The sequence below is a fragment of the Myotis daubentonii genome, chromosome 2 (genome assembly GCF_963259705.1).
Source record: "Myotis daubentonii chromosome 2, mMyoDau2.1, whole genome shotgun sequence".
Classification (NCBI taxonomy): domain Eukaryota; kingdom Metazoa; phylum Chordata; class Mammalia; order Chiroptera; family Vespertilionidae; genus Myotis; species Myotis daubentonii.
This window is the reverse complement of record NC_081841.1, coordinates 53,013,846-53,083,381: the sequence shown is the minus strand read 5'-3', so window position 1 is coordinate 53,083,381 and position 69,536 is coordinate 53,013,846. Positions and strand designations below refer to the sequence as shown.

The window sequence follows — 69,536 nt, the reverse complement described above, 5'->3', positions numbered from 1 at the left end:
AACTACTTTAATTAATTAATTACTTTTTTTTTTTTTGGCTCAGCTACTTTAAAATCTAGTTAGTATGTCATCATTTGGCCCACATTTTTTCTGTCTTATTTTTAAGAATGCCAGAATAAAAAAGAATTTCCAAAGAGAGAAAAATGTGCCTTCCAAAAAAACACACACAAAGAAATGGCTTGGTCAAACAATGTTCATGGCAGTCCTTTAGAAGCTTAGTAATACAATACTGGAAAAAAATCCATTCATTTTGACTTTTCTTTAGGGAAGTATTGCTGGCTCCTAGTCTCTCACACACATTTTATAATTTAGACTAGAGGTTCACAAGAGATAGATATCAAGTTTAACTTGGAGAAGTTAAAATTTCTCCCTTTTAATTTTTTTCTCCAATTGCTGTTCAGTTTGGGTGTGTTTTGTTTCCCTGTCTTCTAATTCACTAATTTGGTCCTCCGATTCTCCTAGTCTACTATTGAAACTTTCAATGGTGTTTTTTATTGCAGCTATATCATTCTTCATTTCTTCTTGGTTCTTATATAATTTATTGATTTTTTCATCTGTTTCTTCTTGCTTCTTGCATAAGTTGTTGATTTTTTCCTCCATTTGGTTTATGCACTCTAGGACCCTTAATCTGAATTCTTTTTCTGTCATGTTGCATGCCGCTGTATCACTTAGCTGCTTTTCTGGTGAGTCCTCCTTTTCTTTCCTTTGGGGGTTTCTTTGTCTACCCATGTTTGATCGTACCGCCATATCTAGATGTTGAGTCATTCAGTGGCTGCTCCTTGGGTGGCAGTGGCTCCTCGGGCCGGGGTTGCTCCTCAGGCGGTTGTGGTAGCAGCTGCTCCTCAGTTGGTAGCAGCTCCTCTGGTGGGTGCTGTTCACAGTTGTGGTGGCTCTTCTGGCTGGTGGGGGGAGGCTTCACATACAGCTGCTGTTCCTCAGACAGAGGGTGTGGTGATCAGGAGGCTACTATTCCTTCAAAATTTCTCCCTTTTGAACATGAGACACTTGCTGTGTCTGGGGCTCTGGATTCTGGAACCTTTCCTGCTGTCCCTAGTTCTCCAGGATCGCGGGGGGTGTGCATCCTCTTGGCAATCCCCATGGCCTCCTAGGATATGCTCCTCTGATGTGGACCCTTGAGATCCCCAACAAGGCCAAGGCTTCTCATATTCTCTGTATTTGTCTTGAGTTTCCATTTCGTCTAAAGCAGCAGTTGCCAACTGGTGGTCCATGAGGTCCAAAAGGTTGGTGACTGCTATTCTAAAACATCCTGCTCTGTCCAATTTGATGACTGTTCCTCCTGATGGAAAAAAACAAATGACATAGCTGTTGAGTTGTTGGCTTTGTCTGGGTCTTCTGCCTCTCTTGTTCTTTCCTAAAACTTATCTATCAGCCCCTGTTCACTGGCTTCAGCATTTCCCTGGCTCATCTTTGGCTCTGTTTCTCTGTTCAATATCTCTACGTGACCAGTCTGGATGGAGCTTGTTGGGAATGTTCTGTGCCATCATGCTGATTTCTTAGGTGCCTCCCAGTTCTTCCTTACTGGGAACATTGATGGTCATTCATTGCTTGGGGCTTCCTCATTTCCTCTCTTAGGTTCTTATCTCTTTCAGATCAATGGTTCCCACCCCTCTCTTCTCTGAATGTGTAGCAATCGGCTTCCCTACTCTCTAAGGCACATGTCTGGCATACCCAGCGTTCCCTCCTTTGCTATTTCTTGTCTATCTGACACATTTACTGAGTACCTTCCACAGGACAATAGAGGGACAAAGTCACTGTCTTTGATGGGCCTGGATTATCATGTGATGAGTCATCACAGTGACTCATCACATGGTGCATGGAGCAAGCTGTGGCTGACCCTTCCTGGGGGACTAGAGGAGCTTCACAGCAGATGGCATTTGAGTTGGATTTTAAAGGAAGGGTGAGACTTTCAAAGGAGGAACAAGAAGAGCTGCCAGCCAGGGCCCCAGCCTGTGTAGTGACATGGGGGCACCAAAGAGCACGATGTGTCTGGGGAGCAGCTGGTGGGTTGGGCATTGAGTGTGTTAGAGAATAAGGTGAAGAGGTGGACAGGGAAGGTGAGCTAGGGGCCAAGCTGGTGTCACTTCCTGTCCAAGTCCCTCATTGCCTATCTGCAGCTCCTTTTGGGGTGGTGACTGGGGAGGGCTGGAGGAGGGGGCGTGGTAGGTAAGAATGAAGGCCAGAGCAGTCATTCCCTTTTTGCTTCGTGGGCAAATCAACTGTGATTGCCACTGTGGCACTTGGTAATAGATTTTATAGTCTGTTTTTCACAGCCAGATCTTAGGGAAATCTGGAGGTCCAACCACCAATTCCTGGCGTGTCTTACCGGGCAGGAAAGGAGCCTCATGGCCTCCCCTGGCCTGGGAGCATCCCTGTGGGTTCCAGGCCTTGTTCCAGTGCCATCACTTTGGCCTCATCTTACTCTCCACCCACTCTTTCCTTCAGGGTCCCTGGTGTCTAAGAAGGCACATGCCTTTTAATCCACAAGGCTCTTTCCCCTCTACTTGCATTGGCCCCATTTCTTTGGAAAGCCTGAGCTTTCTGTCCCATAATTCTAACAAGACCACCCTCATTTACTCATGGAAACCTACAAATCCACAAAGAGAAATATGTTGTTTATTAAAATTAGAGCCCCATTTCACAGCTGGAGAGACTGAGGCTGTTCTTGCAGTTGCAGTTTCCTTCTTGAGTATAGCCTGGCCTGATGTCACCTGGACCCCTGTCTTTCATCCTTTAGTTGTTTCCTGGGGGCCTGGTGGCAGCTAATTTTGTTTCTGTAGGAACTGAGCCAAGTGCAGACCAACGTTTCTGACACCAATGTCATCCTCTCCATGGACAATAACCGTAAACTTGACCTGGACAGCATCATCGCTGAGGTGAAGGCCCAGTATGAGCTGATTGCCCAGAGGAGCAGGGCTGAGGCTGAGGCCTGGTACCAGACCCAGGTGAGGAGAATGGCTGGCTTAAGTATGTGAGCTGGGACTGGACCTTATTCCATTGGGAGAGGCCTGGGCCACTGGGCTCCTTGTAGGCCTGGGGTCAGACACCTCCAGCTGTGAGGGTGGGCCATTGGGTCTGGAGCTTTCTGACAGCTCACTGCCACTTCTTTGGCTTCTAGTATGAGGAGTTGCGGGTGACGGCTGGGAAGCATGGGGACAATCTGCGGGACACCAAGAATGAAATTGCTGAGCTCTCCCGCACTGTCCAGAGGCTGCAGAGTGAGGCAGATGCAGCCAAGAAGCAGGTAAACCTCTGGTTGGGGGCCTGAGGGCCTGGCTCAGGTGTTGGTGGAGGTGGAGGGGCCTTCTGCCTGTCATTCTGAGGTATGAGATCTGCTCTTCTCCTGGTGGACTGGACACAAATGCAGGACCATCAAGATCAACACACCCCTTTTATGAGGGAGGAAACTGAGGCCCAGAGGCAGAAAGGGATTATCCACCATCACAGCATATTAGTGGTAGAGCAGGTGGGATGACCTCCTCCAAGGAGATTGACCCCATCTCCAGGAGATCAGAGCAGAGGCTCAGGGTTCAAGGGTCCAGGTCATAGCTGCTGAGTCCATCTAGGGTGTGGCTGAAAAGTTTGGGCTCCTCCCTAGAACAGAGTGAAGCATCTGGTTATTGGTGAAGTTGTATTAGTTATTTTATCTCTTTTGGGGCACTAAGCTGAGCTGCAGCAGGAGGGACTTTCCTACTGGTGTTACATGATCCTGCTTGTATAATAGCATCTCATCTTTCAGATGAATATTTCTGATTTCCTTCTTTTCCAGTTGTTGTGGTGGGAGCAGGTGGGGGATGGGGATGCCTGGCTTAAGGGCAGAGAGATGGGTATGATAACCTTGAAGGATGTTCTCAACACCTCTCATTCCCTGGGCAGTGCCAGCAACTGCAGACTGCCATTGCGGACGCAGAGCAGCGTGGGGGTTTGGCATTAAAGGATGCTCAGAAGAAGCTTGGGGACCTGGACTCAGCCCTGCACCAGGCCAAGGAAGACCTGGCCCGGTTGCTGCGTGACTACCAGGCCCTCATGAATGTCAAGCTGGCCCTGGACGTGGAGATCGCCACCTACCGCAAGCTGCTGGAGAGCGAGGAGAGCAGGTGGTGACCCCTCCTGCCTGATTCTGAGGGCTTCCCAGCCCTGCCCTGTTGGGGGTGGGGAGTTGGGGGTTAGGTGGCTGTGTAGTTGGCTCTGGTGGGGGGCAGGTAGATAAGGGAGGAACCAGGGAGCTCCCAACTCATCACCTGAGGGAGACACTCCACTTGTGTTTGCTGCCTCTGCTGCGCATCCCCTTGGTTGGTACAACCCTCGGTCATCCTTCTGGTAGTTGGTAGGCTAAGAGGAGTGAGGCTTCTTCTTCCAACACCAGATTCTATCACCAGTGGAAGCTTTGAAAAAGATCCATCATCTCTGTCCTCGGGGAAGGCCTGAGATGAAGACAGTCACTTTAACCAGAAACTGGGCAGCTCTGTTTGGGCTTTGTCTTCCCTTCCTCAGAGCGGGGTGCTGACCCTGTCCTGCATGGGGAGGGATGGGAGGGCGGCGATGTGTCTGCTGGGCTCTGCTTCTCTGCGGTACTGGCTTTAGCACCTGCGGAAGGGCCCCAGGTCCAGCATGGCCACATGCACACTCTTCTTGTGTCTCCTGGTCTTGGTTCCCGAGAGTTGGCCACCTGAATCGAACCACTGTAAAGGCAGAGAGAGGGAGGGAGAGGGCTTTTGCTCAGGCTCCTGGAACTGCTGACCCTTTTCCTGGCCTTTCTGTTTCCCCCAGGATGTCTGGAGAATGTCCCAGTGCTGTCAGCATTTGTGAGTATTTTGCTGCCCTGCCCCAGGCCGGCCCCTGTCCTCTGCTCAGTCCACTCAATCTGTCCTTGGCCAAAAACACACATCCCCTCCATTTGAGCTCCTGGATACAGGTTCAATGGGTCCCCAGAAAATGAACTTCCTGCCCCAGCTCTCCATCCATTTCCTAGGGCTTCACTGCCTGATTTCGTCCTGTCCCTCACTGATTTCTGAAAGTCCCTGGCCCTCTCTCAGCATGGCTGCCCTTCCTCATCTAAATCCTTTGCTTTGCAGCGGTGACTGGCAACTCTACCACTGTGTGCGGAGGTGGTGCAGCCGGCTTTGGGGGTGGCATCTCCCTGGGTGGGAGTGGAGGTGTCAGCAAGGGTGGCTTCAGCACCAATGTGGGCTATGGCACCAAGGGAGGACCCGTTTCTGGGGGCACCTCCATCCTGCGGAAGACCACCACAGTCAAGACGTCTAGCCGGAGGTATTAGCTGCTGAGCCTTGCAAGCTGGGCCCTGTAGACCTCTCCCCACCCCACTCGCCCACCTCTGCTGCTCTCCCCACCCGCCTCCTTAGGAGTGGGAACAGCCCCAGGACCACAGACCCAGTGTATTTGCATGTCACACTTTGCCTGTGATCTGCATTTTGGGAAGGGCTCAACTCTACCCAGGTTTCTCCTTTGTTCTGCGATGGGATAGGAGGGGAGGTTAAGGCCACCAGCTTGAGTGATGTGTTTGGGTGATTTGGAGTGACCATTTGACCACTGAGAGGAGACTGGATTTCCCAGGCCATCTTGCTTTCCACACCTCTGCTCATCTGGTCTGAGCTTAGGACAGGCTAGAGGAGGAGGAAGGGAAGCCAGGAGTGGTCCCCAAATACCCTTTAACCTCCCCAGTCTCCCACCAGACCCACCTACTCCCTGAATCTACCCACAGCCCCCTTCACTGTCTGTGCCTGTGATGTAGCTCAATAAATGGCAACTGCAGCTAGCTGTCTGTCTGTGGCTCCAGTCTGTCTTGTCTGGGGAACGGAAATAGTCAATTGATTAACTCCATGATGGTTGAGGCAGCAACAACCACATGCTCACTATGCCCCAGTCATCATGCTGAAAGCACATTAGCGCAATGTTATCAGCACTTTTGGCCTTGGCTCATACTATCTCCCTTGTAGAGCTCATAGAAGGCTGGAGGGAATATGTAAGTTGCTCAAGGCAGTACCCAGGTACTGAGCAGCAGCCTATCACCCAGCCCATCCCCTGATGCTATTGAGCCCTCCGCTAACTCTGTGGGGTAGGTAGCATGCTTGTTTAGTGGAGAGATCTTGGGCTTCAGAACTAGGCAGACTTGGGTTTAAATCCCTGCTCTGCCACTTATTAGCAGTGTGACTTTGGGTTAGTTACTTAACCTCTCTGAGTGCCAGTTTCCTCCTTTGTAAAAGCAGGTGTGATGAGAACATGTGTAAAGCCTCTGGCTTATGAGGACTTCAACAAGAATTGCTTCCCTTTGCTTTCCTTCTCTCTGGATTCTGGTTTCCCAGCTCATCATCTTGGAGTCAGATGATTTTTCTCTCTCAGCCTTTTCATCCAGTCATCAATAAAAATTCGCATTTTTCTGTCAACAGCAGAATACACTTCTTCTCAATGGTATATGAAACATTTTCTAGGATAGATCATATGTTAGGCCAGAAACAAGTCTTAGCAAATTTAAGAAGATTGAAATCATACCGCATATCTATGCTGACCATAATAGTACAAAATTAGAAATCAATAATAGGAGGGAAACTGGAAAGTTCATGAATGCATGGAAACTAAGCAGCACTCTCTTGAACAACCAATGCATTAGAAAAGAAATTAAGAGGAAAATAAGAGTTTCTTGAGACAAATGAAAATGGAAACATACACATCAAAACTTATGAGATGCAAAGAAAGCAATTCTAAGAGAAAAGTTTCTAGCTATAAACACATACATCAAGAAAATAGAAAGAACTCAAATAAACAACCTAACTTTACACCTCAAGGGACTACTAAAAGAATAAACTAAGCCAAAATTTAGCAGAAGGAAAGAAATAATAAAGATTAGAACAGAAATAAATTAAATAGAGAATAAAAAACAATAAAAAAGATTACCAAAACTAAGAGTTGGTTCTTTGAAAATAATCAAAATTGACAATATTTAGCTAGATCAACCAAGAAAAAAAGAAAGAGGACCCAAATCAACAATATTATAAGGAAAAGAGGAGACCTTACCACTGATACCACAGAAATACAAAGGAGCCCAAGAGGCTACTATGAACAGCTGTGTGCCAACAAACTGGACAACCTAGAAGAAATGGATAAATTCCTAGAAACACACAACCTACCAAGACTGAATCAGGAAGAAATAGAAAATCTGAACAGACCTATTATTAAGAAGGAGATTGAATCAGTAATAAAAATCTCCCAACAAAGAAAAACTACAGGCCAGTATTCTGATGAGTATAGAGGCAAAAATTCTCAAGAAAATACTAGCAAACCAAATTCAGCAACATGTTAAAAGGATTGTACACTATGATCAAGTGGGATTTACCCCTGAGATGCAAGGTTGATTCAACAAACACAAATCAATAAGTATGATACATTATCTTAATGAAATGAAAGATAAAGATCAACATTTGACAAAATTTAACATCTGTTCATGATAAAAACTCTCAACAAACTAGGTATAGAAGGAACTGTTTCTCAACTTAATAAAGGAGGGTGCTTTCAGGGGGTTTTAGATGGCTCACGGAGCCCTCCTGTGCACCAAGCAGAGCATCTGTGCATTTATCTGTTTTACAAGTGGGACTGGGCATTTTTGAGGGCAAGAATGACTTTGCTGCAAAACATGTTGGGTAGCCCCTGCTTGCACATGTCCAGCGTGGATGACCAGGAGAGGCGGCTCTCTACCCCTGGGAAGGGGGGACCCTGTGCACACCCCCTCAACCCCATTTCCTAATTCTAAGGAGTCCCTACCCTCTCATTGCCCTCACTGGTTCCTTCCCAAAATGCTGACTAGTCTTCTCTGCAGTATCTGATCCCCAAGTTGGCTCTGGCTCCCCACAGAGTGACTCAGGCACAGTGGGGCTGCCAAGGGCAAGGCCAGGTGACGGTGACCAAAGGTGACCAAACCGGTGAGGGCCCAGGCCTGGCCAGGGTGGGCGGGGTGCTTTGCCACACCACACACCAGGTTTGGGGCTGAGAGTGAAAGACCTCAGGATTCCCGTAATCCCAGGGCTGAAAGCAAGGCTTGCCTCCCTCACCCAGAGAGTCCTGAGCAAACATACCCGCCTGCCCCTGCTCCACACCCCTGGCAGCTGCTCATCCCTCTTGACATCCTTCTGGCTCGTTGCCAGATGAGAAAGGGTCATGGAGGACAATGACCCTGTGGGGGTGGGGTGGGGAGCAGTTTTCAGCCGTTGCAGCCAGGTAGAGTCATGTGGCCCAACCCCTTGCCTCTGGCTCAGGTAGGCAGGAGGCATCTCTCCCATTCTCAGGGAAAGAAACTCTCTTTACCTCTCTCACTTTAGGGTAAATGCTCCTTGTATAAGAAGTTCTTCCTTTTATCGAGCTTAGGTTTCTCATGCTATAGTTTGAGGATTTTGGGAACTTTGGCAATTCTGATTTAATAACAATCAGAATATGGCTTTAGACTAGAACTTCCTTCCTGTTTGGTTTGGGTTTATTATAGGATTTGCAATTAGTTAATTTGGATTTAGTTAATTGGAGGACAGAGAATGGCCCCTCCAGACAGTGTCATACCTTATTGAATATTTGTAGGATCAGGTCCACATAAGCCAAACAATCAGTCATGTGACAAGATCAAGGACAGAAGGAGCAGAGTTGCCTCTGTGGGAAACGCAGTGTGCTGCCCACGGCCCAGTGGCTGCGGTGGTGGACCGTAAACTACGGGTCTGTATAAGTTGCCATATAATTCCCCCCCGAAGGCTCTGTGTGAGACAGTCACTGATCTAAACATTGTGGTATAGAGGTTAAGGTTACCAGTTTGAAGTTAGACAGGATTGGCCTCCCACTACCAGCACTTCCTAGCTGTGTGATCTCAGGCACGATATACAACCTCTCTGAGCCTCAATGTCTGCAGCCCTAAACTGAGCACAGCAACACCTCTTTTGCAGGGTTGTGAGGAAAGGAAGTGTTACAAGAAAAGCACCCAGTGTCCAGTACATAGTGGCAGCTCTACATGAGAGTCCCTACATCAAAATAAAAAGCTCCTGCACAGCAAAAGAAACCATCAAAAAACGAAAAGGGAGCCCACTGTATGGGAGAACATATTTGGCAATGATACATCTGATAAAGGGTTAACATCCAAAATATATAAGGAACTAATACAATTTAACAGAAGGAAGACAAACAATCCAATAAAAAAATGGGCAAAGGACCTAAGTAGACACTTCTCCGAAGTGGACATACAGATGGCCAAGAGACATGAAAAAATGCTCAAAGGCACTGATCATTAGAGAAATGCAAATTAAAATGACAATGAGGTATCACCTCACACCTGTCAGAATGACTACCATCAATAAATCAACAAATGACAAGTGCTGGTAAGGATGTGGAGAAAAGGGAACCCTAGAACACTGCTGGTGGGAATGCAGACTGGCGCAGCCATTATGGAAAAGAGTATGGAGTTTCCTCAAAAAATTAAATATGGAACTGCCATTTGACTCAGTGATCCCACTTCTAGGACTATATCCTAAGAAACCTGAAGCACCAATCAGAAAGAATGTATGCACCCCTATGTTCATAGCAACACAATTTACAATAGTTAAGATATGGTAACAGCCCAAGTGCCTGTCAGTAGATGAATGGGTAAACAAGCTGTAGTACATTTATACCATGGAATATGATACAGCAGTAAAAAAGAAGAATCTCTTACCTTGTGAGATAGCATGGAGGAACCTGGAGAGTATCATGCTAAGTGAAATAAGTGAAGTCAGAGACAGACAAGTATCACATGATCTCACTCATATGTAGAATCTAATTAACAAAATAAACTGATGAACAGAGTGGATCCAGAGACATGGAAGCATAGAACAGAGTGTGGGATCTTGGAGGGAAGGCGGGGGAGGGTGGATGGGTAGGAGGTAATCAATCAAGGATTTTGTATGCATGGCCCATGGACACAGACAATGAGGCAGTGAGGGCCTGGGGTGGGGGACAGGGGTGGGCTGGAGGAGGTCACTGTGGGGGAAAAAGGGTCATATGTAATACTTTCAATAATAAAATATTATTAAAAAAATAAAATAAATGAGTCTCCTTTACTTAAAAACCACTGTGGCTTTTTCCTCATCTTACTTTTTGTCTAAGAGATGGTGTATAAATCCAGTTAGAGTTATCTTCTTGGAAAATACCTCAATCTTTGCTCCATAGTTTGGGTTCCTCACAAGCACAAAATAAGATTGATTGTATATTATATATTATTTCCCCGAAAATCCCTTCCCAACTGCTGCCTTTTGTTTTGGGCACTAGACACGAGTGGATGCAACTCTAGGTTCAACATACATCATTTCTCCTAGTTGTGGAGTGTCACTGCCACAGACTAAGAGACACAAGGGACATGTCTTGAGGCTTCATCTCTGCAGATGCAACCCCTCCTCTTAGCCAGGAGTGGGGAACGTCTGGCCCGAGAAAGCCGTAAAAGGCCTGAGAAATCATTTGGTCTGGCCCTGCCAAGGCATTAGGGGCGAGTTAATTAAATGTTTGACCAAATATAGCAGGCTAATTTTTAAGTTGATAATTTTGTATGGCCTGTGAATGATGTTATAAATATGAACATTCCCTCATCCTTTTAATGAGTATGACGTTTGGCAGGAAAAAGGTTCCCCACCCCTGTTAGCTTATAAATGTCCTTGGTGATCCCCCAGGGACAGCCAGGAGAATAGAGCCATGAAAAGGAAGGGCAGAGGTCCAGGTGAGGTAGCCAGGGGTCTGAGCCCCTGGGCCCTCTCTCAGGCTATGACCCTGATGACCTTCCTACCTCTTCTTGGGGCAGGAAACCAGACAATCAGACTCAGCTCCCCAAGGGGTGGTGCCAGGTCTCCTCTGCTCCTGCGGCAGCAGCTCCAGAGACCTGAAATGGCTCTACGTTCCTTACCAGCCGGGCCCATCCTTGGAGTCAGAGTGGAAATCAGTAGACCCTTGGATGCTGGACCCTCAGAGGCTCTTGGCCTGATCAGTCAGTTCAACCAGGTTTGTTCAGTTGCTGAATTCTGGATTGGCTGCTGCACAAAACAGACAAACTGACTTCATACCAGCAGGTTGGTGTGGGTGAGAGGCCAGGGAATGCAGAGACTTTGGGATCAGACTAATGTGGGTCCAAGTCCTGGCTCCACACATGCTCTTGTGTGACCCTGGGGCTCCTTTATCCGTTTTGGGCTTCCAGGCCATCGTTCAAAGACAGGGCTAATCATACTGACGGCATAGATAGCACTTGAGGAAGATTAAATAGTCACATGTACATGAAGCATCCCACACAGTGCCTGGCATAATGTTGACACTCACTCAATACTCATTAAAAGGATGAGGGAATGTTCAACCCCATTCCTTATAGGAGATGGTCGTGGCTATAGAATGCTCACTTACTACAGGCGAATGGACTTGGGCCTTCCCCCATGGACCTTGGATGGGGCCCGGGGCTTCCTGTTTTCACTGCCACAGCTCTTCCACCCACTCTTCATTCACTAAGAGGCCAGCTGGGCAAGGCAGGGGCAGCTCAGCAAAGGTGGAGGTAGCAGAGTCAGAGAGAGGGTGCAGATCAGAGGCAAGAGGAGGGCAGGTGGGGGGGAGGGTGAGAGTGGGAAGAGGAGAGGCTGGCAGAGGGGAGAGACCTCCCAGCCAGTCCAGCCTTCCCTGCACCCCCGTCCCCAAAGCCTGGATCCACTGACCAACCTCTTCTCACCCCTAGGGTCCTGCTCTCTCCCTTTGCATGGAGGGAGCTGTTCATTTTTGCCGTGATCAGCTTTCATTCAGTCAGGGTCAGCTCAGGCCTGGGGAAAATATCCAGATCCTGGTCACTGGTGCTCCCTAGATTTGGACCAGCAGTGTCGTGAGGAACTGAGAAGAGGAGACGGGTACAGATCTATCCAATGTCTCCTCATGAGTGGCAATGGCAAAGCCCGGGCAAGAAAAGAATGAATGTTACTGACCTACTAAGTGCCAGGCCCTATAAGTATGTTGTTTATTATCTATGAGGCAGGTTTCCCATTTTATGGATGAGAGGATGGGTTGAAAGGGTTCGGAGGGTTAGTTGACCTGCTCAAGACTGCACACCTAGTTAGTGGCAACAGGTGGGATTTGAACATAGGCCTGTTTGTTGCACTCAGCGGGGAAGAATTTAAGTTAGGGGTGAAAAGTAGCATTTTGTATTTGAAAACACTGCTTTGAGAAGGGGCTCATAGGTTTCACCAGTCTACCAAAAGGGTCCCCAGCACCAAAAAAGCTACAAGCATTTTTGAAGACTGGGACCAATTATGAGAAAACAGAACAGGCTCTGTCTTGGTGGAGGCAAGCACATGTCTGGGCAGCAAACGGAGCAGAGGTGAATCTTGACTTAGGTTTGGACGGCTATAGGCTATAATACAGATTTCCCCCTTGGTATGTGTACATGGGGCCAAGTGCACATGGAGGAATACTAATGACAATAATAACAAATATATGTGCAGCTCCTGACAGTTAACCAAGCAACATTTCTAATTTACAGGTGAAGCAAATGAGTTTCAGAGAGGGACTTGCTCCAGGTTTGCAGAGCTGGTAAGGGCAGGTTGTGCATTTGAACCCAGGCCCTCAGGTTCCAAATTCTGTGGAGTGAGAAAACAGGCGATGGGTTGTCTTGTCTGGAGCAGGGAGGCCACCGGCAGGCTGGTGAGACGGAAGGGGAGTGGGTGGGGGACCTGGGAGGTGGGGCCAGGCAGGGCCTCTGATGCAGGAGGCCCTGGGGCACCCATTCAGGTTCTCCTGGAGGGAGTGTGTTGGGATCCAGTTACCTGTGCCCTCCGAATGACTTCTGTAGGTGTGTTTAGTGACATGCTCAGCAAGTGTGAGAAGGATGGGCTGGTGCCAAAGGCCAAGCCCAGAAATGTTTCAGATTTTTCCTTTATGCCCCTGCAACCAAGCCCTGCTGCTCCAGCACATATAAGAGACCCAGGCTAGCGCTGAGGCATTCACCGGCCTGACCCCTCTTGCTTCTCTCTGACAACTCGGAGCTCACTCTCCTCTCTCCAGCCATGATCTCCAGACAGCAATATGCCCGAGGCGGGTCCCAGGGCTTTAGCTGTGGCTCGGCCGTCGTCGGTGGGGGCAAGAGGGTTGCTTTCAGCTCGGCCTCCATGTCTGGGGGTGCAGGCCGTTGCTCCTCTGGGGGCTTTGGCAGCAGGAGCCTCTACAACCTCGGGGGAAACAAGAGCATCTCCATGAGCATGGCCGGATGCCGGCAAAGTGGTGGCTTTGGGGCTGGGGGAGGTTTTGGGGCTGGTGGCTTTGGTGCTGGTTTTGGCGCTGGCAGCTTTGGTGGTGGATTTGGGGGCTCGTTTGGTGGACGGGGTGGCGTCCCCGTCTGCCCTGCTGGGGGGATTCAGGAGGTCACCATCAATCAGAGCCTGCTGACCCCACTCCATGTGGAGATCGACCCCGAGATCCAGAAGGTCCGGACTGAGGAGCGAGAGCAGATCAAGACCCTCAACAACAAGTTTGCCTCCTTCATTGACAAGGTGAGCATCCCCTTGGCCAGATAAGGTGGCAGAAGCCAGGGTTCCTAGAGTCCCGGCATCTCAGACCTGAGCCTGCCATGGGAAAACCACTGAACTACTTGGGCCTCCATTTTCCAGCTGTTGGAGGTGAGTCAGTGTTCTGAGTCTCTTGTTTTATGGCAGGTGGGCTGTCAAAGTAGCTAAACATTTGGAGTTTTCTAGATGTGCTGTGTGATACTTGGGAAATCATTCAACTTTTCTGGGTCTAATTGCCCTAGCTATAAAGTGGATTCATAGTTTCCCTCCTTTTTCTCAGATTTTGGTTTGAAAATAACACAGTTAATAATTTAATAATTAACTAACAATTGTAGTTAATACAATAATTTAACTGTCAGCACGTCTGTTGTAACAGAAGAAAACTGGGCTGGTTTCTCAAATAAAAAAGAGGCTGACTTCAATGGCAGAATCTAGGTCCCCTCCTAACTCTGGGCAAAATTGCTTATCTGGGTCTGTTTAAAGAGATGAGAGGATGGGTCTCTCCTGTTCTTTTTGTAGTCCAACTTCCTTTTGCATACAAGGTTAGAGATTCAAGTCCTCAAACTCAATTGCAGTTAAGTATGACGGACGATAGCAAGCAGATTAGCCTCAGAGAGCTGAAGTATCCAATGAGTAATAACTGAATGTATAAGTGTAGCACACTCAGTCAAGGATGCCCCGGGTCTCTATGCTTCCAAGTCTTAGTCCGCTTAGCGGTATGAGGCAAGGATGAACAATCTTGGAATAGATTGTGTGGGATTGTTTGCTCTCCTTGCTAGTTTGAATAAACCAATAGTAGCTTAAAAGGCTTTTTTGCAACTCTAGGGCATACAGATATAACAGCAAGACCAAAGGTTTGGTGCTTGTTTCATCTCACCTTTTTGGTTCAAATTGTGATCAGTTGCCCTTACCTGCTTTTATTTTAATTCTGAAGCACATAAAGTGGAAATGTCATGCTAAGCTGCTACCTTGATTTATTTGTCTAGATCTTTTCATAGCCAAAGGGAAAGTTCTGGGAAGTCCCCTTGCAGAACTGAATCTTAATTAAGTATCCTCAGCTGTACATACATTCACAGGGACATACCAAGTGCATTTATGAGTAAGCGTTTTTAAAAAATCTGCAGTGAATTTATCATTCCTTTGGTATGGGTCTGAATCACTTTGAATGCAAGCACTCAGACTATGGGTGTATCCCCTAATTTTGTTTTATTTTGTTATTTCATAGAGGTTCAGTGTTCTTAGCAATTCATCCCAGGGCCCCTGGATCCCTATTCAGGAAGTTGTTCTTGCTACATGGACAGGCTCTGCTGCTCTGTCTGTGCTCTGTTCTTCACAACCCACTGGGCCCACTTGTTGCCAGGAGCTCACAAGTGGGGATCACCATGTTGACCCAGTGATGGTTCCTGGAGTTGCAACAGGATGGCCCTACTTGAATGGCTCTTGGGCCCCCTGTTTGACTTGGATTGAAGGGGTTGGTGTTGCCATGGCCAACTCTCCTGTCGAAGCTTCAGGCCCTCATTCTGTACCTTTTTGAAACACAGGTGCGATTCCTAGAGCAACAGAATAAGGTCCTGGAGACCAAGTGGAACCTCCTCCAGCAGCAGACGACCACCACATCCACCAAAAACCTGGAGCCCTTCTTTGAGGCCTACCTCAGTGCCCTCAGGAAGCAGCTGGATTCCTTGGTCAATGACAAAGGACGCCTGCAGTCTGAGCTGAAGACCATGCAGGACAGCGTGGAGGACTTCAAGACCAAGTACGTGGGGGAAGAAAGAGGGGATGCCATCTCACAAGTCTGCCTGGCCATGTCCCAGACTTCCTGGGCTCCTTTCCAGTCATTTAGAATCCCAGGCTCTGAAGATATCCCAAAGGTATCAGGAAGGTCCTCTAGTCTACTCCCCTGTATTGCCACGGTTACATTTTAATGGGGTAAGGTCTAGCAATCCTAAATTCCCAAATATAAGATGAATGATACATTCAAAGAGCTGGGTTTGCCATATACAAACAAGATTAGTTCAAACAGATGAAAAATACAATACCATGAGCAGAAGAATATAGGTTGTAGAGACAGATGGATTTGGATTAAATACTGATTCTTTCACTTGCTGTGTGATCTTGAGTAAGCTTCTTAACCTCTCTGAACCTCAGTTTCCCCATATTTAAATGGGGATAATAGTCCTATCTTATATGTTGAGAATAAATGAAATTAAATGAGGAAAAGAAAGCAGGTAGCAATGGACATATAATGAACATTCAATCCATAGTAGCTCTTATTATTATGCTGACTCATTATGGGGTGCAGCTGAGAAGATACCAACACACTCAGTTCACTCTCACATGAAACAAAGAGAACTCCTATGGAAATAAAATCAAGCAGATCATTGCCGGTTTTCCCCTCATATCTTATCTCTTGAAAACAGTCTTTTTAAAGTTTGTTTTTCACTTCTCTGAATAAAACAGGTTCTAGACTGGTACCTCATGCCTGGTCATTAGTCAATAAACGTAGGTTGAACGAATATTTGTATGAAATGGGGAAATGTAGCCAATTAGCTGGATATTTCCAAATAGATGTTTGAAAGGAGTAGCAGGTTGTTGAGAAAAACTAGCTCACTGTGGGGTTTCTGTCTTTTCCTTTCCATCTCCACCCCAGGTATGAAGAGGAGATCAACAAACGCACAGCTGCTGAGAATGACTTTGTGGTGCTCAAGAAGGTAGGGGATAAAGGAGGCTGGGAAAGGGCAGTGAGCACACCCTTCCCTCCGGAGTGGTCTTTGGCTGGAATCATGGGGTTGGTCCATCTCTGCCTCATCTCCACCACATTTGATACTATCCAGATCTAACTGAACCAGGTCCTAAGCAATTAAGGCTGGGAAAAAACCCTGTTTAAATAATTAACATCCATGTCTGCAGATGGCTTTAGAGGCAGAATATGTCAAATGGCTTCGTTCCTCACTACCTCACCTGGTGCTGAGAAGCCTTTCTGTGTCACTTAACATCTGCTGCCCCCTGATATAATTACTGTAGCGCATCTCTTCTCCCCACTCTTCCTCTATAGGATGTGGATGCTGCCTACATGAACAAGGTGGAATTGGAGGCCAAGGTGGATGCCCTTAATGATGAGATCAACTTCCTGAGGGTCCTCTATGCTGCGGTGAGGACTCCATTGCCCCCTCTATTCAGGGAAGGGAATCCTCCATCTATGAGGCTGCTGGTTGGAGTTCACAGTTCTTTGAAAGGACTCTAACTCTTTACTTCAGGGAGGTGGGTTCTCAGCAAGGTCATGGATAGAAAGAGGTAATGTGAGAGGTTCTTAAAACCAGATGTCTTAGAAGAGGTGATTAGATCTAAAGATTGCATGGGATAGAGTTTATTGCCATTTAGCATTTCTCTAGTGAAATGAATCTATTCCATTTTCTTTCATCCAATGAACTAGCTTCCCACTGACATGGATTGGCTGATAGTCCCTGGGGAACAGTAAGGACTCCAAACATTGCTTTCCTGTCTTGAAATGTCACAACCACTTGATTTATACATAGAAATTTGCCCCACCACATTGGGAATGCTGACTCTGCTTCCATCTGAACCTGTGGCATGGCCATTTCTGTGACGACAGCAGATTCCTGGTCTCAGAGAAGGGAAGGCTCTCCAGGTGGCCTGATGTGAGACATTTTCCCTGTAGGAGCTGTCCCAGATGCAGAGCCACGTCAGTGACACTTCCGTGGTCCTGTCCATGGACAACAACCGCTGCCTGGACCTGGACAGCATCATCGCTGAAGTCAAGGCCCAATATGAAGAGATTGCTCAGAAGAGCAAGGCCGAGGCTGAGGCCCTGTACCAGAGCAAGGTGGGTCCTGAAGATTTCTCAGGGGTTGGGAGTAGCTTCTGGGGCTTTGCTTTTGATGTCTGTGAGCAGGCAATTATCAGCTCGAGTCCAAGAGAAGTCAGAGATGAACTGATTCTTTGAGGTCTGATTTGAGATTATGTGACATTTTGTTTTATTCCTTCCACCTGTGGCAATTCTTGCTGGGATGATCTGAGAATAGACCCTACTCAGACACCTCTGACCCCTGGTTCCCTGTGTCTCTTGTGTCTTAGTTCCAGCAGCTCCAGACCTCAGTTGACCAATATGGCGACAACCTGAAGAACACCAAGAGTGAGATTGCAGAGCTCAACAGGATGATCCAGAGGCTGCGGTCTGAGATTGAGAACGTCAAGAAGCAGGTAAGTGTCACCTCCTCCCAGCTGCAGTACACGGCCAGGGCCTAACAGATGTCTCTACATGAGATGAGCAGATAAGGCATGAGGCCAGAAGATCCTGAGCTTGTCTGCAGGGGATTTGTAGCTCTTTACATAAGCCATACCCAGATCTTCTCAGCAGTCTCCTAGTTAACATGACATGCCAGCCCAGGAAATGAGATTTCTTGGCTCTTTTTCATTGGGTTTTGCTTTTTAACCAGTTTGGTGGGGGCATTGGTGGGCCCTGGCTGGAGTGGATGAAATGCATAAGAAGGTGCATCAGGGAAGGTGGGGAGAAGGACAGACAAACCCTGACATGTTAAGTCCAGAAAACAGGAGAGGGGACAGATGTAGAGGTCTTGACAGGAGGACACTGACGATCGTCTGTCTCATGCCCTTGTCTACAGTGTCAGACCCTGCAGGCCTCCGTGGCTGATGCTGAGCAGCGTGGGGACCTGGCCCTGAAAGACGCCCGCAGCAAGCGCGCAGAGCTGGAGGCTGCGCTGAGGAAGGCGAAGGAGGAGCTGACCCGGATGCTCCGGGAGTACCAGGAGCTCATGAGTGTGAAGCTGGCCCTGGACATTGAGATCGCCACCTACCGCAAGCTGCTGGAGGGCGAGGAGTGCCGGTGAGGGGGGGCAGGCAGGGCGGGAACATGAGGAATGGAGAGGTCTGGGGCTAAGGCAGGTCCGGGACACTTCCGTGGGGCCACCTGCTTTAATGCTGCTCTGGTGCATTATGAACAAGCACAGTGTTAGATAATAGGTTCAGAGTCAGGCCTTAAATTTGCCTTCTTAACCATGGGAAAGGTGCTCTACACCTGCTTATTGAATGAAGTGTGGCTCTGGGCTCTGCTGTGGCTCATTGCTCTTTCTCTCTCCCACAGAATGTCTGGAGAATGCCAGAATGCTGTGAGCATCTGTAAGTACCTTTGGTTCCTGCCGTGCCCATTTGTTCACCCTGATTTGAGCTGCAACTCTTGGTTGCCCACATTGTTGGAATAACCGTGTCCTTTGCTTCTCTCCCACAGCCGTGGTTGGTGGTGCTGCCAGCGCAGGAGGCATTGGTGGAGGATTAGGAAGCTGCTCTGGGTTTGGCCTGGGCGGTGGCTTTGGCTCTGGCTCTGGAAGCGGCTATGGGTTTGGTGCTTCCAGCAGCAAGATCATCTCTTCCACCACCCTGACCAAGAGATCCCACCGATAGAGGAGATGAGGTCCCTGCAGCCCCCTGAGCCCAGCTGGGCCCAGTCTTGGTGTCTCTGTGCTTCCTTCACCTCCATCTTCACGCTCACCTTTCTGGGACTCATCTTACCAGTGTCACCTCAGTGCCAGGGTATGGACTCTGCCCTTTTGGAGTTTGGTAGTTTCTTCTCAATGTGGGCTTGGTGACTTATCTGGAATGGGAAGGTTGTCAGCCGACTCTTCACCCCATATGGACAGAGGAGAACACAACCACACGCTTCATCTTCAGAATAATTGGGATCATATATGTGCCCTCCCAGCCCAGTGCCATCTCCTACCAGATTCCAGATATCTCTCTACATCAGGACCAACTCCTTCGTCACTTGGCAGCAACTGGCCCTGCAAGGTCAGGACAAGAACCACTCAGTGTCCCATCCAGCTCTTCTCCTTCCTTCTATCCATCTATGGGTGAATTTTCAATAAAATGCTTTTGTCATTCACTCTGAGCAATAGTTCTTGTTCATTAGGAAGAAGTCTCCCAAATTCAGGTGAAAGTAAAGGAAGCTGGGGCTTGAGGGGTCTGTCTGTGTAGATCAAGGTCATCAGTTAATTTTTCAGGTTTCTCCTTTTAAAATACTCAGATTATTGAGGGAGAAGTGTATGGAGCCTGAAGGCTGCTTCAGGAATAGAGGCACAGGCTCAAAACAATCAACAATTATACAAAGATAAACCATTGTAGGGAATCAGGGCTGGGCCATCTCAGTGCTGAGCCTGCAGTGAACCTGGAGGGAAGGGGTCCAAATCTGGGAGGTGTGGGGTGTAGGAATGGTATGAAGAAAGGCAGTCAAGAGTCTATGGAATAACTGAGTGTTTATACTCAGTCTATCTAGCAAGGCCTCCCTAGTTACGAAATTCCATGTGTGGGCCTAAATCCCACCAGACCAGCAAGGCTTTCAGAAACTTGTTCTAAGAATTAACATGGTCATGGTTGTTGGATGGAGGAGCGAAAGCTTGTCCTCTTCACAGAGCTTTGGTGCTGTGCCCCCTTCTCCAGCTCCTCAGGTGACTGTGATGATGCAAGAGTGGGAGGCGGGGGGCGAGCAGTAGAGGGTGAATCTGCCTGATGGGCAAGCCCTGGAGATTCCTGTTGGTAAAAGGCAGAATGGGGGTGAGAGCACTCGGAGGTGGAGGTTTGGTCATAGCTTTTGTGGACACCCTGTTTCTATATTGGGCCAATTCCAGGATACCTGGAGCAGCATAATCTTCCCTTCACTAGAGAAAGACTGCATAGCTCCCCATGTGCAGTCTGACACTCATTCCCTTGGTCATCCAATTGGTGCTTCACACCTTTGACTTCTGGGGCATTCATTCAGACTCCAATCCCTCCAGTGTAGTGCCCATGGGGCCCTGATTGTGTGCACATAGAAGGCACACAGTTTGCTCAGGGCCCATCCTTGCCCACGGGGGGCCTTCACACAGACCTGGAGGTAGGCTCAGGGCAGCAGGGGTGGAGCAGCAAAGGGTTAATCTGGGCTCCCGGGCTGAAGCCTTTTGCCAGGAGCAGCCACTCCCTGGGCAGGACTCCTTGGTTCTTCAAAAACCCTGCCCTAATCTCCTCATTGTCTCAGGAGCTCACCCCAAGTGTCAGAACAGGAAGTTTTTGACTTCTTCCCACCACTGCACCCCTCCTCTGGGAAAATGCTGACTGGCTCTTTTCTGAGTTTCTGGGGTGCCTAAAAGGAGAGGAGTCAGGGGTTGGAACAAAGGGAAAAGCTTCTCAAGTTCACCCACCAGGAAGTTGCAGGTTGTGATGGACCACGTTGAGAGGTCAGGGGTGGTGGTGGTGGTAGTTGTTGGGCAGGTTAATGAATTAGTCATGTCCTCTGAGCAAGTGAAGACTGAGAGAAACCACCCCTAATGCCATTGCTAGGTCGCTAGGTTTTATATTTGTAGGTATGTGGCTATGCGAGTGTTTTTTATTTATTTATACAAGAAGATTCCTATTTTACAAAAAAGAGAAATAACATTCATGCTGTTCTCTATTTCCATAGTCCAAGGCAGTGGATCCTGGTCATGAGCCATAGGTGTGAAACTGGGTGGCTAATTGAAGGGAATTATTTGGGGAGAAAATCCACTTCTGAGATAATTGGTGCCACCCTTCCCTCAGACCCCTTAAATTGAATTCTGGCCAGTTCTTTGTATTCAGGGGAACTAGAGAGACACAGGTTGCATTACCTGTTCCTCGGGAACCCCCCCCCCCCGCCCCCCCCGCCAATGTTTTAGCTTGAAGTATACTTAAATCACTTATCACACCATAATGTGAGTTGGGAAATCTTTAACTCAGTTTATTTGATTCATCTGCCCTGATTCCTGCTCTCCAAGCTCTTGACTTCTGGTCATGGCTGAAACCTCACCCTTGGTTTGGCTCGGGCTCCTGGCTCCCAAGCAATGACCACATTTGCACAAGTCCCTCTGCCTTTACCAAAACTCTTTGTTCTGGGTCCAACCTTCTCAGTTTCAGCAAATTGTCCCTCCCTTGCTGCTAGTAAAACCAGAATGTTATAGCAAAGAGGAGTTTATTAGTGTTGTCCTACTGTGGGATTTTGGTTTAGCTTATTGTTGGGACCCAAGCTTTGGATTCAAAGACCTTGGAATATGTCCATTATTATTTCTTGGGTGGATGCTCAAGGTCTAGCTACCTGGGGAAATAACTGAGGGAGCTGTTCCCCCTTTGTGACCCTCCAGGGCATGGTACTAGTGGGCCAGCCTAGGACAAAGGGGGCTTCATGCAGGTGGCATTTAAGGACATGTAAGCCTGGGTGCTAGAGGTGGAGAAAAGTGATCTGACGGAGAGCAGGATTCTATTTTATTTTTCAATTATAGTTTACATTCAATATTATTATTATTATTATAATTTTTTTAAAATATTTTTATATTAATGTTTATCTTAGGAACTAATAATAACATTTAAACAGTACTCTCTAATATAAAAGTTTATATTATGTGTACTAAATTATGTACTGTATGATTTATTTTTATGCACATAGTTAAGTGTGTGGATAGGAATTTGAGTATATTATATTTATAGTTCAGATTCCATGAAAATTAAGTTCATTAGAGCACAGCAATTATCAAATAATTTGGTTTTATCAAAATTATTTATTAAATATTAGTTCTAGTCTCAAAATATATCTAGGAAAAAATAGTGGAAATTATTTTGACATTTAAGCATGCCATCTCATTTGACTAGATCTGGAAACAATTAGGATAATAAAATAAATATTTTTATTGATTTCAGAGAGGAAGGGAGAGGGAAAGAGAGATAAAAACATCAATGATGAGAGAGAATCATTGCACACTCTACACTGGGGATCAAGCCTGGACCCCCTGCACACCCCAAACTGGGGATTGAGCCCACAATCCGGGTATGTGCCCTGACTGGGAATTGAACCATGACCTCCTGGTTCATAGGTCGATGCTCAACCACTGGGCCACACTGGCCAGGCTATAGTCAATGTTATTGAGAACAGGATTCTAATCTCTAAGAGGAAGTCCTTTTTTTCTAGGAAGCCTCCCAGAGTGGCTCCGCCTTATTGGCTCACTCTGTTCTGCCACCCAGAGGCCTCTTCAGGCCTCATTCTGATCACTCTCCCTTCCCTGTGAGGTGTCTACAGCATTTCCTTTATTAGACTGGGAGCTCCTTTGTCTGCAAATCCATCAAAAGCTTCAGCTCGACAAGCATCACACAGGAGTCCTCGCCCTGAGGAGGATGTAGTTCTATGTGAATATGTGTGCATGGGTATGGGGAGCACTGGGGAAGCAGACATTAAATACAGATTTTTCCTACTTTCAGGAAAGAGAGTGATAGTAGATGTAAATACTGAGGCTCCGGCAGACCAAGGGAGAAGCATTTACTTTTGCCTAGGGATTCAAGGAAGGCTCCTTGGAGAGGTGACACCTCTGATAATCTTGAAGCCTGAGAAGTAGTTAGCTAGGTGAAAGGGGTATAGACTTGGAGTTGACGTGAGAGGTGCAGGTGTGCAGGTGAGAAGGGTGCTCTAGACAGCATGAATACTAGAGTAAAGGCAGGGAAGTATGGCCCAGCACAGTATATCTATGAATCCAAAGCAATTTAGCACCTCTCAAGATTAAGAGCAGGGAGTGGTGGGAGGGGAGCCTGAAGAGGTAGGTTTAGGCCACGCTTGGAGGACCATTTGGTCCAATTCGTTTGGGGCTTGGGCTTCATGTTCCAAGACTGAATAAGCTCAGGATGAGGCATGTGTGAGAGAACAAGCTCTGAAAGACTTAAAGAAGGGACTCTGGCCACCTGCTTTCAGGATGTGGACTTTAGGTCCTTGATGAGCTTTGGACGCATGTCTGGGAACTGCCCCTGCACCTCACTCCCCTTCTATGGAGCAGTAATGCTGAGCCTTGAAACTGCTCTACTTCTTTTCCTCTCTTGTCACTATGAGAGATGTTCTCAGGGACTAGGAGATTTATTGCCATTCCATGGTCTCCTGGAAGAATCATTTCCCTCAGAATGACATCATCCCTTCAATAATTGTTGCCTACCTTCCATGGGCTAGGGGCTGTGAATCACTGTTTCTAAATCTCCCAAGATTACTTACACACTATCTCATGGTCATCTTATTTCCTACCATGACCACACCCTCTGCTTTAAGTCCAAGTGGAATCCCTTAGATTCTCCAGTGGAGGGAGTGAGATCTGTGCTTTTCAAACCATTTCATGATAAAATTAATGTGTATTTCCTCTTAACTTTCTCTTCCCCAGGTCAAATGATCACCTAATTTTTCCTCCCCTTTTTCTCTTACCTTTTATCTCAAGTAACTTATTTAATAGCTCCCTGTTATTAAACCTCGCAACGAGGACAAGATGAGCTTTCTGCTACTACAACCACTGGTTTGAGGAGGCACAGCAGACAAATAAGATTCAGCACAACGATGGGGCGAGCTCCTGGCAACAGAAGAATCTTACATAAATAAAGGTTTCCTCAGGGCGAGCTTCACCTTCTGTTTCATTGTCCTGTTTATCTTTTCTGCAGTGCTCTGTGACTGCTGTTCCTTCTTCTTACAGCAGGAAGTGGAAGTGAGTTGCTTGAAACTAGAAGGCAAGTGTCTGTCCTAGAAGATAAGGAAGGTGGTGTGGTTTCCACACATTCTCCCCTGACTCCTGTGATCGAACGTCCACACAGAAGCTAGGCTCATCTATTTATTTATTTATTTATTTATTTATTTATTAATTTTAATTTTAAGAATGTATTTTATTCAAAAAACCCCAGTTCATATGGAAATAAATCTACAGACATATGAGGATCCAAAAGCTTTTTAAAACATTCTTTTAAAAAATTATCCAAGCCTGACTGGCATGGCTCAGTGGTTGAGTATTGACCTATGAACCAGGAGATCACAGTTTGATTCTTGGCAGAATCATCAGGGCACATGCCCCAGTTGCGGGCTTGATCCCCAGAGGGGAGCTGTGCAGATGGCAGTCAATCGATGATTCTCTCCCACCATTGATATTTCTGTCTTTCTCTCCCTCTCCCTCCCTCTCTGAAATCAATAAAAATATTTTTTAAAATTTATCCAATATATAATATTGAACTTACTATTGAGATGTAACTCTCAGTAAAACAGGGAATTAGCAGACACCAGCAAAATATACACAATATAAAAAGAAATAGCATTCTACTTCCCAGTACTAGCCAGGCCTTTGTAGCAAGAGCAAAGAATCTCTGACCCTATGTGTCACAGGCTGGTGGACACTGGCCTGGGCTCCCAGGAGCTTTGTGCAAGGCAGGAGGGTGAGGGGCCTGAGCACAGCTACAGAAAAGAAGGGGTCCTACAGAGTGTCTGAGTGGGGGCTCAGCATTTCAGTAACTTACTCCTATTTCCAACCCCACTCCACCCCACCCCACCCTAACCAGGACAATTAGTTGGTTATCAGGCATCCTAACTAATAAAGAGGTAATATGCAAATTGACCATCACTCCAACATACAAGATGGCCGCCCCCATGTGGACACAAGATGGCCGGCAGGGGAGAGCAGTTGTGGGTGATCAGGCCAGCAGGGGAGGGCAGTTGGGAGGGACTAGGCCTTAAGGGAGGGCAGTTGGGGGTGACAGGCCAGTAGGGGAGAGCAGTTAGGGGCAACCAAGCCTGCAGGGGAGGGCAGTTGTGGGGGGACAAGGCTGGCAAGGGAGGGCAGTTAGGGGTGACTAGGCCGGCAGGGGAGGGCAATTGGGGGTGACCAGGCCAGCAGGGGAGGGAAGTTAGGGGTGACCGGGCCAGCAGGAGAGGGCAGTTGGGGGCAATCAGGCTGGCTGAGGAGCAGTTAGGTGTAGATCAGACTGGCAGGGGAGTGGTTAGGGGGTGATCAGGCTGGCAGGCAGAAGCGGTTAGGGGCAATCAGGTAGGCAGGCAGGCAAGCAGTTGGGAGCCAGCAGTCCTGCATTGTGAGAGGGATGTCTGACTGCCTGTTTAGGCCTGATCCCACCAGGTTCCTTTGAGGGGTCCCAGATTGGAGAGGGTGCAGGCTGGCTGAGGGATACCCCCCCCCCATGCACAAATTTCGTGCATTGGGCCTCTAGTCTATATATATAAAAGCCTAAGAGATCGTTTGACGGAAAGAACAGAAGTATTGGAACGACTGGTTGACCAGTTCCTATTATGCGCACTGACCACTAGGGGGCAGATGCTCAATGCAGGAGCTGCCCCCTGATGGTTAGTGCATTCCCACAGCCAACCTCCCCTGGTTTCTTCCCTCCACTCCCCCCCCCCCCCCCCCCCCCGCTGACAAACTTCCCTCAGTCCCTCCCACCTATCTGGCAGGCTCCAGCCCGCCTGGCCCTGATCTGGACTGGGCGAGATGGCCCTGATAGGCCCTGATCGCCAGCCAGTCCTAGGGATCCCACCCATGCACAAATTTCGTGCACTGGTCCCCTAGTTTCTACATAGTTTAAATAAGGCTCCTGGTACAGAATGAGGAAAAGAGACTAGCAGGAGATAGCCCCTATAAATGTCTGTTTAGTAAAAGCTAACAAAGCAGAGAGGGATAAACCCTGGGGCTTCCAGAATGCAGTGGCCCTGTGGACAGCACTCTGGTCAACACTGCAGTGAGGATACTTGAACTTGGCTGAGCATGCAGAGGGCTTTCCTCCTGGCCTCACAGCACTGTCCAGGAACCAAGACTGTGACTGAGCCTTGCTGTGTGAGAAGAAACCAGGTCCCTGTTTTCTTTTTTGGTGGGTTGGACTCTACCATTCAGCTTAGGACACTGCGCCCTGTTCTCCATTCCTTTTGGGAAAACAGGACTTGAGTGGACACTTCTGCATCCCATCTCTTGTATGAAGCGGTGCACGACTCAGCCTTTAAAAAGTCAGCTTTTGTCTCACCTTTGCTAAAACCCTTCAAGGGCTTCACCTCTCAGAGTAAAACCCAGCCTATTCAGCATCTCAGAGCCTTGTATGATTTGCCTCCCAGCTGCCTCAGACCTCATCTCTGATGCCTGTCCTCCTTTCCCATTTGCTTCAGCTGTCCTGGCCCCACACTGCTCCTCAAACACTTCTCACGCTCCTGTCTCAGGGCCTTTGCACTTGTGGTTTCCTTTGCCAGGACGCCCTTTGCTCATATGTCTGCATGCCTTGCTCTTTCACTGCATTCAGATATCTGCTTAGGTCCACAAAGACCACCCTCTATGAAATAATACCCATTGTCATGTCTACCTCGTTTCCTGCTGCATCTATTTCATAGTACCTCTTACCTGACATGACATCTGTTTATTTCTTTGTCATCTGTCTCCTACTGGTATGTTAGCTCTCAGAGAGCAGGGACTTCATCTGTTTTGTCCACTGCTGCATTCCTCACACCTAGAACAGTGCTTGGTAAACAGTAGGTGCTCAATAAGTGTTTATTGCATGAATGGAGAGAGCCAGGGCAGGCTGATCAGGGTTGACGTGTTGCATCTGTGGAAGAAGCAGGGCATTAAGTCAAGAATATGATGAGGAAAACGGTGCTTGGGTCATGTACATATGTAGTCGTGAACAAAGCCAACTCCATCTCCGTGTCTGATTTCATTTCATTTTTAAGTTTTGTGCTGTGACCTTTGACCAACCTCACTGTCCTTAGCAATCTTGATAGTTGATGATTATCTGTGTTTCTTAAAATGTAGCTATAAATAGTTTTGTTAGTAAGGGACTGAATGGCATGACAGCCAAGATAAATATCAAACTGGTGATATTATCAATGATAAGCAGTCATCTATCATAAGACCACCAGGAGATATAGCCCCTGGTACTACTGCATTCTCTATCCCCTTGCCTTGTTAGTCATTAGTATCAAAATTATACCATAAAAAGTACTCTAACAGCGGTCTGTTAGCAGAGAATGATCTGCACAGAATTCTGGGTTGTCTTTTCCGCTCCGACCCAATCTTCCCGCAGGTAAATTACTCTATAATAAGTTATGCTATATTCTATGGAGTTTCCTGCTTTGTTTTTTGGTTTGAAGATACCTTCTTGTTATGGAGGCCATTGCATCTCTCCTCCACCATCAGACACGTAGTCACAGGAGCAATTAATTCATTGAATTAACCTGTGATTTTTCCAGAGCAACAAAAGAAGCCCTATTTTCATGTTAGGACACAAGCAACTTCCAAAGTGACACAAAATGACAAATGTTCCCTGAGTATTAACTATATCCAGGTACATTCTTAGTGTTTGCCATACATTATTTAATTCAATTCTCACAATAGCTATTGATGATAAATCTGCTATTATTTTCATTTCACAGATGAGGAAAGTTGCCCAAGATCACACAAGTAAGAGGCAGAGCTGGGATTCAAACCCAGGACCAGCAGTTAAAGAAGGACATAGAATCTTAGCCTGCATTGAAAGAAGCAGTGTCCACATCACAGACAATAAGGGTTCTCCTGGTAGTTTTGGTACACATTACACCACCTATAAATATTATATCTTAATCAGGCACCATGGCTTTAAGAGGTAGATTAACAACATGGAGTGAAGAGGCCTGAAACTATATGTACGGAGGACTGGAGAAGTTACTGGTTGTATTTAATCTGGAGAACAGCTTCTGGAAATTCAACGGGTTTTCTAATATTGGAAGAGTTGTCAGACAGAAGCCAGGGGAGTTTGTGTGTATTGCTCTGGAAGGCCAGATGAGAGCAAATTCATTTCAGTTCAGGTGACATCCATTGAAGGCCTGTCAGGACCAGATGCTGATGACCACAAAGGACCAGATGCTGATGACCACAGGGCAAGGCGGGCAGTGGTGACAACACTCAGAGAGTTGCAGTCCAGCAGGGAATTCAGCAGGGGACAGAGAGCCCTGTGTAAGGGACAGAGCTGTCTAGTAGTGGAAAAGGCTGATTGGTAGGAGTTGTAGAACTGAAGTTGAAAGGCCTCAAGGTGGCTGTTGTGCTATTGCAAGTGTTCTGTGCATCTGAATGTGCACAAACGTCTGTGGATTGAATAAATAGTATATGTAATATCATATCCAAATGTATGTGATTAGAAGATGCAATTTTATTTAAAAATTAGAGGCCCAGTGCACAAAATTCACACGGGGATGGGGGGATGTCCCTCAGCCCAGCCTGCACCCTCTCCAATCTGGGACCCTTCAGGGGATGTCCGACTTTGCTGGTTTAGGCCCAATCCCTGTGGCCTAAACCAGCAGTTGGACATCCCTCTCACAATCTGGGACTGCTGGCTCCTAACTACTCACCTGCCTGCCTGCCTGATTGCCCCTAATTGCTTCTGCCTGCCAGCCTGATCACCCCCTAACTGCTCCCCTGCTGGCCTGATCTCACCTCCAACTGCCCTCCCCTGCAGGCCTGGTCCCCCCCCCCCCGCCACCTGCCCTCCCCTGCAGGCCTGGTTGTCCTCTTATGGCGACCATCTTGTGAAGATGTGGGGGTGGCCATCTTGTGACGACGTGGGGGAGGCCATCTTATGATGACGTTAGGGCATTGGGCAAGGGTGCAAGGGTGCAAGGGCCACCTAGGCTTTTATTAGTATAGATACTATTGAATTCACAGTATGTTCTCAAAGGATACTGAAAACATTAGTTCTGACATATATGAAGGTCAATATAACTTTTTGGCATTAAAAGGGATTTTCAGATCCAGAGAGGGGTGGGTGCTGTGGTAATGGTGGATAGGCAGGTGAAGTCCCTGCCAACCCCAACTTCACTGATCCCATGAAGAGGAGTCAGGCTCCCACTGGAGAAGAAGGCATTAAAGCTAGATCATGAAGACTTTACTCAGGTCAGGGTGGTGCCTTGCTGGCCGGGGCAAGCCAGGAGATTTGACGAATTGCTTTCCACAGGGATCCTGAAGAGTAGGAGAGGCTGTGTGTGTGTGGGTATGCCTCCAGGTGGAGGAGTGGACTGGATAACCTCCTGGCTGGAGCACCCTATTAGGTTCTGATTTGATACATTGCAATATAGTGACTCACTCTTTTCTCCAGGGAGAAAGTACTTAGGATACTTAGTTAAGCTTCAAATAATCCAGGTGTTGGGGGTGAGTGTAAGCCAATTCCGTTTTCTCAAAATATTTATTGGGTTCCGCAAGTGCAGAGGATTGAGCCTGACTATCAAGAATTTCAACTCACTGAGCAGTTCCTCCCCTTCCATCATCTGCATCGTTCATGACTCTCCAATCAGAATTGACATTCTAGTTCTGCTAATGTACTTTTTAATCCCTGTTTTGCTTTTTGTTTCCTTATGGGCAATGTCTTCTCCACAATCCTGCCTGTACAATAAGAATAGATTAAGCCCCTCTTCCCACTCCTTCTACCACCTGCTGGGTAGGTCCCAGATCTAGGTCTAGCTCAGTGATGGCGAACCTTTTGAGCTCGGCGTGTCAGCATTTTGAAAAACCCTAACTTAACTCTGGTGCTGTGTCACATATAGAAATTTTTTGATATTTTCAACCATAGTAAAACAAAGACTTATGTTTTTGGTATTTATTTTATATATTTAAATGCCATTTAACAAAGAAAAATCAACCAAAAAAACGAGTTTGCGTGTCACCTTTGACACGCGTGTCATAGGTTTGCCATCACTGGTCTAGCTGATGACAATCCTAGCTGCAACTTTACTTCTCAAAGATTCTTCTCCAAGTGATTTCTCTCTAAAAAAAAAAATGACGAGTATGGTGCAGAATCTGTGGGCTCTGGTGAAGGCTGGTATCTTCCCTGGTGGAGGCAGTAAGGCACCTTGATTCACTATGGGTTTAAGAATTCCTAGAGACCCATTGCCCAGGACTTCAAATATGAATATCTGTTCTGTCTAATGCAAACTGAGAAAATTTATTAAAGGACATTGTTGCTCCTGGCATCTCTGGGAGCTCTGTAGCCTGGGACCACACCAGTCACACTTGGGGGCTGCTCTGGTGAAAACATCATGACGACTGCTGCTGTATCCATGATGGTTGGGGCCAAATGACAAAACTCCACCTCTGCCCATGGAGACCCAGATGCTCCATCATTGTGCTCTCTAGAAAGATCACTTTCTTTCTCTGTGGCCATCTCCTTATGTTGTCTCCAAGTCTCATAAGGGTCTATCTCATTGGAAGATTGCAAGGCCTGGCCTCTAGCTACAAAGTGTCTGGGAATGTGTTTTCTAGATTCTACCTCAGGAAGGTTGGGATCACAATGTGGAATATGACCAGACCATAGGAAGGGTGTTCAAAGATGTTGTGTAGCCACAAGTGACAAAAGTCCCCCACAGTCTTCACTTCTTAAATCCAACTGTGCTCATTTTCAATGCTGAGCCTTGGCTCATGACCACTTGGGCTGAAATGCCTGTCCTTCTGTCTATTCGAACCTGCCCTCCTTAAAAGTTTGAGCTCATGTCTCTTCCTGAAGCCTTCCCATGTGATTCCACCTGTTCATTGCTTTTTGATTCTCCATGCTCTCACTGCACCTGCAACGCAGCTCTTAGCTTTACACAGTCTTGTGTTGTTTGGTTTGTCTAGGTTGTGAGCTCGTCGTAAACCATTCTCTCTACCACATGGTGACTGAGAGAGTCTCTGCTCAGTAAACACTCCTCATATTTGTTCACTGATTTCTCTTTGTGGTGCTGGAAGCTGAGGCCTGCTTCCCCTCACCCCCAGTTGTGGAGTTTATATGATTTCTATTTGTGCTCACATTCCCTGTGGAGCCTCACTGGATTATCTGCAAATGGAAGCATCATTTTATTGGATGAATTGTTTTGACAGGTATGAAAGCTGAAATTCTCTGTGACTTGCAAATCAAAATAGTTAAAAATAATAGTGAACACTGACTGAACACTTACAATGTGCTAGGTACTGTCTAGGCATGACAGTGATTCAATGAGAGAGGTACCATTAATAATTTTATAGATGAGGAAACTGAGGCACAAAGAAGTTAAAGAACTTGCTCTTGCTCATGTACATGTAGTGACAAAGCTGAGATTTAAAAACTGGGTCTATGTATATATATCCCAAACTAATATAATGTATGTCAATTATACCTAAGTTAAAAAATAAATGAATTTAAAAACTAGATCTATTTGACTCTAAAGTGCATATTCTTAAATATTAAGAGAAAAATAAGGCTAAATTTTTATATGTTTACTTAAACACCTGACAGAGGTTTTGTTCATCCTGCTATGTTCCTGTGAGATCCAGAGGTGTAGAGATGACTGGCCATCTTTAATGGTTAATGATGCTTATGTACAGAGAATTTAAACAGCCTTGGTCATTCTTTAAACTCTGGTTCCTTTGAGGAAGCAAAGACAAGGAGGGTGTCTGTGTGTGGCCTTGGGCTGATTTCACATGCCATTAAGCCTTGGACAGCAGCTGTGGAAGATCAGGGCTGTAAATTAGACATGCTAGGAAGGGAACCTCGGTACTGGGCATGGGGAAGATTATGTGACCTCGAATGCCCAGTCAACTTCAAGTTGATTCTGTGATTGACTGATTCTTGATCCTGTGATTATATCACATTTTTCCTACTGGAGAGGAGGTGACATCCATTTTGCATGTATGTTTCTTAAATCTGAACACCAAATGTGAGAGGTCTGGATTCCTCATGTTCAGATGATCTCAATTAGCTTGAGCTACCTCATGTAATGAGATTTGAACTAGCTTCCAACCAGTTTTATTTGGTTGTAATTCAGTATAAAGGTGCGATTCATTCATTAGTTCATCAATTGATTAATGCATTCAACCAACCTTTATGAACATTTATTATTGGCAAAGCACTGTGCTAAAAACCAAGGGATCCATAAGCTCCTGGAAAGTTTATGGTCTTATTTTGGGAAAACAAGCATGTCAAATGCGTGGCCGGTAGGCCACATGCCTCGTTTATTTGGCATGTGGCCCGCTGCAGCGAGTTTGACATGCTTGGGCTTGAATATTGCATAGCCTGGGGGTAACAAATGAGGGAGAGAAGGACAGGTGGGAGAACCAGGCCATTGAAGAGCACTTTACTTCCTCTGCCCTTGGGCCATCTCCAGCCTTTCCCAGTGAGCATTGAAGAATCCCTTGTTCTTCCCTCCTTTCTGCCCATTCTGTGGAGCCTCCTGCCAAGGCCACACAGGCCACACCCTTGGCAGGGCCTTGTGTGCAGCAGACAGAAGGAAAAAGACCTGTCCTGGAGAGACAAGCGGCTGCCCTGGCAGGCTCCAGCGCAGGAAGGCTTTCCTCTTGTACAAGCCAAGCCCAGTCGCTAAGCCTCTGAAAAACATCAAGCTGGCAGATTCTCAGGCTTTTGGAGTCAGACACCTACGGTGGTGCTGCCAGCTCTGCCAGGTCTGTCCTTCTGAGGCTGGTGGGTGAGTCTAGATAGCGAGGCCCCTCCACCAGAGAATGATCCTACAGGGGCCCTGCGTGCCTTATTCATGAAGGAGTCTCCAGTAGCTGGTACAAGTTAGGTAATCTGTCAAATTTGTTGAAGTGATGGTAGAATTGATGTTTGAATTTCCAGTTCTTTGGGACTTGGACTGAAACCAGAGAAGCGCCAAAAATGGGGGAAGCAAGAAAGGAAACCTTAGACATACCCCAAGATGTGGAATAGTGTGCAGTTTCTCTGGGAAGGTTTCAAAAACAAGTGAACAAATAAAAAAATAAATTTTTTGCATGTTGAATTTTGCTAATGACTCTTCAAAGCACTTAGGTATTAACTGCCCTTTTTCTCTAAAGATAGTCGTGAACCCACATGCTGCTGCCTCCCCAACTATAGGTTGGGACAGAGGGGGAACCGGAAGGCAGATTTGTGATGGTTCTGGGCTTTGTTTCCAGGAAGGGAGGCAGAGAGGTCACCACATCATCCCCCAATCCAGCACAGAGCTGGGCACACAGTGGGCACTCAGTGATCATATGCTGATGGTGGAGTGGAATGTATCATCCCTTCTATTGAGATATTTCCCCGAGTGCTTGGCTGTGCTTCAATATCTACCACCCAGACAACCAGAGCCTCCCCAACCCACCTTCCACGCCATTCCTTCCAGAGCTGAGCCCAGTTCTGGTAGGGCTAAGGGCACCTGACGCGGATGAGCGTGCCTTTGGGTCCTGAAAGACAAAGCTAGGAGGTGGCCAGGCCCAAGCATGGGGCAACGCCAGACACCACCCCCTGCCAGGTAAGCCTGCCACCTTAGCACTTTTACCATCTCAGATGATTTTCAAGGTGTGTTTAGCAGCCTGGAACAAACTTATTGCCTTGGAGGCAAACCCAACCCATGACTATTTGGGATTAATTATCTCTCTTTCATTTGAGCCTAGCAACCTCTTAGCTGTATATAAAGGGATTTATCTTGCAGAGGTCTTCAGTGTTCTTCCCTCTTCCTCTGACTCTAGGCTTCCCTGCTGCACTCTAGAACTCTTCCTTCACCAAGTCTTCTCACCATGAACAGACAAGTCTGCAAGAAATCCTTCAGCGGCGGGAGCCAGGGCTTCTCTGGCCGCTCTGCTGTGGTCTCCGGCGGCAGCAGCAGGATGAGCTGTGTGGCCCGTTCAGGGGGAGCCAGTGGAGGAGCCTGTGGGTTCCGGAGCGGGGCAGGTGGCTTTGGCAGTCGCAGCCTCTACAACCTGGGTGGCAACAAGAGCATCTCCATCAGTGTGGCTGGTGGTTCCCGGACTGGTGGCTTTGGGGGAGGGCGTAGCAGCTGTGGCAGTGGCTATGGAGGTGGCTTTGGTGGTGGCAGAGGAATGGGAGGTGGCTTTGGAGGGGCTGGTGGTTTTGGAGGGGTTGGTGGCTTTGGAGGGGCTGGTGGCTTTGGAGGAGCTGGTGGCTTTGGTGGAGCTGGTGGCTTTGGAGGAGCTGGTGGCTTTGGAGGAGCTGGTGGTTTTGGAGGGGTTGGTGGCTTTGGTGGGCCTGGTGGTTTTGGCCCTGGTAGCTTTCCTGGGGGAATCCAGGAAGTGACTGTCAACCAGAGCCTTCTGCAGCCCCTCAATGTGGAGATCGACCCTCAGATTGGGCAGGTCAAGGCCCAGGAGCGGGAGCAGATCAAGACCCTCAACAACAAGTTTGCCTCCTTTATCGACAAGGTGATGAAACTCTGACTGGACCCCATTTCTAGGCTGAGAACTTTGAGTATGACATTTAGACACAGTGTTTAGGATAAATTCTGGATGGGTGAGGCTGAGAGGGTGGGGTTAGGCAACATTCTAGGGTGTGTGAACATGTGTAGAGCCAATAAGTTTATCCACATGAACATGTGAGTAGGAAAGATAGTGGTCCTCTATTTGGACCCAGACATCCCCAAGTCCTGCTTATCTGACTCTCTGCTCATTTGACCACTGGCAAGGAAAGGTCTGACACAGAACTGGGGGCTTTTAAAACATAAGCTGTTCTCGGAGGCTTTCCAGAGGACCCGTTCCCTCTGTGTCTCTGTGCCAGGCAAAGGAGGTGGGTGCCCAAGAGAAGGGATTAAAGAGGCTTACATGGAACCTTAGTCCCAAGGGCTTCAGAGAAGCTGACAATCTCATCTGCACCCCTAATCAACCTTTTAGAAAGAGAGGGATGGTCAGTGACTTCCAGGCTAGGATAGCTCACACTGGCTATCGCTCTCCTGTCATGATGGTTATGGCATTTCAATCAGTATCAGTTCCCAGTGACTCACATCCTTTGAAAACTGGAGTGTCAATGGAGCCCTAGATGGAAATGATGCTGCAAGGTTTAAGTACAGTTTTGCAGAGTGCAGTGTATTTTTGGAAGTTATGATAGAGTCACGAAATCCCTGGGAACACTGAAGGGTCATTACTTCTATGTCCAGGATGAGCTCATTTCAGTTTCCTTGTCCACCTTTCCTCCTTCTGTAACTTTCCAAACCATGCTGCATCCTTAGTAGCCTGACTGATGGGACTGTCTGACCATATCTTCTCCAGCTATAGTAGAAGCCTATCTTCATGTCCTTTCTAGGCCTTTGTGCTGGGATATGGGCAGATACAGACACCTGTCTTACCTGAGCCAAGGCCCCTCTGATCCTTTGCCTGATGTTTTCCTCAATGCATTGCAGGTACGGTTCCTGGAGCAACAGAACAAGGTTCTGGAGACCAAGTGGAACTTGCTCCAACAGCAGGGCACCAATTCCATCACAGGCACCAACAACCTTGAACCCCTTTTTGAGAACTATATCAGCTCCCAGAGAAGCTACCTGGACAGCATCCTGGGAGAGAGAGGCCGCCTGGACTCAGAGCTAAGGAACATGCAGGACCTGGTGGAGGACTTCAAGAAGAAGTGAGTGACAGGAGCAGGAGTGGGCAGACGCCATGGGCCAACCTGTCTCAGAGTCCCAGCCCTTACTGAATTCCTCCTGTCTGCTGGCCAGTGGTATCAGTCTATTTTCCTCTCCTTATTGTCATAGGGGGTAGCTTGGTTCATTAGGTTCCCTTTTCACCTTCCTTCCTTAAGGATAGTCCTTTACAAATGAAATCGTAGCAAGCAGGATGAGTGTAGAGTTGAGAGAGCACTTCTTCAGGAGCCAGGTTGGGGAAAATCCTGGTTCTAGGATCTGGAAGATGCTGGGACAACTCATGGTGTATTGACCAACCATCTTGGTTTGCCCAGGACAAGGGACTTACAGTGTTAAAACTGAGATAGTATGCATGGACAAATTGAATGATTTTTGCAGAGTGCAGTGTATTTTTGGAAGTTATGATAGAGTCACGAAATCCCTGGGAACACCAAAGGGTCATTACTTCTGTGTCCAGGAAAAGCTCATTTCAGTTTCCTTGTTCACCTTTCCTAACTAATAGGGAGGTAGTAAGAAGGATATGTTCATCTAAGTGGGTTGGGAGAGTTTCAGAGAATAGCGGTGTTTATGACTACCTCAAAATCCAACCTCAGTTATTTCTTTTTAACTCTTACAGATATGAGGATGAAATCAATAAGCGTACAGCTGCTGAGAATGAATTTGTGACCCTAAAGAAGGTAAGGGCTGTGTGAAGTTCCTGGGGCTTGTAGGTGCAGATTTCTGGCTGCTTTGGAGGAAATATCCTTATTCCATTGCTACGGAGCCACAAAGTTCAGACAGTTGGAGAAAAAAAGAGAAAGAAACCAGGTTCATACTAGTCTGGAAAGATCCCTCAGTGATTCAGTTCATTTGTTTTTAGTTTTTGAATAGGGTTGAACTTAAACCTCCCCAGTGAGATGTGAATCATTTCTTTATGTGGAGACCAGCCTCAGACAAGGACCAATCAATCACCAGCCTTGGTCCTCCTGATTCTTTCTTGCTGTGATCATGGTTTGCTGTTTGGTCCTTGGGAGAATAAGGCCTCCATGCTTCTTTCTTTCTCAGGATGTGGATGTCACCTACATGAACAAGGTAGAGCTTCAGGCCAAAGTGGATGCCTTAATGGATGAGGTCAACTTCCTAAGGACCCTCTATGATATGGTAAAGATGTTTCTTACTAAGAGGGAGAGAGAAGGAGGGTGACATGTTTACAGATTTGAGGCTCAGACATTTAGTATTAAATCCTGGAAAGACTGAGTTTAGAAATAAAGTTTCTTGTTAGGGTTCTGCAGGATGGGCTGCAGACATGGGGTTTTCTGAGGGGCTAGGGAACATGATGGGGCTGGTACACATTCAGAGCTGAGTCAGTGAATGGGATTGTTAATCAAGAGTCTCTCTGGGCCTCTTGTTATAGAGGTCTGAGAGTGAGCATATCTCTCTGTGTTGGCAGGAGCTGTCCCAGATGCAGAGCCACGTCAGTGACACTTCTGTGGTCCTGTCCATGGACAACAACCGCTGCCTGGACCTGGACAGCATCATTGCTGAAGTCAAGGCCCAGTATGAGGAGATTGCCCAGAGGAGCAAGGCCGAGGCTGAGGCCCTGTACCAGACCAAGGTGGGAGCTGGGCACCTCTCAGAGGATCCATTGAGGGTCTCAGGGAGTCTGAGGCCCGAGGGGCTGCTGGGTGATGAGCCTCCAGTGTCACTGGGTAGACCTCTCTTGGTTCTACTCTCTGAAGACATCCCTCTAATGGTTGGTTGTTTAGCTTCTAGAAAGTGCTGCCCCTGGGAGAGGTGGTTTCACTGTCCCCTGCCATGACACATGGGACTGACTCTAGCCTGCTCAAGGACTGCAGGATAGAAGAACCTTCTATCACGACAAACCAGATGTTCTTTCCCCTGCTGCCTCAGAGATGTCTCTGCTGAAACATAACTCAATGTCATTTTAACAAATGCTTACTAAGCACCTCAAGGTTGGGTGGGTTTAGAAATAGAGAAACAAATCAGGCAAAACTGCATGAACACCTTCTTTTCCCTTCTGTTCTCCAGTTGGGAGAGCTGCAGACCACAGCCGGCAGACACGGGGATGACCTGAAGAGCACCAAGAGTGAGATCATGGAGCTCAACAGGATGATCCAGAGGCTGCGGGCCGAGATTGAGAACGTTAAGAAGCAGGTGGGATGGTGATGAATGCTAGCACCTGGGATGACTGATGAGGGGTGTGGGCTAGAATATCAGGATTCACAGTTTGAAATGGACTTCTGGGTTCATCTCAGGCAGCAGTGGCTTCTAGGGAGTTCAAACAGCAAGCCAGTCTAGATGGCTGGTAATCCACAAGAGAAATATCTCCATGGATGAATACAAGATAGAAGTGCTAGCGAAGAGATGATGTTGCCTGACTTTAACATTTGCTCTAGGGTAATCTATTCTAAGACTCAGAGAATAGATTATCTGGGACTCTCCTACTAGGCCCATCACTTCTCCTACCTCCTTCTTTCCCAGAATGCCAACCTTCAGTCAGCAATCTCGGAAGCTGAGCAGCGTGGGGAAATGGCTCTCAAGGATGCCAATGCCAAGCTTCAAGAGCTGCAGGCTGCCTTACAGCAGGCCAAGGATGACATGGCCCGGCTGCTGCGTGACTACCAGGAGTTGATGAATGTCAAGCTGGCCCTGGACGTGGAGATTGCCACCTACCGCAAGCTGCTGGAGGGCGAGGAGTGCAGGTGGGTCTCCAATTCCAACTCCCCTGATCCTGCTGAGGGTAGATAAGTGACCAAGTATATGGAGATGAAGGACTGCTGTGTAGAGAGAGCCCCCCACCCCCACCTTCCACAGGCCTTGCAGAGAAGCACTTGTGGTTACTAGCCCACTCTCACCAAGGTTAGTAAAAGCACACGTGTAATTAATGTGTATAGGGTCTCTTTGTTGAGGCCCATAGAAGGGTGGAACAAGGGGACTGATCTGCTAGGCTTCTGAATTCAGTTCCAGTTGTGTTATTCATCACCTTCATTCATGGACTTGTTGGAAATTTGCTTTGTGATGGTGGAATTTTCTCTTGCTTTTTCATCAGGATGTCTGGAGAGTGCCAGAATGCTGTCAGCATCTGTAAGTAGCCAAAGTAACCCTGATAATGAGAGCTGATGCTGAAATATTAGTAATAATACAGGGCAGTAGCAACTAATTAAAATATTTCTATGGAAGGTGGAGATGGGGGAAGGGGCAACAGATATGATTTTGTTATTGTTCTGGGTCCAGGGCACTATCAATAAGTCTGTAGAAAGGGGAATATCCAATAGGGATCCTGTTAATGGGAGGATAAATTATGATTAATCTCCAAGGGTGTCAAGAGTTGATCGAATGCAGAAGGAACCACAGGACAACTCATGATGTTTTAAAACTATGGGGCTGAACATCTATGACATTAGAATGTATTACAATGATCAATCATCTTGAGCCCAGCGGATCATTAATTATAATAGTGTCCTGGGCACTGATCCCTGTACTGTCCTCTCCCCTGCAGCCGTGGTCAGCAGCAGCAACACGACCTCGGCCTCTGCAGGCGGTTTTGGCGGTGGCTTCGGTGTAGGCGGGGGAGCAGGCAGTGGATTCAGCGGAAGCAGTGGCTTTGGAAGTGGCAGTGGATTCGGAGGAGGCAGTGGATTCGGTGGAGGCAGTGGCTTTGGAGGCGGCAGCAGCTTTGGCTCTGGCTCCGGGGGTCGCTGTGGGGTCAGTGGAGGAGGTTTCAGCTCTGGCAGCAACCGGGGTGGCAGCGTCAAGTTCTCCCAGTCCTCCCAGCGCTGCTCCAAATAAATAATGAACATGGGCACCATCGCTAGAGCGCCTCTAGTCCCCATCAGCTCCTCCCCTACGACAGACAGCTGCTCTTTGGATTTAGAAGACTGGGGCCTCATGCTCCTCCATCTAGATCCCTGGCCAACTGCAGCCAAGGAATTTCACTCTCTCTGGCTCCAGTCTGTGCATGCGATTGTCCAGGTGTGGCCTTAGCTGCCACCTTTTGTTGCCCTTGGGGTCCCCTCCCTGGGTGGAATGGTCCCCACAATTCTGATGTGTCTAACACACAGGCTCCTCTACCCATCTGTTCTGTCACCAATAAAGTGCATTGTGTTTCACTTCAGGCCTCTGAGTCCTCTCTGTAGGCCTTTCTCCCCCCCTGGACTGACTTCTCCATTCTCTCCCAGGGTGGGCTGTGTGCACCAAACCAAGGCAGTTGGTCCCCACTGTCCATTACATGGGATCCAAATGGGCAATATCTGACTCATTTATTCTTTGATCAGGGGGGAGGGCGGGGGCACACTCCAGGAGGCCCTGTGGCCTCACAGTTCAAAGGGGGAAGGCTGTATCATGCAGACATCCATACCATCCTTGCTTTCTCTCATTGGGGGAACCGAAGAGGACCTTGACTTGCTGAGGGACTTGGGGACAGTGGATTTCTTTCCTTGGTGCTGCCCCCACTCCAGTCGACATCCTGAAAACTTTCCCTCAAAAGTGCACCCAAGAAAGGGTGAGGTGCTAGAACTCCAGGTTGCAGGGATTTCTGAGAGCTAGCTACCTCAAAGTCTGACCCACAAAACCCCAGTCTGTTGGGAGCTCTGCAAAACAGGTTCCCTGTCCATTAAATCTTCCCTCTTTGGAGCCCATATTAGAGGTCTAAGAAGTCTTGTAGCAAAGAATACCTGTTAGCTATCTTTAATCCAGCATATTCCAAAGGCCTCCCAACCCTCTTCCTGGCAAACAACTATTAACCGCTCTCAGAACATGTCCTGCACCTGAGCACTGTCTGCATGTATTCTGGGCTCCCAGGTGTATGCCCAACCATGGGAGCTCTTGGTGTCTCCCCTGCACCAGGAAGCCCTGATGCAGCGTTAGCATGGGAGTGCTGTCTGGAAGGTCAAGGGTGGATGAGACTCAGGCACAAGGAAGCCAAAAACTTCATTTGTGAGTAAGAAGACTGAGGCTCCGAAAGGTGGAGTGGCTTGCTTAGGCTCTTCAAGCACCTGATGGTGTGAGCCAAGGTACACCCAAGTATCTGAGTCCAGAGCTCCTTCCACCTCCCACACTGTTTCTGAGGCTATGTTGCTGCCCTTCTTGCTTGGCTGGTTGCCTGGGGACCCACAGAACATGCAGATGATAAAGTAGAAATGCTTAGTCAGGCCAGGACAGGGAAACAATGCTTCCATCTTAGGCCAAAGCTGAATTTATCTCAGAGAAGAAGAATGATAATTAAATAAGCAAAGAAAACCATTAATGGAGGCTGTAAGAAATCCCATGTCCATGTTTGGCAGAGCAGTCCCGTCAGTGACAGTTCCATTCTGATCCCCAGAAAGGCTTTTTGAAGAAGATGGGATTTAGGAGTTGTTGCCTTTTCTGGCTGGTATCGCTCTGTGGACAAGGAGAGATAAGTGGGGAGAGTTAATGCCTGCCCCAGCTCAGAGAATTGGTCCTACAAGAATGTGCTGGGCCAACTATGGGATACTTGTGTCACCCTGGATGAAGTCATTATTAACAAGTTCCTTCCTTCAACCACCATTCATTAAGTGTTCACTTGCTGGCACTGGGCTAAATGGAGATGCACTGGTGAGCAAAAGTAAGATTTCACCTCCAGCTCTCATTTCAGTGAGAGAGCCCAACAACAACAAAATGAATAAAATAACTTTAAGTTGTGATTGAGTATATGAAAAAAAGAAACCAGGGGCTGAATTGGAGAAATGACAGGACTTGTTAATGAATTGGATGCTGGGGGTGAGGGTGTATAGGAGAGGGAAGATTTAACCAGGATGCCAGTTTCCCAGTGAGAGCAAGTGGGGGGTTGGTGATTCCATCTACTGAGGTAAGAGGAGGTGGGATGGGTCTGAGGAGGAACCCAGGACCTTGCTTTGAGCTTCTCAAGAGACAGCAAATGGAGATACTTAGACTACAGTTGGAGATGTGAGTGTGGATTCATAAGGAAGGCTGGTCAGGTCTGGTGGCTCACATTTCGACATCATCAGTGTGAGGATAGCTAAGGTGGTTCCTAAAGACATGGAACTTGTGAGCTCTCCCAGAAAGGGAAGAGCAGGGTACCCAGGCTGAGCTCCAAGGAAGCCCAGAATTTAGAGTGAGGGAGAGGAGACAGCCAGCCAGGTAATAGAGCTTGGTCTGGGTTTTCTGAATGCCTCCACCTAAGAGGTCAAGGGTTTCTAAATGGGTTCCAAAGGAAACCCAGAACAGGCCCAGTCTTCCTTGGGACTCTGCCCACTCATCTCAAGGCACATATTCAGACTCGTTTTTGCTGCTCCTCCCTGTACTCTAACCAATGCCTACTGGCCCCTGTTCATTCTGTGGGGGTTTATGAGTGACTCCTCCTCTCCCCCCACTACTTAAGTAGCCCTCTAGTGACAGTGGGGAATCCATGCAACTTCTCAAAGGAGAGAGTAGCCAGAGGTAGCCTGGCTCAAGAGGAATGGCACATGGAGAGGGCTATTTCTAGGAGGAGTTATCAAGCCAGAAGAATGGCCAGGCAGGTGAACTTGGTTCCAGAAGCTGAGACTGAAGGAATTAATTCCATGTTTGGCTGGATATTCTCACCCCAGCCCTAACCATTTCTAATTCAGGCTGAAACACCTCCAGGGAACTTTACCTGGTTCTGAGTGCTCTCTCTTCCTTTTACCTCAGCATTTACAGAATTTCTTTGTATGTCAGCTTTTCAAGTGCTCTTTAGCTTCTGGGCTTGGGTTTGCTTTCTTGTACTTGTCTAGACTTTTCATTCTTTGAGTAGGGTACAAGTTGGTGCTGTGTTGTCCATTCTTGTCCTATCCTATAAAGCATGTTTTTTTTTTTTTTTTTTTTTTTTTTTTTACTGAGGTTGTTGAATAATGCTGACTTGTTTGCCTGGGTCCTAGTCTGAGATTTGGTGCCATTGGCCTTTTGCCTCTCTCTGCTTTGTTCCACATCTCTCATCCTTGGGTGTGGAGTGATACATCTTCTTGTGATGACACAGAGGGCACAATTTATATCCCCCTATTCCTACCCCCATTCACTCCTCTCTGCCACTCCCTTTTTGAGCCCCCTCCCCCAATTGGTAAGAACACTGAAAACAGCACCTTCCTGTTCTATGAGCTTGTTGACGCACGGGTTCACCCATCCTTTGATGTTAAGGAGACCTAGATGTGTTTCAAGATTCAGGTTATTTCCTTCTGGGATGCAGGCTACACTACAGGCCAGAGCAAGTATCAACAGTGATGGTGACACAGTCATAAAAGACTCAGTTAAGAAAATTAGGGGATTATTTCTCACAAGAATCTGCCTATGGATAATCCAGCCACAACTGTTGATGATCGAAGTTTGACTATACAGTTTTGGGTAATTTGTAGGTAAATCTCTATATGACCCTTCTCTGTTTTGTCTAGGGCAGGGTGGAGTTTTTGTTAGCCAATCACCAGAAATCTCATCTTGTGGGATTTGGGCTGCCCCTTCTCTCTGCCTTCTCAGCACCTTAGCCAAAATACATTCTCTCTCTGCAGCTGAGACTAGGAATGTGGACACCTTGCAACAATCTTGGGATGACTGAAAAAAACCCCAAACACCTCCTTAACTTATTTTATCTATATCCTGTACAAGTCCCTCTGGCATTCAATCTGCTTACTACACATCTATTTTGTGCCTAAAATCAATATAATCACCACCAACACTTCCACCTAGGCTAAAGGCTAAAGGCTAATTGGTTATCCTAACCACTGATAGGGATATAGTGGGAGCAGTCTGATACTCTTGGAATCCGTGGTGACATCACCAAATGGTGACACCACCAAATGGTGACAGCTTCATCAACTGCCAGAGAAGATGGGGCAAGGAAGGATAGCTCTAGGTGGCAATAAAGCAGTGATTCTCAGTGGGGCCATTCCACTCCCCCAGGGAACATATGGCAATGTCTGGTGACAGTTTTGGCTGTCACAACTAGAGGAGTGCCACTGGCATCTAGAGGTAGAGGCCTCATTGCTACTAAACATCCTACAATGCACAGAACAGGTCCCACCACAAAGAATTCCCCAGTCTCAAATGTCAATAGAGCTTGTTGGGAAACCCTGCACCCAAGCAAGAGGTCATTTCCTTCGCCCCTCTCCTTAGGCAAGGACTGTGGCTGTGATATTGGTTATAACTGAGCTGAATAGAAACCATTCTGAATTTGAGGGACGTATACATATTTAGAAATTTGTTTGTTTTAAAGTGGAAAAGCCTGTTCATTCTGGGCAAAGACATAGGAAACAAGCCAGGTGAACATGTGGCCTTATGGGAGTACTTTCAAGACTTGGGCCTGCAAAACTGGTGTGAACCCGGCTAGTTGATGCCTCGCTACCTTTGATAAACTGTTCCCTTGGCCAGGAGTACTCATTCTACCTTCAGATTTTTTGATTAGCCCTGATTTCTCATTGATGATCACTCAGGCATTGCCTCTTGAAAGCTTTCCTGGACCTTCCACATGGCACTGAATGTCTGTTGGTGTTCCCATTGCCCTCTGTTAGCCTCTTTGTATCACTCACTAAATTATATTAAAATAACTAGTTTCAGTGTCTGCTCTCCATACTAGAATGGAAGTGACTGATGTGCCTTCTTCATCTTTGTGCCTCTCAATGTCCAGCACAGTGCTCGGCACATACTAGACACTCTGAATGTCACTGAGCTAATGAGATATTTGAAAAGGACAGGGGAGACTTAAATGCAATTGCTGTCCTGACATTTAACAACATGATTAAACAACTAACATTTTTTCAGTTCTTAATGGTGCAAGTCATACACTGGACATTTTGCACGTCATTGCATTTAATCCACACAATCACCATAGGAGACAGGTGGTAATTACCCTCATTTTCCAGATGAGGAAACTGGAGCTTAGAGGCAGGGTACCATTAACATGTCTGGCATCAGAAAGGAAGTGGCAGATCTGGGCCTCAAATCCAAAGCTTACACTGTAACCACTGTGTTATGCTGCTGAACGGGGCTGGCTGACTTCTTCTCCAACCCCTGGATGCCCTCTTGTACCAGCTCTGGCACATGGTGCTAACAGTTCGCTAGAATCTTGAGGAGCCAGAAACCAATCTTGAAGTTCCTATATTAGCAGGAGAAGTTTCTCCAGCTGAGGCCCTGTGAGGATGGGTGGGCCACCATCAACTCCGGAGAGTTCTCCAGCAGAGAAGTCAGAGAGATTGATCGGGGAAATACCTTGATAATGATAGGTGTTTCTCTTTGATGCCAAAAAAGAATTCGTAGGTTTAAACCTCTTTCAGCAACACAGTTGATGCTTCAAGGCCCATCTGTCCACCATATTCTATGGGTGGACTCTTTAAATGTCAAAGTGGACTCCTCACTCTTGGATGATATGCTTTGACTTGCAGAAGCCCACATAGATAAAAATGATCCATGAGTTTATGACAGGCTTTGGAGTTGGATAATTTGATTAAAATCTCAGCTCAGTCAGCAGATTGATTTGGGGAAACTTAATAAACCTCACTAAACTTGTCCTTATTTGTAAAGTGGGAATAAAAGTCCCGACGTTGCAGTTTTTATGACAATTAGAAATGATACTAATTCAATGCCTGATAACGGCAGGCACTCAATGTCAGCCATTTTTACACATTTTTTCACAGACAGGTGAAAGAAGCAAGGATTTGAAGGAGGAAATTATGTTCACTAATTATGTTCACTAATCCCCATTATTCTGGGAAGTATGCAGTAGCTCAATAAATATTTGATTGATTGATGGCTTGCATTACTGACGAGCCCAGAGTGGGAAACTGGCCTGGCCAGGCAGGAGAGAATGGCTTTTATGTAACTCTCAATTCAGAAGCTGTGATTCCTTACAATTTTATGCAGAAACCAGACTTCAATTCTGCATTGGCCTTAAACAGGGCTACCCCTTAGAACTCTTTCCTCCCCTGCAGCCTCCAAACTGACAAATTCTAGAAGGGCTTTTTACCTCACATTACCATTATCATCACAAGGGCTGCTAAATGCTGAGCACTACCCTGAGTAAGGGCTTTCTAACACTACCTCCTGTAGTCCTCTGCTGCCTGATGAGGAGACTATGCTAATCCCAATTTACAGACCAGAAAACTCAGGCCTGAGGGTCAAAAAAAATTTCCTGGAGGCCATGTAACTGAAAAGTGGAGAGGCTGAGCTTTGAACACAGGCCTAACTCCAAGGACTCTATGTTTTCCACTCTTCCAAGTTGCAAGGAAAGAGAAGGAGGAGGTGTTGTCATTTGAGTTCCAGAAAATCCAGCATACCAATGAAAATGGAGGAGGCCTCTTTCCCATGGTGCTCCCTGAAGGAAGGTCAATGACTTTGGGAAGACCCATCAAGATCCATGGCTGGTGAGAAATATACATCGATAGGCAAATTGGTCCTCAGGGACCTTCTTCATTTTCCAGCATCCTAGAGCCCTTCTCTCTGCATTTGCAACATGCAGGCCTTAGTCTGCTCTTGACTTCCTCTGTCTTTTTCACTTGGGGCAAGTGCTTTCTCTACAGAAATAAAGCAAGTCTTCTTGACCTTATGCCTTAACCATGACTGCCCTGTCTGCACATTCCCACTCTGGACATGATAATTGGACCAATGTTTCTCTGAGTATACTCAACTGCATGTTAATAGGGGTCAAGATAGAATGGTTTTATTGTTAAGTTTGTTTGGGAAGCTCTGATCAAGTAAAAGTAAATGATTCTTTTCTACAGGACTTCTCAGGGCAGTTAATATGTAAATGAGCTTTATTAAAACCCCAAGAGAAAGCTATAGAATTTTCATTACCCAAATTTATTTGACCACAGAATCTTTTAATCAAGACAATCTTAGGGCATAGAATTCTGCTCTAGATAAGCCCCAGGAGAGAATCTAGTACCAGATAAGGATTTAAGGGTGAGTTGAAGAGTTATTTTCACCAAGTCTGGAGAGAAGACCAGAATTAGAGTAAATTGTTATTGCTAACAACTAAGACTTAGTAACTGAAGGATTTAGCTTACTTTTTAACAATCTTTAGTTATGACGGGAGCTAGCCCTATATGTAATATATTTTTACAGTTCATTTGTTAAAATTATTTAGTTGTGATATGCTTTATTTTAACATGATAAAAAGGAGAAAATAATAGTAATTTTTAGTCCAGGGACAGCATAACCAGTATGATTGTCCATTTTTCTTTCTGTTTTTTTTGGAGAACAGATTAATAATGACCTAGAAAATTGGATCTGCGAATTCACACACATAAAGGAGCATGTAACTCTCACCCCTTCATCCTCGGCTCCAGGTGGAGAGGGATGCCTCCTTACTTTGACCTACAGGTAATGGCCACTGTCTGATGATACCTCTACTCACAATTACATGACAAACCACTCTTAAGTATTCTGACTGTAGTGAATACCAGAGAGCAATTTGGTTAGAGGAAATAACTCTGCTTGGTGACAATTGCTCCTATTTTATAGATGAGGAAGTAGGGACCCAGAGCGCTTAGCCACTTGGCTACCTTCACACAGAAGGTTCTGCAGATGAGTGACTAGAACTCAGACTGTTGACAGCAGGCAGGCCATTTAGACGCCACTGCTCTAAAAGATCCTGCAGTGAGTAAGAAAAGTGCTGCCAACGATGCTAACTCTGTATATTTCCAGCAGTTTCAGTCAACTGCTAAGAAAACAACCCCAACCGGCTAAATAAGATGATGCTTTGGCAGGCTTTGGAGACATGGATTAGGAGAACCCAACCCAAACCATGTTTTTGTGATCTGCCCATTGCTTCTCTCTGTCCCTCTTTTCCACCGTATGCTGGGGAGGCAGAGATGAGCCACACTTAGGAGGCTGCCACTGCTGCCTCAGCACTGCAGCCAAGGGAGGGGAGGGGCGTCGGAAACACTGATGTCTGTCCTTGTTTGCTTTGGGCTCTCACCGGGGCTTCAGATGAGCCTGGCTCAACCTTTTTCCTAGGGAGAGAATTTAATCTACTTTTAAAGGAATTTTAAAGATTATGCATAAAGACCTCAACAAGAGAGATTGGCACTCAATTAATGGGTGGAGTAAATGTCTCAAAGAAGAACCCAACACAGAATCCCCTTCTTGGATTGTCTGGATGAATAGTGTTTTTAAAAAATCCAAACATTTGCTGCTGGACACTAATTAAATATCAAAACAATCCTGCAAGTTGGGTAGAATCCTCATTTTACAAATAAGGAAAGAGTGGCTCAAAGAAGTCAAGGCCCTTGTCTAAGGTCACCACAGAGAGAGGTAGACAAGGGGTATGAACGCAGATCTTCCGACGTCCATGATGACAGGCTTTCTGTTAGACCACAGGTACCTTACTCTTGTGTGGCTTTTAGTAAATTTTAAAGGGCTTTCACTTTCCAGTGAGGCTCATTATCAACCAGTGAATAGGAAGGGATTTGACAGGTCAGAACAGACTGTGTGTTAAATCACAGTCCAAGGTCACCCAACCCAAATCCATCATAGCAGAGGTCTTGCTCTCTATTCTCCCAGCTTGGTTTTCTTACTCTCCACTCACACCTAGCTTCCTTTCCCTACCATCCATTCATAAGTTTCTCAAGGAGGCAAAATTGTTTTGAGAATAGCTGAGGCCAGACATGTTATTCCCTTCCCCCATGTCTCCAAATACTGAGCATTGATTTAGTTGTTTAATACTCATAACAACCCCACAAAGAACATGCTATGGTCATCCCCATTTTATAGTTGAGGAAACCAAGACACATAAAAATTAAATAACTTGTTCAGGTCAAAGAGCTAGTGAGTAGTGGAGCTGGCTCTAGACAAACTGCAGAGCAGAGAATTGAGAATTAGCTACAGAGTACTTAAAATTGCTTAACTTGGGGTTCTTCAGACCCTGCCTCAGACTGTCTAGAAACCATCCCCAAAAGACAGAGTGCTTGCTGCTGATCTGATTGGAATTCTGGAGATGTACCAACCACCTATTTCTGGGGATTCTAGAATCATTCTGCTCTACTCCTGTCATACCTCGTGAAGTCCCATATGTAGATAATAACCTGAGAATTTGCTCTAGCCATGTGTGGCATGGTTGAGTGTGGAGGTGGATTGCATGAGAATGGGGACAGTTGAGCTGTAGTAAGTTAGAGCAGCAATGTGTCAGTGTACCCATTCTACCACCAAGGGTCCTCCCCCCACTTCCTGGCCCTGTTGGAATACTCATAGTCTAGACCAGTGTTGCCCAAACTTCCCTGGTCATAGGGATTACCTGGAGGGCTTGTTAAAAATACAGACATGCAAGCCCTTTCTCTGGAGATTTTCATTCCATAAGACTGGGGTGGGACCTGGGTATAGATATTTATATTCTTAGACACTGGTCATCAGCCAGTTACCACATGTTTGTGTTATGTTTACCCTATGCAAGAAGCTGGAGGTTTAGAATGAATAGGACTCAGTTCCCTCCTTCAATGAGCTCAGAGCCAAGAGGGATACTGACAAATGAAGAGATAAGTATACATTAAATCAGGGCCATGGTGGGAAAAGTGCAGTGTATGGTGGGAGAACAGGGAGGGGCATCTAACTCAGACCAGATGGTGAAGGGGACAGGAGATCCTAAGGTCACCAGCTCTGATACAGCACACACTCTTATCTTAAGATGAATGGGGTCTTTGAGCTGACTCTATCAGCCAACTAAAGAATGCTCACACTCTCTCCTCTCTTGCTTCCTGATCCAGAAATCATCTGCTGTTGATCTAGGATGGTGGTGGAGGGGTTTGGTCTGAGACTCCTTGTCTATGTCTCCTTCTTTCCAAGCCTCACACTTGCTTGCTTCGTACATGGCTCTCACTTTTCTCATGGGTCAGACATTTTATCTCCACTTTTGTTTCCCATGAGCAACACTTCTTAGCTCAAATGGCAGGCTGGCTTAAACAGATGTCCTTGGCTGAGGTGGGCCTAGAGTACACCCTGTGGGGTCAGCGTACTTTTCATCCCCCTCCCCCAACCCCAAGCCCTCCTCTGGGTATTTCTCTGAAGAGGTGGGCACAGATCACAGATGACATGTCATTGGGCAGTGGCACTCCGCACTACAGGAAGGCACTCAGCCCACCTGGAAGAGGTTGTCTCCTCCTCACTCTTGTGTCATGGAGCTCAGTGGCTCTTGATTCCCTGGTGTCAAAACTCAACTCATCCTGCTGGATCAGGTGCTGTTTGTGTTCCCTAAGACCCTTGAGGAAATCACATGAAGGGAGGGTGGAGAGCTCCTGTCTTTTGTCAACCAAGGCAGGTTTGGGTGATTAAGCTAAGAAAGCAAAGTCATTTTGGTCCAGAGGATTATTTTTGAGGTGTGTTGGGAACTTAGAAATAACTTATTGCCTAGAAGGCAAACCAAACCCAAGATGACTCTCAGCTAATTGCTGGCCTCACCTTCTTCCAAGCCAGACTGCTTGGTATATAAAGGCCAGTCTCCTCTGTTGTCCTCATCCTCTCTCTTCATCCCTTTCTGCTCTTGCTAAGTGATTGCTAGTTCACCTCCAAGCTCTCACCATGAACAAACAAGTCTGCAAGAAATCCTTCAGCGGCGGGAGCCAGGGCTTCTCTGGCCGCTCTGCTGTGGTCTCCGGCGGCAGCAGCAGGATGAGCTGTGTGGCCCGTTCAGGGGGAGCCAGTGGAGGAGCCTGTGGGTTCCGGAGCGGGGCAGGTGGCTTTGGCAGTCGCAGCCTCTACAACCTGGGTGGCAACAAGAGCATCTCCATCAGTGTGGCTGGTGGTTCCCGGACTGGTGGCTTTGGGGGAGGGCGTAGCAGCTGTGGCAGTGGCTTTGGAGGTGGCTTTGGTGGTGGCAGAGGAATGGGAGGTGGCTTTGGAGGAGCTGGTGGCTTTGGAGGGGCTAGTGGTTTTGGAGGGGCTGGTGGCTTTGGAGGAGCTGGTGGCTTTGGAGGAGCTGGTGGCTTTGGTGGAGCTGGTGGCTTTGGTGGCCCTGGTGGCTTTGGTGGTCCTGGTGGTTTTGGCCCTGGTGGCTTTCCTGGGGGAATCCAGGAAGTGACTGTCAACCAGAGCCTTCTGCAGCCCCTCAATGTGGAGATCGACCCTCAGATTGGGCAGGTCAAGGCCCAGGAGCGGGAGCAGATCAAGACCCTCAACAACAAGTTTGCCTCCTTTATCGACAAGGTGAGGGAAAAGCCCAGGGGCGTCGTAGAGGGTTTGGGCCACCCAGGGGGTTGGTATAGAAAGATGCAGTGGGATCTGCCTGGCTTAGAGGCAGGGGTGTGGCTTCTTGTCATGGTTCTGCCTTGGTCCCTACAAGACAGTGAGCCTGCCTCTCTTGCTCTTTGGGCCCTTTTTTCCCAGCGATAAAAGGCAGTGGGATTCTGACTCCTGATTTACTTCTAGGGCTAGGACCAGGGAAAATGAGGTGAGGGTCCAAATATGCTTTTAGTTCTTGTTAAGAATAGGGCATTAACTATGACACTATAATAGCTAATTTTCAATTACTCTTAAAAAGCAATTGTGATAATCTAAACTGTCTGGTAATTAAGCTTGCACTAGTAGAAATCTTGGGACTTTCTCTCAATGACAGTATTGGCAACTGACTTACCTTCTCAATGGTGCTGTGCTTTAGCCGCTATTAAATTGAGGGGTCCATGCTGGTACAGGGGAGGGTGTGCTTGGTCCGGAGGATGAACCTGGGATTAGAAGTTAAACCTAGATTACCTGTAAGTCTAAAGAAAATCCAAAACAACCTGAAAATAGTTAGACCTCATTGACTGTTTTCTCTGCCTGTATAGAGGTGAATAAGTTTTTAATAATAAATAACTTTATTTATGCTGCCCTCCTTTAGTTGTGTTCTGAAGGATCTCAATAGACTAGAGAAGTGCTTGGTTTGACTCTTAGCTTTGTGTCTTAGTAGCCACATCACTTTGGGCAACCTAATTAAGCTCAGGTTCCTTATCTACAAAATGGGGATAATAACATCCCCTTTATAGGTGGTTGTGAGGATTAAATGAGAGGAAATATGTGAAAATAGGTATAGAGTAAGCACTTAATATTCTAGCTCTCCCTTTTCTAAATCTTCATCTTTCCCAAATTCCAAAAAAAATAACTCCAAAACAAAACCAAAACAAAAAACCCAATAAACAAAACAACAACAAAAACCCAGAAGCTATTGCAGTTAAAAAAAAAACTGGGTTCATGCTCCTTATTTCTACCCTTTGGGATGCAGGTGCGGTTCCTGGAACAGCAGAACAAGGTCCTGGAAACCAAATGGAATCTGCTCCAGCAGCAGACCACAGGCTCCGGTTCGGGCCCCAACAACCTGGAGCCTTTCTTCGAATCCTACATCAGCTTCCTGCGCAGGCAGCTGGACTTGGCTCTGGGGGAGAGAGGGAACCTGGAAGGAGAGCTGAAGAACATGCAGGTCCTGGTGGAAGACTTCAAAAAGAAGTGAGGCCCCAACTGGACACTTTCCTTTTCTGGGGGATTAGCAGGGAGGACTGACCCCACTTTGGGATTTTAATTGTTCCCAACTGCACCTTCAGGCAACACCTTGGATGGTTTATTGAGGGAAACATGACCGAGCGGAAGAGGGTGAGAGGGTGGGGACTGAGACTTCTAGGAGGTAATTATGACATGTTTTTCAGTCTCAACGCAGGCTCCCTCCTATGCCAGCCCAGATGGGCAGGAGAGCCTCCCAGAATTTGAAGCTCTTTAGGATGAAGAGCCCTACACACTTAACTGTACATAGGAATCCCAGTGGGAGTTTGTAAAAAATGCACATTCCTGTGCTCTGGTCCTAGACATCCAGGGCCAGTGGGTATGGGCAGGTCCCAGAAGTCTGAGTGCCCCACAGGTCCCAGGGATTCTGGGCAGACAGTCCAGGCCTGCTGGGGAAGGCACTTTCAGGGTGTGCAGTCCAACCCCCATCTCTGCAGTTTCATTCAGTTTCCTCATGAAGTTCGGAGTTGTAGTTGACACCCCCTGAGGTCTGTGAGAGGCAAACAGGGCTTCTCACAGACATCCTTGGGGGTCAGGACCCATGGGAGTGGGCACACCTGCTCAGGGGAAGCCCCAGTCCAATTCAACCGCACAGACCTGGTGGGAACCCATCTGTGGCAGGCTGAGTGCTAGGCTCTGGGAGTCCAGTGACAACTCATATTCTCATCACTCAGAAACCTCTTTCCTCCTGGAATCATTCCAGTCTTTAATCTCGGCAGGAGATTTTTAATAGGCACAAAGCCGGTAACTTTGATGCATTCAGGAGACATGAGTTCATTGTTATCCCTAATTCCTATAAGAAGCAACTGTAATTAATGAAAAGAGAAACAGAAACACCGGCTCTGAGCAAATATCTCTCTAGGTCTCACATATGCACTGTGCTTTGTGATGCCTGTCGAAGCCGCAAGTAGCTGGCTCCTTGAAATCTCCCTCCACCCCGCCTGCCCACACCTCAGCCTGTCACCCCGACTTGGAGGAGGGCAAGGAGAGGCCTCTAGACAGAATTGGCTATATAAGTGTGGGGGTTCAGTACAAAATGAAAATGCAGGGCCCTTGTTAAAATATTATTAAGAATTTAAAGATGGTGTCAGCAGAGCATTAAACTGAGTGTGAGCCCAGGGCCCCCTGTAGCTGGTCTCGTCTCTGAGTGAGGAGGTTCCGCATGAATGCTAGAGATCCTCATCTTTCTTATTTTTTAACTTCTGAAATGTCACTGTCCAAGTGTGTGTCTCTTTCCGTCCCAGGTATGAAGATGAGATCAATAAACGCACTGCGGCCGAGAATGAGTTTGTGGGACTCAAGAAGGTAAGTGAGTTGGGATGGGCAGGTTGAGGCTCTGTTTCTGGGCACTGCCACCATGGGGAGAGCAGAGCCAGCTCTGAGCATGGCGACCCTACGCCATGTATGGGGCTTACATTTTTGGAAATGAGCTGATTAGTAATTCCAACTGATAATGAACATTTTTTTTGGATAGAATTAATCAAGGTTTTCAGCCCCCAAATGTACTTGGATGTTATTAAAAGTAACAGTGTATAAATACTTGTCGCTTGTTTAAATCAGTTATCATACAGATGGAACAGTGAGAAGAATACCTTTATTTCAATTCAAGAGGGTGTTTTTTTACTGCTATGTTACCAAAGTCAAATATTAGAAAAATGTACTTTTTCTACCCTTATCCCATGCCTGGCTGATGTGGTTTATAGTGTGTTACAACGTTGGGGTTTGACTGGTCAAAGCAATTATAAGGAAGGATACCACCTTTTCTTTCTTTCTTTCTTTTTTTAAAGAGGGAAGGTGAAAATTCACAGTTAGGAGGAGGGGTGGGTGAGGGACAAAGGGGAGAGATGACGACTTAGGAGAGAGCTATGGGTGGTAGGGGAGCAGAGGCCTTCTTTTGCTTTCTGACCACCCTTCCCTCTGCCCCAGGATGTGGATGGGGCCTACATGAACAAGGTGGAGCTGCAGGCCAAGGTCGACAGCCTGACGGATGAGCTCAACTTCTTGAGGACCCTCTATGAGATGGTGATTTCCTTGGTTTGCCAAGCTCCACAGCCTTCCTGCCTGCATCTTCCCAAACATGCTTCTCAAGTGTAACTTTAGGGGACAGTCAAGTGGCAGAACACACACAAAAGCAGTGTCAGGGCTCAGAACTCAGCTCCACCCTACCCAGGAAATGCTAACTTAGCTCTCCAGCCTGCATAGACCTGGCCCACAGGGCCAAGGTTCCTCTCTGTCAGCCTTACTTTCCCATTTTGCTCTACATCTTCCCTCTGGCTCCTATACGAGTATCACAGCTAGCTCCGTCAGAACACTCTTCCCTATTGCAGTCCCATCGAAACCCACACAGAATGCTGCTCGCTGATACTTTCAGGCTGACCTGATTATATTTGTGTATTTCCTTTTCCTTTAGCATTGTTGTCTGACATCCTTTCATCTAAAATGCAAGCTTATTATTCTAACTGTCCCACTCCTGGCCCCATTGTTGGGATATCTTTGCTGATCAAAATTCTTGAACTTTTTCATTCCCAACATCCCCTGGGGCCAGAGGATAGTGAAGATGACCATCCATGTTCCCCACAGGAGCTGTCCCAGATGCAGAGTCATGTGAGTGACACATCTGTGGTCCTGTCCATGGACAACAACCGCTGCCTGGACCTGGACAGCATCATCGCTGAGGTCAAGGCCCAGTATGAGGAGATTGCCCAGAGGAGCAAGGCTGAGGCTGAGGCCCTGTACCAGACCAAGGTGGGAGCCCTCCTCCTATTCCCACACTCTAGTTTTAGGTCCTGCTGACCTTCATCAAGAATGCTTCCACACTTTGCAAAAACATGTTGGTTGGGTTCTCCTCTGTTAGCTTGGAGAGCTGCAGACCACAGCCGGCAGACACGGGGATGACCTGAAGAGCACCAAGAGTGAGATCATGGAGCTCAACAGAATGATCCAGAGGCTGCGGGCCGAGATTGAAAATGTCAAGAAACAGGTGGGTCTGGGGTTATTGGAGATCCTGGAGATCTTCTGGGCCCTGGGGAGAAGGAGAAGCAACAGCTGTGCCTCTGCCACATGCTTTCTCTGTCCTTTCATGGTGTCACATGTGGAATAGCACCATCTCGGGGACATTCTGTTTCTCCAGATGTTCCTCGTAAAGGCTGGGCTTCCTGATGGTCCCTAAGAAGAGAAGCTTGCCCATTCTGGTTTGCCAAATCTTGCAACTGTAGGGGTGGCCTTAAACACTCAGCTCTCAGTAGGATCTGCTCTCTGCGACTATTTGTCACATAACCTTGATGACTAATTTGTATCACTGAAATGAAATGATTAGGCAAGGGAGTTTTTAAACAGTCTTACCAAAAGACCCACCCACCAGACCACTACAACCTTTGCCAGCAAATCAGTGTTCCTTTTCTTGATGAGACATGAGTCAATTTCAATGGGCCAGAGATGAATGAGCCACTTGCAAAACTGACTTCTGTTTTTCTGAGCATGCCCCATTGAATCTCTAAGGAAGGGAACAAAGGGATGCTGGATGGGGAAGAGACCTCTCAGGAAAGTTCAGGTGTTTGTTTCCTGGTCGCTATGCTAATTGATCTACTTTCCTCTGCCTCAGCATGCCAACCTTCAGGCAGCCATTGCTGAAGCTGAGCAGCGTGGGGAAATGGCCCTCAAAGACGCCAGTGCCAAGCTTGAAGGCTTAAAGGCTGCCCTACAGAAGGCCAAGGATGACATGGCCCGGCTGCTGCGTGAGTACCAGGAGTTGATGAATGTCAAGCTGGCCCTGGATGTGGAGATCGCCACCTACCGCAAGCTGCTGGAGGGCGAGGAGTGCAGGTGAGGGGTGGTGGGGTCAGCATTCTCCAGATATAATTTTAAAGTGATGTTTGATAGTGAAGAAAGAAGGCAAGATGACAAGGAGAGGACAACCCAGACAAGGGTAAGGAATCCCCTGAATGACAGCGTTTAGCATTCAAGCACCATTACTTTTTATTTATCAACATCATCCAACTCTTCAACTTACCATGGACATCAATATTGTATTACATCCTTTGTTGATCCTTCCTATGTGTGATGTGTAAGAAAAAGTGCTTTGAGACTATAAAAAAAGTTATAGTGGCTGTCGGGTGGAACTTTCTGAGATGATCAAAATGCTTTCTATCTGTGCTGTCCAATACAATAGCCATTCGCCAGTTGAGCACTTGAAATGTGGCTAGTGCAACTGAGGAACCGATTTTTACATCTGATTTAATTTTAATAAATTTAAATATTTTTATGTGGCTAATGGTTAACATATAGACAGCTCAGTATAGACAGTTCTGCAACCACCAACCCCTGGGCCTGAGTCCTTATAAGGAGGTGGCTGATACATACATACTCTGGAAAACTAACTCAATATCAAGCAGCAAGTTAGGGCTTAGTGAGTAGATATCAAAGGCCAAAAGTGTGTTAAGAATTGAGAGATCTTTTTGCTGACTAGATGCTTTAGGCAGCCCAGGTTCATAGCCTTTGTCCCTGGGCAGCTCCCAATCTGATGGAGAAAAGCAAAATGCAAGTGAGAGAAGAAAACGTAAGGATTTCTTATGAGTCCCTATGGAGAGAAGTGCGAGTGAAGATGGAGCTCTGTGTACTGGGAGTTGTGCAATGAGGAGGGAGTGGTCGACACCAGGGGGGCCCACATTGGCAAGGTGTGCGGACATATTCCGTGTCCACTCAGATATGTGGACATGCCTGCTCCACAAACAAGAACGAGGCATAGGAAGATGAGCAGTGTGCACAGGGCATTTTCAAAGTCATGTGTTGTGTCGGCTCCTCTCACATTTTACCCACCTTGAACAACCATCATCATCACCACCCCCAGCACCACCCCAGGAGGGCTCATTGGGGAAGGTCTCCTGGAAGAGGAAAGTCATAAATAAAAAGGCCAGGGCTGGGTGGAGAAGGAGGGCAAGGTGGGAAGAAGGTCCAGCAGGGGAGGAGAGGTGAGAATGGGCTAATCAAGTGGGATTTGCCTAGAACAGATAATCGTGGGAACTAAGGGAAAGAAGATGAGATCTGGAGGGTGGCTGGTAGAGTTTCTGGACATCTCAACCTCTGAAGCAGCCCCATTTCCTGAGGACATCTGGTCATGGAAACAGGCTTGGAATAGCCTTTCTTCTCCTGTGAACTTGACCCCTAGTTGGGCAAATTCCCATGGCTCCCAAACATGGCTCCCAAGGTTATGAACCCTCAGCAGTGTGGCTAATGGCTCATTGCAGAAATAATCCACCTCTCCTTCTCTCCTTTTTTAGGATGTCTGGAGAGTGTCAGAGTGCTGTGAGCATTTGTAAGTAGCCCTTCAAAAACCTTCTCCTGGATTGTAAAAAGAGGAATTAGGAACATCCTCCCTGACCTTCAGGCAGGAGAACCTGACCCATGAAAGGAGGCCAGGCCACCAAGTGGTACCTCGGGTCTCAGACCATGGCCACACACACTTAACTTAGTGTAAACTGGCACACCCTTGAGATCTTGGGAGTTCCCCAGGTTTGGAGAACCAGAAATTTATGTGGATACTCCTGGCTCTTGTTTTTGGAAAATAGCACTAAAGGGCCAGCCTTTCTCTCTCTCTCTCTCTCTCTCTCTCTCTCTCTCTCTCTCTCTCTCTCTCTCTCCCTCTCCCTCCCTCTCTCTCTCTCTAACTAACTGAGGTCTCAGAGAAGTTGGGTATCTTTCCCTAAGTCACACAGCCAAGTAGGGTGGAGCTGGGATATAGGACTAGCCCATTAGCCTGAATCGAGTGCCTGTTCTCCTATAGCGGTGGTCAGCAATGTCACCAGCACAAGCGGCAGCTCTGGTGGAAGCCGTGGCGGCTTTGGAGGGGTCAGTGGCAGCAGCAGTGGTGGCTACAGAGGCAACAGCAGCAGCAGAGGCAGCAGTGGTGGCCACAGAGGAGTAAGCGGTGGCAACAGTAGTGGTTATGGTGGCATTAGCGGCGGCAGCACCAGGGGGTTCCAGAACGGTGGCACTGGGAGCTACCAGAGTGGCAGTGGCACCAGCACCGAAGGCTACCAGAGCGGCACCAGCACCAGAGGCTACCAGAGCGGCAGTGGCACCAGCATCGGAGGCTACCAGAGCGGCAGTGGCACCAGCACCGGAGGCTACCAGAGCGGCAGTGCTGGGAGCAGGCTCAGCGGTGGAGGCAGCAGCTCTGTGAGCCAGAGCGGAATTGGCTCCAGCTCTGGTGGCATCCAGACCACTGGAGGCAGTGGCTACAAGTCTGGCGGTGGAGGCAGCACCAATATCCGCTTCTCTCAGACCCCCAGCTCAAGCCAGCACAGCTCCAAGTGATCCTCCAGGGCCAAATCTCCATGTCCACCTGCTTCCCTCTCAGCCTGCAACAGCACTCCCACTCTTAGATGCCAACCTCAACCTTGCTTTTCCTTAAATTCCCTGGAGAAGGGGCTGAACTTCTTTCTGGATCCTCCATCCTGAAGACATCTCCCAGGCCAGGGAAGGCCAGATGCTAGTCTGGGATGTTGATGTCCCTAGATGTGACCTTGTGATGGCCCCTGACTTTGGACAGCAACATTTGAGCTAAAACCAGTGTGGACCTTCCCAGCCTGCCTGTTCCCACTCTGGCCCACCTCCCTTTCTCCCTGGGGGTTAATGGTCTGAACCTGGCATGTTTCAGCCTTGTCTGAGGAGGGCCAGTGCTAGAGCATGGATGGTCAAGACCTCTGGACTATGGGTTCACAGGATGCCTTCCCCACTTCTGGGCATCATATCCTGACTTACCTCTGTCTCCTTAATTCCCTTAGCTGTGGGTCCTCTGGTGATGATTATGTCGCATTTTCTTTTCTCAATAAACTGCACTGTATTTCACATTTTGGTGCTTGACTTTCATTCAAGGCATCACAGAATAGACAAGAGTGGAGGGAAATCAGGTGTGGATGGTAGTCTTCCAGAAGTTCAGTAGTGGGTAAACAGGACACTGAATTGTCTTGGCTTCTCCTTTACCCATTTGGTTGGGCTTCTTGGGATAGGTCTGCCCAAGAGTACTTATGTTGTGTAAGTGGGGACACCCCCTCCCCACTCCCAAAGAGATCTTATCATCTATCCTCTGCCCCTGTGAAGGCCCCTGTGATCCGGCCTTGGAAGAAAAAGGTTTTGCAGCGCATTAAGGGAATAGATTCCACCAGGACTTTGCCTCCTTTGCTCCACTCCTATGCCAGCCAGACACAGATCAAATTTTCTTTCTGCAAACATAGCTCCTGGGATCTGAAGGGATAAATATATAACACCCTCTTTCCCTGGTCACGTTCTAAGCCAATTTAAAAAGACAAAGGAATGAGCTAATGGAGAGCCAATACTGCCTTTATTATCAACAAAGCAGGTATGGGAGAATGTGGCTTATACTTTGGTGAAATCCATTTCCTATCACGGACCTCAGGATTAGGCTAGATTTCCCCCTGGACAAAGGCAGCATAAGGCCATCACGATCTTCCCTATGGGGTTAGACCCCTCATGATAAATAAGAGAGCAGAACATAAACTTGCTGTGGACAGCCAGGCCCTGTGAGATGGAGGGGCAGAGCAATGCATGCCCAGTTCTTCCTTCCAAACTCATTCATCAGGAGTTTGTAGGAGTGCTACCCTAGTAAAGCTCATTTTGTTAGTGGCAGAAACACTGCACCAGGTGTTAGACCTCAGTAGTGGGTAAAAAGCAATCTCAGTACTTGAGTTCTGGGTAGGAAAGAATTCAGAGCTAAGACTCGAACCATAAGAGAAAGTTTATTAGTAAGTCACAGAGGTCGAAGAAGTGAGCCATAGAAGAAATGGGCTCAGGAAATGAGTTACAGAGGCAAAATAAGGGCTCTTGGAGCTTAGGGAAGAGAGAGAGATACTTGCCTTGAGATGAAATCCAGAGAAAAGGCACAGTGTGCTCTGGAAGAAAGAGAAAGCTCTCTGGGGAAAGAAGGCGTGTGTGTGGGTTAAGTGTGGGCATGCTCCACAGAGAGCTGTGCAGGATTCTCCATCTTGAGGGCTTTTATCTGGAGGCCTTAGGGGAAAATCTCAATAGACCATTCATCAACTTTCAAGTGTGCCCCTTTGTGGTCTCCACTGATTGGTTGGCACCAGGGGTCATTAGTCAATGCAGCTAGTCCTGATGTCAGCCATGGCATTACACCATCTGATTTTGCTGCTTCTCTGGGCCTGGAGCTGAAACACACCTGAAGTCTAGATGTCAACTTCCCAGAGTTAATGCTTAAGGGAGTGGTCATTCAAGGGCTTATAGTTTTGCCCATTGCTAGGCACCCAGAGCTCTACACCCTGGTGACCCTCTGCACCTGGCCTATTGTTCCCACTCTACTCATATCTGTCTAACTGCCTACTATAATTCCAGATGGATGTAAAATTAGGAATGGAGAAAATGCATGCATGCCTAACCTTTCACTGGCATTTCCCATCTCTTCTCAGAAAGCTGAAACCCTGGGGTAATGGGACAGCCGCTGAGGGTTTGTAAGTCATGGTAGATTATGCATCCTCCTCCACAGAAGTCAAATCAGAGCTGGACTAATGACAGGGCATCTGTATTTGTCTGATGGTCCAAGGAGAGTGCCAGGACCTCGCTGCTTGTTCTGGCACTTTATCTAATTTCCTAAACTCATCCAATCTGATCTTCAAAGAATAGCAGCCCTGGTCTTAAGACTTGGAGAAGAAGCCATTTTAAAATTCCTAGTTTTTAGAGTTCAATAAATGCTTGCCCATCTTTTCAAGACCTACGGATAGGAGGTTGCCCTTTCCCCATTGACACAGCTCTGGGTACTTTGGGAGTAGGGCAGGCTGTTCTGAATTGTTGCCCTAATTGGCTTTTATAGATGTTACAAGAAAAGCCACCATTCCCTAGGAAAATACCTCAGATGCTCTATGTTGAAAAGGAAGCCTAGATCAGGACTGGGAAGAAGAGAGAGCCCGTGTAGCATGGAGGAAGGGCCAGGTTACAGGGAGATGTACAGACCAGATTGCAGGAGAATTCCAGGATTAGCATCATGGTCCATATTCTTGACACAGGCTAGGGCTAAATCATGTGTCAGTGGATCAGGGAAGCTTCCAGGATGAGGGCATCATGTCTAAGCCAGGCTAGGGGCTAGGGAGGAATATTTCTAAGTCTATGGGAGGCTGGCAATCCTGAACCTTGAAGAATCTCTGAAATCCATCTTCCATTTTAAGACAGCTGGGGAAGTCTTTGCCTTTGAAGGCAGCCAGAGTATATAGAATAGGTACTTACTGTTAGGGTTTTGGGGCTGGTGACTTGGGCTGTGAAAGAATTCACAACTAAGAGAAGAGATAGATACAGTGAGAGAGCGTTTATTTTCCCCCAAGGGAAAGGGCCAGTGCATTGCTAATCAATACAAGGGCAAGGAGCAAAAGCTGCCCCCCACCACCCCTGCTTTTAAAGCCTTGGACAAGGAAGGGAGGGGGAGGTGATGCATAATCTACCATGATTTACAAACCCCCCAGACCTCAGGGGGTTGTCTTTGTTAGTTCTTTAGGAGACAATCTGGGCAGATGACCTAGGGAGGTGTCTAATCAGTATTTTTCTCAAGCCTGTAAAACATTCTTAGAGCAAAAGTTATGAAGAGTTCCAAAGAAGCTTGTTTGACGAGGAGGGGGAAGGGAACTTTCTACTAATTATCCCTGGGTTGTAAACCAGCAGGAATGAAGGGTATGCAAGAATGTAGTTTGGAACTAGCTTATCTTGTTCAACATTTTGAACAGAGAGACTGTATCAGAGGAGCTACAAATCTTGGAGTTTGCTTCTCATATCAAAGAAAAGAAAGGCCTTTCTTTCATCCTAACATTCACCTTTGTGAAATAGTCAGAGCGGTGACAGGAACCTCTCCCAACTGATACTTGATATCCTACCAGCTATGTCTTTAGAATTAAATAGTCCATCTCCCAGTGGTGACTGCTTCTTTATTCTCCATCCTTTATCTTTTATTCTTTGTCCTTCACTTCTCCCTCTCCCTCTAAATCTCTTCCCCTAGATTATAAAAACAGCACATACTACAGAAAAACTGCATAACATTTAGCAAAGTTGAAGATCATTTATAATTTCACCACCCAGTGGCATTTTTTTTGACACAGACTCTCTCTCTCTCTCTCTCTCTCTCTCTCTCTCTCTCTCTCTCTCTCTCATAGATATACTGTATTTCACAGAGTAGGGTCTTACATACTGCTTTGTAAATTGGTTTTTCCATTTGATCTATTGTGGGATTTATCCACTTATTCATTCAACAACTAGATTGAGTGCCTACTATTTTCTAGACCATTTTCAGGCTCAGAAATAGAGTGGAGAAGATATATAGTGTCTGCCCTCATAGAGTTTAGTCTAGCTCAGTGATGGCGAACCTTTTGAGCTCGGCGTGTCAGCATTTTGAAAAACCCTAACTTAACTCTGGTGCCGTGTCACATATAGAAATTTTTTGATATTTGCAACCATAGTAAAACAAAGGCTTATATTTGTGATATTTATTTTATATATTTAAATGCCATTTTACAAAGAAAAATCAACCAAAAAAGTGAGTTCGCGTGTCAGATGTGACACGTGTCATAGGTTCGCCATCACTGGCTCTAGCTAGAAAGAAATTTACCAAATAATATCTTTCTATAACAACAAATACATATATGGAAATAAATCATTTTCCTTTTCAGTACAGATTTCTATTATTACTAAAAAAAATCAAAGACACACATTGGGAATTAAACTACTATTTCTTCCCCTTCTTTCTAGAGGTGTGATATACATGTTTTCTGGTCCGAAATGTTCTACCAAACATTTCATTATACCAAAGCTGGACAGAGGACCATTATACCTTGTCTCTACCCCTTTGTACTCAGGCTGAGTTAGACAAATGGAACACCATTTTGGCAGGAAGATGAACAGAGTTGGAAGTGCAGAGCTTGTAGAGTTACATTTATACCAAACTCACACTCACCCCCAACCACAACCAACCAACTAATTTATACAGAAAGGATTTAAAACAAACCAGCACAAATACTAGTACACTTCATATGCTATAAAAAAGGATATTTTTAGTCCATTTCCAGCATATAGCATATGTTTATCAGTGTCCATCAAAATAGACACACCAATGCAGAAAGTATTTTTGCCTTCATAGCAGTAACAACTAAAATGTGCCATTATTTAATACTTGGATCTTTAAATGGGTAATCATAGGAATCTTAAGACTAAGTCTACTAGATTTTCCTGAGTAGGCAGCTATAAAATTTCTTTTTTCAAAAAATGATACTTAAAAAAAAAAAGAGGCTTCTCTCAAAACAGTGAGACTACACCAAGGCTGGGAGCCGAAGATAAAAGAACTGCAAACTCAAGACCAGGAGTTGATTTTCACGTGTAGCTTTTGGGTAAAGGACATCTTTTTGTTTTTTTAGTTTATTCCCATAGACAAGGCTAGTTCCAATTTTCCTAAATGGTAAGCAGAATATAAGAGTTTCAGAAATGTGAAGACAGGGGCAGCTGTTTAACACCCTAGGTAGGCACTGCCAAATAGTAAAAAACTGCACACAGGTGACCCACTGGGTTTGAAGCACTGAACTCTTACTCAAGCGCTGGGAGCACATGGACGATTCAGGCAGAGCCTGCTTGTGGTGTTTGGAACAGGCAGGGCTTGTCATGGCGTTATTCCACTTTGCTGACACAGGAACCTGTGTGCTGGGGAAGGTCCTTCAGGTGGAATGCTGCACATAGTCTTGCCCCAGGGCAGTCTGACTTGCAAAAGCACCCGACAGAGGTGTCTGCTTTGGCAGAAGTACTAGGGGTTACTGAACACAAGAGGTGATTCAGGAAAAGCAGAAGTCCTGGGAGGGTCAGATCATTATCTTGTTGACCCACAGTCCCTAACATTAATGAAGAGCTGCAGTCTTTCCAAGAGCAGGAGCCTCTCCCAGACTACTGAGTTCATTATGTCCAGAAGGTTCCCATAGCCTGGGGGCAGGAGCTAGTGTGGCAGACAGTTCTGGGAAGCCAGTTCAGAAGATGACTTGCACAACAAAATCACCACTAAACCACTGCTTAAGTTCTCAGCCTTCTTTTTCTGCTCCATAGTCCAGAAACATCTCTTTAAATGCCAGAAAGTCCCTAAATGTGAGCAGCATGTCAAATATGTCATCAGCCACTTCATCTTTATGGTGCTTAAATGTTGCTGTGAAGGCTGCCATGTTGAATCCAGGAATCCTCTCCAGCAGATTAATGAGAGGATTAATATATTTTTCTTCCAAAGAAAGGTAGTCATTAGCAATTGACATGCAGGTGAGTTTATTCTCTTCTGTGTCTTCAAACTCCTGGTAGTCCTTGTCCATGAAATTTCTCTGCAGGGCCTGGAACTTGGCATCCATGATAGGTCCAACCACAGCGTCAAATTCTGATTCAGGGATGGAAGAGGTGGACAGCACCAATCTCTCTTCTTCCAAGACTTCAGTCTCTTCTGCAGTATCCATCTCCCCAGGGCCAGAGGCTCGGCTTCCAGCCTGGGGCACCCTGGAACCTCCCATCTGGTCCCCATTACTGACTTCCAGGAGCCACACCCTGCCGTTGGTCCCCATGGCTGAGCTCATCATTCTTAATGACTGTACAATATTCCATTATATGGATGAAGCACATTTTGATACATTAGTCATTTCTACTTTTTTCAACTATAGTAAACATTGTTACAATGAACCCACACATCTCTGAACATTTGTCTATTCATTCTTTAAGATAATTTCCTAGATGTAGAATGCTAAGCCACTTAAATTTTTTTTTTTATTTACACTAGTATTGTTAAACTGCTATACAGAAAGATTGTACCAATGGATACCGTTATAAGTAGCATATAAGACTTTCTGTTTCTCCAGTCTTATGAACACTTAGGTATTCCTTTTAATTTTTGATTATTTTCTAGGTTTGATTTTCATTTCTTTTATTGTTACTGAGGTTGAGTATTATAAATGTCTCGATTTGCTATTTAATGGTCATTTTCTGTGAATTGCCTCCTCGTTCATTCAGTTCATGTTCTCTTTGGGTGGACATTTTGTTTTTCTCATTAATCTGCTCACCCAACTCAAGGACTTCAACAGCACCTGAGACACTCAGAAGTACAGAATCCCTGCACCATTGATAATTGGGCTAGAATTAGTGCCTGTGGGGATGCTGAGAATAGTTGATGTGGAGTGAGGAACATAGAACCTAGCTCAGGGAGAGGGAGGCCAGAGGGGCTAACAGGACTGTAGGGAGGTGGGACCAAGTTATGGGGAGGGGTCACCTCCAAGATCATGTCTCCAGTGGTAGAGGAGATGGTGGAGTGTGGTGAAGCTAAGAGAGAAATAAGTAGGATAAGCCTTGTAGGATTTAGGATCTGCTTCATTCACTCTCTCAATATTGACTCTAAGAACATTCCCAACACATTTCCTGCCCACAAACTCCTTCTTAGAGGCTGTTTCTTAGGAACCGGACCTAAGACAGGGGCAAAGGGAGCAGCCAGTTGGCTGCTAGACTGGGGTTTGGATGCGGGGGGAAGGTGGGGAAGGGAATACTTCTCTTTTAGTAAGAGCTAGTCCCCTGGGGAGAGTGGAGAAAATCTCCAGAACCTTGAAGACCCTGGAGGTGAAGGACCAGAGGCAGTGGGCAGCACTCCACATATATGAAGACTGTTAGAAAATTCTGCAGGGATTGTCAGTGGAGTGGGCGTCTCTGGTTAGGTGTAAACCTTTGCCCAGGGCATTTAGCAAAGCTGAGCTGTGGCTGGGCAGGGACTGATGTGCGGATTGGGTCTGTTTCCCCAGCCTCTCTCGCCTTCTCTATCCAGTCTGGGAATTTTTTCTCCCACTGGTTGAGATCCTGAGGGCCTCACGCTGTCCAAGGTTCCTGAAGAAATGTCTCTCGTTAGCTATTCCCTGGCTGATGGAGATAAACTATTTCCCTGCCTCTCGGGTGCTCAGGCTGACCACCCCCAACCCACCCAACCGAGGAGAGCAGTTAGCAAAGGCATGCACTACAGCTCCTTTCTCACTCCCACCTTAAGACTAGTCACTGGTTTGTTTCAAGCCAGGTGGTCTGCCTTATAAAAGGTGGGGTTACTCATAGTCAAGGCCAGCACAGTTCGCATTTGAATGCCCATACATTTATTTCATTCACTTTTTGCCCCGAGGAACTGGTGATTAAGATGCAGGGTCTTAGCTGGCCAACAATACCACTTTGTGGTGGAAGTACAAAGAAAACCGAGACTTGAGGTAGTCCTAACAATTTTTTTTCCAGCTTTGGATAATTATTGCTCTTCCATTAGAACTAAGTACAATTTTTAATATAGGGGTGAATCACCCTGTCTAGTTTTTCCATCCACACATGGCTGATGTCTGCCCTGATCTTCTGACAACATACACCTAGGCATACATGCACATGTGTATGTGCACACACACACACACACACTCACATCTACATGCCTGCCTTTATGAAACAGAAAAGCACTAAACAGAAATGATGGCAGCAATAACATCAACAACACACACGGAATCTGGAGAATGAGGACGCTGGTGATAAGAGGGTGTGACGTTTGGTTGATGGGCTGATACCACCTGCATAGCTGTACACAGTGGCCCTGGTTTTCTGTCATTGTACAGATGACACTGTGAGCTAAGAGCTCATGTGGACTTAGTGCTTGTTATGCACCAGGACCTGTTCTAAAATAATAGAACCCTCCCAACAACGTGTGAAGTAGATATTATTGTTACTCTCACCTTATTGAAGGAAACAAGGCACACTGAGTTAAACAACTTACCAAAGATCATGTAACTAGAAGGTGGGGAGCCACGATTTGAACTCAGTTTTTAAAAAATATATTTTATTGATTATTTACAGAGAGGAAGGGAGAGGGATAGAGAGTTAGAAACATCGATGAGAGAGAAACATCAATCAGCTGCCTCCTGCACCCCCCCCCCCCCACTGGGGATGTGCTCACTACCAAGGTACATGCCCTTGACCAGAATTGAACCTGGGACCCTTGAGTCTGCAGGCCGATGCTCTATCCACTGAGCCAAACCGGTTAGGGCTGAACTCAGACAGTTTTACTACAATATGACTCCACCAACCCAAAGGCCAGTGAGATACAGGGGAAGGGAAGATTTTCTAGCAGTGGTTTCTCCTTACCCTGAGATTCACAATGTCCAGCTCTGGTGTTCTGAGGTCTCCCTCATTGGCCTCTCTGGTCTTTTTGTGCATTGGAAACAGGTGTTCACCCTGTGTAGACACAGCTCCACAAGCACGTGACTTGGCAAAGGACAACACTTTGTGTAAAGAAAAGGTGATTGTGCTCTGGATGGACACAGCCCATGCTACAGCACATAGCTTGGTGACCAGAGTGTGGGCTGAATTTTAGCTCTCACTCACACTCTTCTCTGTAGGAAGGTGGGGCCAAGTTATGGGGAGGGGCCACCTCCAAGATCATGTCTACAGTGGTAGAGGAGATGGTGGAGTGTGTGGTGAAGCTAAGGGAGAAATAAGCAGGATAAGCCTTGTAGGGTTTAAGGTCTGCTTCATTTACTCCCTCTCAGTATTGACCCACTCTTGTTTGGAACTCTTGCACAGGATACCACCTGCACAACTGCACATGGTGGCCCTGGTGGTTTTGTGTCTGAGCCCTGAGATCTGGGGAGGAGAAAAACTATCCCCAAACCCTTGTTGACTCTCCTTGTTCCCCAGTTTCTGCAGCTGGCCTGCTGCTACATCTCTCCATGCAGGGTTGGCACTGCCTTTCTAGAATAAGACAGTAAGGACACTACTATTTCTCTCCAGTGGCTCAGGTTCCCACAGGATATTATGGCTTTAGATGCACTTCAGCCTGCAAGGGATGGGTGTGTGCTCTCATCAACAAGGAGTGTTTTGTCCATATTCCCTGACAAATCAGATCTATCTATGGTTTGTCCACCACAGCCACAAGAAAGTTGCCAAGCTACATAAGAATGAGGACTTGGAACCTACTTATGTGGATTGTAGCCCTTTAAGGAATGTGGGGATTAAAAAATATGTGCAAATTAGTGATACTGAAAATGATGGTTAATACCTAGTGAAAAAGCTAATACTACATTCCAACTGCAGCAGAGAGATCTGGGAGGATGAGACCTGGAGGGTATCTTTTGGGTTTGGCTTTTAGGAAGTCAGCAAGGAATGTACTTTCAGGGGTGTGGTGCCCATGATTTCATAGATCAGTGATGGGGAAGTGGACAAGGTGAATTTTGGGTTACCCTTTGAGACATTTAGTTAAGAAGGGGAAGAGACAGGATGATAACAAGGTGTCATGGGCCAAGAGAGGGACTTTAAGGATGGAAAGACTTGAGCATAGAGGAGGCATTGAGAACATGAGAGGGAGGAGGTAACTGATGGAGTAAAGACCTAGAGATGAGTTATGAGGCTGTGTTGTAGCCTTGTACAAGAGAAAAGAAAATAAGGCAGGTGCTGAGGCAGGTAAGAGTGAAAACACAAAAGATGCTGAGTAAAGATCACCTATTATAGCTTCAATTTTCTTAGAGAAGTAGAAAGCCAGGTCATCTTCCGAGGGCAGGAAATGGGGACTAAGTAGGGGCTCAGGAGAGTGGTAGAAAATTGTGACAGAGGTCAAGGGAAATGAATGAGAAGCTGACAGGACAAGGGAAAGATTGAGCATCCAGCTGAAGGTGGAGATCAGGACTCTGTTGTGTCTCAGATTACATGCTGTGTGAGTCCCCCACCAGGGCTCAGCCTCTGCAGTAGGAGGGGGAAGGAAGGTTCCGGCCTTGACCCAGAGATGGGACTTTGATGGACTGAAGATGGAAGAATGGGGAAAAAAGAAAACAAAGATGATGGTGAGAAGGTTGTTCAGGCAGTCACTAGACTGTTCCATGAGAGATGGGACAGCATTACTTTTGTACACTCCCCACCACCTGGTCAGTGTCTGGCACAGAATATGTGCTCAAAAAGTATTTGTTGAATGAATGAATGACCTCCACAACATTCCTGACCCAGTGGATGGAAGGTTCAGCACATCATATAGAGATGGTGAGACTGCCCAATGGTGTGCCCTGTGTGTGTTTAGGAGTACAATCAGGTCCTGTTGGAATCCAATGACATATCTGTAATCCTCTCAATGGACAAAAACTGGCATCTGGACCTGGATGGCATCATTACTGAGGTCAAGGCTGAGGAGCAAGGTCGAGGCTGAGATTCTGTACGAGGCCAAAGGAAATGAGGGTCACTGCATCAACCTGGACCCACCAGCCTTTCCCAGGGCTCCTGCTCCTTCACCTCCAGCCCCTCCTGGCAATTTCTCAGAGAATGCACATTTTATTCATTGGGAAATCCACTGAAATTTC

General features: G+C 46.8%; 5 protein-coding genes across 5 annotated transcripts in view; 4 read left to right on the top strand and 1 right to left on the bottom strand.

The window, feature by feature from the left end:
• Window positions 1-5,794, top strand: part of KRT79 (keratin 79) — an 11,421-nt gene extending 5,627 nt beyond the window's left edge. The window contains exons 5-9 of the mRNA XM_059682966.1: window positions 2,799-2,963; window positions 3,137-3,262; window positions 3,895-4,115; window positions 4,789-4,823; window positions 5,094-5,794. Of these exons, the coding sequence (XP_059538949.1) occupies window positions 2,799-2,963; window positions 3,137-3,262; window positions 3,895-4,115; window positions 4,789-4,823; window positions 5,094-5,296 (750 nt within the window). The 3' untranslated portion in view covers window positions 5,297-5,794. The remainder of the gene's footprint in view (window positions 1-2,798; window positions 2,964-3,136; window positions 3,263-3,894; window positions 4,116-4,788; window positions 4,824-5,093) is intronic.
• A 7,192-nt stretch (window positions 5,795-12,986) lies between these two features.
• KRT4 (keratin 4) lies at window positions 12,987-19,476 on the top strand. Its single transcript, XM_059682979.1, has 9 exons — window positions 12,987-13,544; window positions 15,101-15,315; window positions 16,210-16,270; window positions 16,615-16,710; window positions 17,239-17,403; window positions 17,655-17,780; window positions 18,203-18,423; window positions 18,682-18,716; window positions 18,826-19,476. Exons 1-9 carry the CDS (start codon window positions 13,062-13,064, stop codon window positions 18,996-18,998), a joined length of 1,575 nt encoding a protein of 524 aa, XP_059538962.1. The 5' UTR covers window positions 12,987-13,061; the 3' UTR covers window positions 18,999-19,476.
• Window positions 19,477-33,822: 14,346 nt separating this feature from the next.
• On the top strand, window positions 33,823-39,822 carry KRT3 (keratin 3). The gene is made up of 9 exons (XM_059682990.1): window positions 33,823-34,522; window positions 35,494-35,714; window positions 36,347-36,407; window positions 36,775-36,870; window positions 37,160-37,324; window positions 37,759-37,884; window positions 38,212-38,432; window positions 38,780-38,814; window positions 39,230-39,822. Exons 1-9 carry the CDS (start codon window positions 33,881-33,883, stop codon window positions 39,517-39,519), a joined length of 1,857 nt encoding a protein of 618 aa, XP_059538973.1. The 5' UTR covers window positions 33,823-33,880; the 3' UTR covers window positions 39,520-39,822.
• A 10,327-nt stretch (window positions 39,823-50,149) lies between these two features.
• Window positions 50,150-58,541, top strand: LOC132227631 (keratin, type II cytoskeletal 2 oral-like). Its single transcript, XM_059682965.1, has 9 exons — window positions 50,150-50,847; window positions 51,899-52,119; window positions 53,415-53,475; window positions 54,097-54,192; window positions 54,751-54,915; window positions 55,025-55,150; window positions 55,772-55,992; window positions 57,447-57,481; window positions 57,950-58,541. The coding sequence occupies exons 1-9, from the start codon at window positions 50,224-50,226 to the stop codon at window positions 58,480-58,482; spliced, it is 2,082 nt and encodes a 693-aa protein (XP_059538948.1). The 5' UTR covers window positions 50,150-50,223; the 3' UTR covers window positions 58,483-58,541.
• A 5,697-nt stretch (window positions 58,542-64,238) lies between these two features.
• Window positions 64,239-64,553, bottom strand: LOC132226111 (ADP-ribosylation factor-like protein 2-binding protein). The gene has a single exon (XM_059680978.1). The coding sequence runs from the start codon at window positions 64,551-64,553 to the stop codon at window positions 64,239-64,241; it is 315 nt and encodes a 104-aa protein (XP_059536961.1).
• Window positions 64,554-69,536: the final 4,983 nt, after the last annotated feature.

Bases quoted from the DNA above. Each gene is read 5' to 3' on its own strand.
- KRT4 (XM_059682979.1), top strand. From the start codon at position 13,062: ATGATCTCCAGACAGCAATATGCCCGAGGCGGGTCCCAGGGCTTTAGC. The intron at 17,781-18,202 runs GTAAGTGTCACC...CCTTGTCTACAG, and splicing joins TTGAGAACGTCAAGAAGCAG to TGTCAGACCCTGCAGGCCTC. The intron at 18,424-18,681 runs GTGAGGGGGGGC...TCTCTCCCACAG, and splicing joins CTGGAGGGCGAGGAGTGCCG to AATGTCTGGAGAATGCCAGA.
- KRT3 (XM_059682990.1), top strand. From the start codon at position 33,881: ATGAACAGACAAGTCTGCAAGAAATCCTTCAGCGGCGGGAGCCAGGGC. The intron at 36,408-36,774 runs GTAAGGGCTGTG...TTTCTTTCTCAG, and splicing joins AATTTGTGACCCTAAAGAAG to GATGTGGATGTCACCTACAT. The intron at 37,325-37,758 runs GTGGGAGCTGGG...TCTGTTCTCCAG, and splicing joins AGGCCCTGTACCAGACCAAG to TTGGGAGAGCTGCAGACCAC.
- LOC132226111 (XM_059680978.1), bottom strand. From the start codon at position 64,553: ATGGATGCCAAGTTCCAGGCCCTGCAGAGAAATTTCATGGACAAGGAC.
- LOC132227631 (XM_059682965.1), top strand. From the start codon at position 50,224: ATGAACAAACAAGTCTGCAAGAAATCCTTCAGCGGCGGGAGCCAGGGC. The intron at 50,848-51,898 runs GTGAGGGAAAAG...TTTGGGATGCAG, and splicing joins TTGCCTCCTTTATCGACAAG to GTGCGGTTCCTGGAACAGCA. The intron at 54,193-54,750 runs GTGATTTCCTTG...TGTTCCCCACAG, and splicing joins TGAGGACCCTCTATGAGATG to GAGCTGTCCCAGATGCAGAG.